This window comes from Myodes glareolus, chromosome 10 (genome assembly GCF_982192425.1).
Source record: "Myodes glareolus chromosome 10, mMyoGla1.1, whole genome shotgun sequence".
NCBI lineage: Eukaryota > Metazoa > Chordata > Mammalia > Rodentia > Cricetidae > Myodes > Myodes glareolus.
This window is the reverse complement of record NC_142035.1, coordinates 11,577,422-11,647,986: the sequence shown is the minus strand read 5'-3', so window position 1 is coordinate 11,647,986 and position 70,565 is coordinate 11,577,422. Positions and strand designations below refer to the sequence as shown.

Below are 70,565 nucleotides of genomic sequence, written 5' to 3'. Positions count from 1 at the left end.
TATGGAAATAAGGAACTCACTCCCTCCAGTCACTGACCTGCTCACTGTCCCCAAACACGCCAAGCTTTTCCACCTCAGCCTTCCCACCCCCCACCTTCTCTATGTAGTCATGGGATCATTTTGAAGAGATCAGTATTTGCTGCTGACTTTTATTGTGTTGGAGGAGGCCACTTGTTGGTTCCTGGCTGCTCAGCCCCAAAATAATCACACAGAAACTATATTATTTAAATCACTGGTTGGCCCATTAGCTTTAGCTTCTTATTGGCTAACTCTTACATCTTAGTTTAACCCATCTCCACTAATCTGTGCATCACCACGAGGTTGTGGCCTACCAGCAAAGTTTCAGCATGTCTGTCTCCAGTGGCTCCACGGCTTCTTTCTAACTCCTCCTTCTTTCTCCCAGCATTCAATTTAGTTTTCCCTGCCTAGCTCTGTTCTACCTACCCTATCAGGCCAAGTCAGTTTCTTTATTCATTAACCAATAAAAGCAACACATAGACAGAAGGACTTCCCACACCATTATTTTGACTATAGAAACAACCACCTCAGCTGAGTCCCAGGGAAAGTCTCTGCTGCATATGTAATTCTGCATATTTCTCTCTGGTCCTTAGTTAACAACTGTCTTACTCCCTTCTAACTTCCCTGCCTTAATCTGCTGTGTTAGTTACCAGTTCAATTATATACTCTATCAATAGTCCACATGCCCTTTAACTGATTTCCAAGGAATTCTCCCATCCACCATTCTGGGATCTCCCCACACTATCATCTAGGGTCCTGTCAACTTCTCTACAGTGCTGGATTTTGTTGCAGAATATTACTTTAACTGGGTAAAGGTGTGTTACATTTGTTTATGGTACACTTGTTTAATTATGTGTTGCGTTTGTTTCACCTTGCCTGCCTAAGGCACCTGACTGGTCTAATAAAAAGCTGAATGGTCAATAGCTGGGCAAAAGAAGGATAGCTGGGCAGACAGGCAGAGAGAAGTAGGAGTAGGAGACCTCTAGGCTGAGATAATGAGAGAAGAGAACGAGGAAGAAAGAGGGACACACCCAGGGCCAGAAGCCAAGCAACTGCCAGAAAGACATGAGGAAATAGGAAAGTAAGACACACAGAATTGTTGGGCGGTGGTGGCACGTGCCTTTAATCCCAGCACTCAGGAGACAGAGGTAGATGGATCTCTGTGAGTCTGAGGCCAATATGATCTACAGAGAGAGTTCCAGGACAGGCTCCAAAGCTACAGATAAGCCCTGTCTCAAAAAAAAAAAAAAAAAAAAAAGCCCTGAGGCTAAATGTAGACAGCTAAGGAGAAACAGATTAAAACAAGAGTTAAGAAAGGCTGAGTTCATAACTAATAAGAAGTCTCCATGTCATGATTTGGGAGCTGGTTGGTGACCCAAAAGAAAGCCTACTCCAAGCTTTCTTTTGCTTGGTCACGTGCCTCACTCTTCCTTGCTTGACACACCCCTCTCATGGTAGCACAGCCTCTACCACCCTGAGAAAGGGTGTGAATGAGGTAGGCCGTCTGAGATTTTCATGTCTGAGAATGATTTTAGACAACATCTATTTATTTATGGGGTTCATGTGTCATGGCACAAACATGAGGTCAGAGGACAACTGGGTAGAGTGTTCTCTCCTTTCTTTACATGGGTCCAGAATCTGACTCAGGCCTCAGGCTCCTGCATGAGTCATTTTGGGTCTGGCCTATTTTACTCTGCCTCCTGAGTCCTGGGCTTCCAGGACTCACCCATTACTCTCAGTGTGGAGCCTACATTCTCTGTTCCCTCTAGAAGACCCACAGGGTCTTTGTTCTGAGCTCAAGTTTCACAGTGATGCATCTTGTCTGGACCAGAAAACCAGCTTCTTAAATAGATTTATTTCTTTGTTTTATACTTTGTCCCCATAGGTCCCCACCCTTTCAGCTTTACTTCCAGAGGTCTCTGGAACTTAGAACTTAGAAAGTTCTAAGTCTTTCAGAACTTTGAGGATTTATGGGTGCTTTTTGTTTTGTTTTGTTTGATTTTTTTTTCTGAGACAAGGTTTGTTTGTGTAATAGCCCTGGCTGTCCTGGAACTCACTGTGTACACCAGGCTGGCCTTGAATTCACAGATCCACCTGTCTCTGTCTCCCAAGTGCTGAGATTAAAGGACGTGTGACCACCACCCAGCCTGTCTGAAATTTTTTTTTTAAAGATTTGGGGGACTGAAAGATGGCTCAGTGGTAAAAAGCACTGGATATTTTTGCAGAGGACCCAGGTTCAATTCCCACGATCTCCATGGGCACTAGATATGCAGGTGAAGTATTCATGTACACAAAACAAATAAAAATCTTATATTGAGACTTTTATTTATAAAAATTATTGACTTGTGTGGGTGTAATTTATGTGTATGCATGTGTGTGTGTGTGTGTGTGTGTGTGAACTATAACTCATATGTGGATAGTCATGTGTGAATGTTGGAGGACAACTTGAGAGAGTAGGTTCTTGCTTTTCACCATGTGAGTCTCTGGGATTGAACTCAGATCCTCAGACTTGCTGACAAGCACCTTGACCAACTTATATCATAGTAATGGTACAGTTTAAGTTCTAGACTGGGCAGGTAAGCAGAAAGTACCATATATACCATAGTAATGGTGCAGCTTAAGTTTTAAGAAGCACTTAGCATTTGAAAAAGCACTCCTGAACAGCAAATAATTACAGATATGCAATAAAGACAAATTCAGATGAGTCATAGTGATAGATAAATCTTTAAAGAGACAGAGTACAGATAGTCATAGATTAAAAGAAGTAAAGAAAAATAAGCCATGCAAAAAAGGAAAATTCACAGAGGGTCTGAATTATGTGTATTATTATGTTATCTTTGAATTTTTTGACTGTGAAGGAATTAAATACAGAGAGACATATCATTGTACAGACTGTTAAACTAAACCAGCATATATACTTTAAAGGATTTTGTCTTCAAAATATGGATCTAAGGATATGTTGCTTTGGAAAAGAGGTTTTTCTTTTGTTTCCACAGAGGATGAGACCCTGTGGAATGCTTCCAGATTAATATTGTTTGATGGATCAAGATCCCCTGAAAGGTTGCCTTGAACACCCCTCAAAAAATTACCTTGCCCAATAAACAGCAGGAAGTAGTTTTGACAGAACTACGCCCTTAATCCCAAATATTGTCTATAAATGTTTCTTTACATTTAAAGGGGGATATGCTATAGAGATTTGCATTAGTATGAATCTTGGTTTATTGATACAAATTTAAGGTCAATTTTGTTATATGTACATTTCTGCTTTTGATTAAGATATCATGTCTGTGTAGCTCATTTAAAAATATAATGTATAACTAAGAAATATAGACTAATAGATAATCATCTATAATAGCCAAGCTTATAGTCATGTTAGTTAGATTTTCTAGATGTACAGAGATGTATTTCAGATAGATAGGTATTCTTCAAACCTTTCAAAGACTACAGAATATGGCATTTAAAATGTTTTAAGAATTTAGGACTTATCATAACAATGAGATACATATGCTCCTGGTAGCACCAATTACTTCAAGAGGAAGATGGGCATCAAAGAAGCTCTTTATGGTGTTAGTTAGCCATTTGGGCAAGAAACTGCTCTTGCCTGGACTGCTTGATGAACTAGACATGCAGGATCCACAGAGAAATGACTGCTGAACTTGCCTAAAGGTGAGGTGATCCTTCGGGGTTCCTCCTTCATGAAAGACTCTGCAAGACATTCTGCAGAACACAGAAGAAAGTGATTGACAAACAGGTGAACCTGTCTTTGAAATTTCCTGCTTCTTAGAAAAGTCTGCTAGATACTATGGGCCTGTAGGCTGAATATGGGTGCCCAATGATACAGAAGAATTCTGGGTGACTGTCCAGGTACCGAGATGTCTCTGTCATTCCTAGAGTTTTGAAGTTGTTTACAATGTACTTTCTGTTTACTTAGGTAATATTATAACATTTTGGAGTCTTTGATGGAATTGAAGAATTTATAATTATAGTTATAGTTTTCCTTAGTTATGATAAAAGTAGATATAAAAATTGAAACTGTAATTCTTGTTTGATACATGTTTAGTTTTATGTAATTTTACTATGTTAAAGTTAAAACCTTCCTTTTTATTTAAACAGAAAAGGGGAGGTGATGTGGGAGTCCCCTCTGTGTGTTGTGATTACCATTAATGAATAAAGAAACTGCTGTGGACCTATAGCAAGGCAGAACTTAGGTAGGCACGGAAAGCTAGGCTGAATGCTGGGAGAAAGAAGAGCGAAGTCAGAGAGAAGTCATGAAGCCGTCACCAGAGTCAGACATGCCGAAACTTTGCCTGTAAGCCACTGCCACGTGGCCATACACAGATTAATAGAAATGGGTTATATTGATATGTAAGAGTTAGCCAATAAGAAACCTAGAACTAATGGGTCAAGCAGTGATTTAATTAATACAGTTTCTGTGTGATTATTTTGGGGGTCTGTGCAGCCAGGAAACAAACAAGCAGCCAAGTGACCTCCTCCTACACCTACTGAATCATCTAACCAGCCCAAAATACTGGCAGTGCATATTTATTTTTGATACCATATAGCCCTGTTGGGCTTGGAATTTGCTACATAGACTAGGTTGTCCTGGAACCCACAAAGGTCTGTCTGTGTCTGGCCTCCTAGTGCTGGAGTAGAACATGTGTACCCTCACATCTTGTGCTGGACTTTCCCCCCTGCTGCTAGCAGACTGAGCCTAAGACCTCATGAGTGCTAGGCAAGAGCTCTGCTACAGAGATATCTCCCCCAGTTCTAGCCTTTCAGTGCTTAAAGGTTTTAGCAGAAGCCAGCTGATCTGTTGGGTATTTGCATATTGTAAAGTTGAGGCTATGTTCCACAGGGTGCCAGGCCCCAAATCCCACAGTACTTCCTGCCAGCTCTTTAGAGACAAGTCTCAGCATGAACAATCAGGTAGGGCTTCCAGAGGTGGTGACCTTTCAACTGAGACAATGACAAGGAGGGGAACAGAAAAGGCCAGGCAGAGAACAGGGGCAAGATCTTACCCTGTAACCAGACAGCACAGACAGCAGCCTTCCAGAGAGGGGTGTCGGAGCTGCAGGTTAGTGCTCTGTGGTAGTGATGTGGCCTCTGCGGCTGAGAAACAGGACCTGGTGCCAGGACTGGCTGTGCCCCTTTTTTGTTTTTCGAGACAAGGTTTCTCTGTGTAACAGTTCTAGCTGTCCTGGAACTAGCATTGTAGACCAGGCTGACCTCGAACTCACAGAAATCCACCTGCCTCTGCCTCCCGAGTGCTGGGATTAAAGACATGCGCCATCACCCCCTGGCTTCGGCTGTGCTCTTTAACACTAACCTCTCCGCCTGGCACAACACACGCTCAAGTTCAAAGACTCTATTTGCCTCCCTGGGAGAATAACCCAGGAATAGGTGACAAGAGCCTTGGGATTTACACACAAACCAGAGGGCAGGTGCAAAGCAGCCCAAGGGTTGGTTGAAGTAGGTGCTAGGCCCAGCAGAGGCATGGTTTGGTGGCCCATGGTCTTTACAAAAACCCAGCTCGGCCTTGATGGCAGGCTCAGTAACGGGGCAGTGGGCTGGTAGGGAGGGCAGTGGGCGGGTATGGATGGCAGCCTGCAGGGAATTACAGCTAGGTCTCAATAACTAGAACAGTGACAGCCTCATGCCCACAGTTGACAAGTGTGACCTGTCAGATACCCAGTCTCCACCCAGGTAAACTAAGGCAGTCTGGAGCAGCAAAATTCTGTCAAAACCAGATTGTACCAGAATCCCAATCACAACAGTGGCTCGCTGTGTGACAGCAGGTTTGGCTTCTTTGCAACTTTTGGATATTTTAGTATCTGCTGGGGTGACGCATAAGGAATAAAGGAAACAATAAAGAACACCACACCTACAGGAAGGACTAAGTGTCAAACTGGCCGATCTTAACCACTGTGTCAGTGTGTTTTTGACCACAGTCTTAAGAGGCCTTGGCGGTTGGAGGGCTGCTTCAGTCACTAGGCCCAAACTAGACTTCAGTCTGCACTAGGAGGCCACTCATTCCGGCCACCTCCACCCTGTCACCTATATCATTAGCTCTGTGTGGGTCACTGCACAAGGCTCCTGGTTCAGGGCTTCCACCCTAGGTTCCACCAACCCCAGTCAACTCTCCCCAAGCAGCTAAGGTTGACATTTCTATGACCTTTTTTTGAGACTGAGTCTCTCTACACAGCCCTGGCTATCCTGAAACTCACGAGGTAGACTAGGCTGGCCTTGAACTCACAGAGATCTGCCTGCTTCTGCCTTGAAAGTGCTGGGACTAAAAAGCATGTGCCACCACACCTGGCTGACTTATTTTAAAAATTTTATTTACAGTATGTATGTGCATGGGGGTGGGGGTCAGAGGACAACTCTGTGGAGCTGGCTCCTCTTCCACCTTTCGCTATTCTGACGATCAAATGCAGGCTGCCATCTTGCTGGAAAGCACCTTTTGCTGCCGAGCCATCTCCCAGGCAGGCCAGGCCCCTTGCTTCACTTCCTAACACACCCAGGATGAACTTATCTGCATTCATTCTGTGGGACTGGAAAGAAGGCTCAGCGGTTAAGAGCACTTGTTTCTTTCTCAGAGGACCAGGGTTCAATTCCCAGCACCCAAATAGTGGTTCACAACTATCCATTGCTCCAGTTTCAGGGGACCTGAAGTCCTGACTTCTGGAGGGAACAGATTTGGCTACGTAAGCCTGGCTGGCCTGGAACTGGATACTTACGGCAGGTAGACCTTGAACTTTCAGTGATCTGCCTTCTGAGTAGTAGATACAGGGCCCAACACCCATGCCCTCTCATCTTTCTATACAGGGTCTTGCTATACTGGCCAGATTGGCCTCAATGTCCAGAGTGCTGGGATTAGAGAGGTAGAGGCTGTCTTACTACTGGTGGCCTTAGAGTGTACCTGGAGACACAGGCAGTTCTATACTGCCGCCTGCAGTTCTTTCTAGAGATTTCCAATCAGGTAAATCTAGGAAGAATTCCTTTTCTCTTTTGGAGACAGGGTCTCACACAGCCCAGGCTGGCCTCCAGCTCACTAACCATCAGGGAAAGACCTTTGACCCTCTGACCTTTCTGCCTCAGTCTCCCCAGGGCAAGGCCTTGATCAAACCGAGGGCTTCACACACTTAGGCAAACATTTTACCAACTGAACTATATGCTCAGTCCCGAGATTCAGAAGAAAAAAGCAAAACAAAAACACATTTATCTACTGTGTGAGAGGTGTACAGACACACACGGCACACGTACAGAGGTTAAAGAACAAAGGTTTCTTTCTGTCCACCATGTGGGTCCCAGGGAAGCAACTCAGGTCCTCAGGCTTGGTAGCAGGTGCGTTCAACCCACTGAGTCATCCTGCCAGCCTGGCCCCAGGAGTTTTGACTCAGTCCCAGAATTTCAAGATGAGTATGATAAGGTTTCTTTTGACATTTCTGTGTGCTCACTCTCCCATATGTAGGTCAGAGGTCAGCTTTCAGGGGTCAGTTCTCCTCTGAAGGGCCTGGCATCGAACACTTTTACCTGCTAAGCCATTTCATTAGCCCCTTAGAGGTTTTTCTTCACACACACACACACACACACTCAGGTTTAAGAAAGACAACCAGGGACAAGCAATGTTGGCACATACTTGGGAGGTAGAAGCAGGCAGATATCTGAGCTTGAGGCCAGCCCGGTCTACAGAGAGAGTTCCAGGACAGCCAGAGCCACGCAGAGAAATCATGATTTGAAAAACCAAAACCAAACCAAAAAAAAATCAAAAAAGAGAAAAGAAAGCAAAGTGCCTAGGAAGGGGTGAGGCCCACTTGAAAGTGTGGGTTCGGGCTTCTCCAGAGAGCTGGCTGTCTTTACAAAACCTAGCTGCCTGGCTTTGGTGGCTTCTAGAGTCAGGGCTCACAGGGTGGCTAAAGAATTTCTTGGGCGGAGAACATTAATCATAGGGTGGTTGGTTCCTGATGTGCCAAGGACGGGATTGTAGCTGATTAGGTAAAACCCTCTGTCCCAAGGGCTGCATGGGAAATTCAGGTGTTTTCACAGTAATTCTAGGAGAGTCCCAGAAAACATTTGAGTAGGGAGTGAGGCCGTAGTTACAGTAGTCTATGCTCAGGCCTTAAGAACGCTTTGCTGCGGTGGGCTGCAGGGGGCTCATGGCTTTAGCTAGCAAGCTAGAACCACTAATGTGCATGCCAAGCCTAAAGACTTGAGTTCAGTACCTCGAATCCACATAAAGGTGGGGGAGAAGAGACTCCACGCAGGTGCCCTCTGCTGGGAATGGAGCCTAGGTTCTCTGGGACAGGAGTCAATGCTCTTGACCACTGAACCATCTCTCCAGCCTCCATTATTTATAAATTTTTCTATTTATGTGTATGGGTGTTTTGCCTGCATGTATATCTGTACGCTACGTACATGCAGAGCCTGCAGAGGCCAGAAAGCAACGCCGAATCTCCCAGAACTAGAGTTACAACTCTAAGTGGTGCTAGGATTGGAACCCAGGTCCTCTGGAAGAGCAGTCGTGTTTCTATCCACTGAGTAACCTCGAAGCCCTTATTATCACTGTTCTTTCTTTCTTTCTTCTTCTTCTTTTTTTTTCTGGTTTTGGTTTTTCAAGACAGGGTTTCTCTGTGTAACAATCCTTGCTGTACTGGAACTCACTCTGTAGACCAGGCAGGCCTCAAACTCAGAGATCTGCCTGCCACTGTCTCCCAAATGCTGGGATTACCACTGCCAGCTGGCTTACTGCCTTTTCAAATTCCTTGTAAAATTTATATATATTCTTTCTTTTTTTTAAGATTTATTTATTATGTATAGTGTACTGCCTGCATGTATGTCTGCAGGCCAGAAGAGGGCACCAAATCTCATGATGGATGGTTGTGAGATACCATGTGGTTGCTGGGAATGTTGAACTCAGGACCTCTGGAAAAGAAATCAATGCTTTTAACCACTGAGCCATCTCTCCAGCCCTAGTCAGGGTTTCTTATGATCAAAGCAACTTAGGGAGGAAAGGCTTAATTTGGCTTACACTTCCACATTACTGTTCATCATCCAAGGAAGTCAGGGCAGGAGGTGATGTAGAGGCCATGGACAGGTGCTGCTTACTGGCTTGCTGAGCCGTCGTACAGAACTCAGGACCACCAGCACAGGGATGGCATCACCTACAGTGATTTGAAAAATGCCCTACAGCTGAATCTTATTGAGGCATTTTCTCAAAGGAGGCTCCTCTCAGATGCCTCTAGCTTATATAAGACTAGCCAGCCCAGTGTGAGTGTGGACATGTGTCATACCACGCGTGTGGAGGGCAGAGGACAGTTTGCAGGGGTCAGTTCTTTCCTTTACCATGAGTGTCACACGAACTGAGTTAAGGTCATGAGGCAGTCCTATTTTTAACATTTACCTTTGAAAATGTCCTTATGTGGGAGGCCTTCTTGGCAAACATTAATTGTGCTAGAATTCTTATTCTCAGCTGGTGGGAGGCTTCAATTACACTCTGCATGGCCTTCCCAGGTCCATTTAATTTTCTCTATTTTTGCCTAATATCTGCATATCTTGTTCCTTGAGCCTCGACTTGAGGAGGTACACCTTAAGGATACAACAGGTCTCTTCTCAGAACTCAGGCATGTTAGCTCAGCAGAGACCACCTATCCACCTTGCCTTAGGCTCCATCCATGCACCATAATAGACAGCTGCCTGAGTTGGAGGGGGCTCTCACACTCAAATCCCAACTGCTCAAAGGCTGAGGAAGAAGGATCATTTTTGGAGGAGGGGGACAGAGCAATTATTTATTATGGTTTATTAAACTTTATTAAGGGGGAAAGGACTACTACCCAGGGTGGGAGAGGCTCGGGAGAACCAATACTGAGAAGATCCCTTAAAGACCTCGGCAGTGCCAGGCCAGCTTGGGCAATACGAACGTTGCAGCTCAGATGGAAAGGGATCCTGGCAGTCAGAAGCCAAGGAATACTAAGTGCTAGAGCTCAGATGGAAAGTATTCTGGCAGTCGGGGGCCAGGGAATACTGAGTGTTACAGCTCGGGCGGAAGAGTATTCTAGCAGTCAGGGCTCAGTAAGCAGAGCAGGCTACAGCCCTGCTCTAGGTAGGAAAAGGCTTCCTCAGCTTTTAACGGCTTTTAACAGCTCTGCTCTAGCAGGACAGGGCTTCCCCAGTGAAGTTGTTACAGCTTGACTCAGTAGCAACACTGCTCTGCTAGGGGAAGGTCCCCCAGCGAAGTGTTCAAGAGATTTATTGGGAGGGCAGAACTAGGAGAGTGGCTGCCTTTTCCAGGGTAGAAGAAGAGTAGCTGCAAACTGAACAGGCTCAGGGCTTATATAGGGCTTCTTAGGAGCAGAGTTTTCCCAGGGAGAAGAGGGATTGGTTAGTTTAGTTGGTTGGGGCAGAGATGGCTGTTTTCAGAGGCAAACTGTTTTTTTCACTGGTCTTTCAAAGCTTTTCGACTTCAGTTTTGGGGCTGGGGCATATTCCTTTCACTGACTCTTATTTAGGGCCAATGTGTGTTTCCTTGGCACAGGTTTCAGGGTCAGGGTGTATTTCTTTGGTTCTGGGTTCAGGACTAAAGCATTTCTTTCACTGGCACAGGTCTCAGGGCCAGGGTGTGTTTCTTTCACTGGTTCTGGTTTCAGGGCCAGGGTGGGTTTCTTTGGCAAGCCCTTCTCCCCTACAGTCAACAGAGTAGGGCTGCCACAGAAAATAAAGTTACCCTGTGTTTAAAGCCCAGTGGGTAGAGCATTTACTGGGAAAGCATAAACCCTGGAGTTCATATCCCAAACGCCCACATAAAACCCAAGCAGAGCTGCTGTCAATTGTAACCCTAGGGCTACAGAGACCCAGAATGAAGGATCAGTAAGTTACTGACCAGCCAGTATATCAGATCTCCAGCTTCCGGTTCAGGTGGAGACTCTGTCTCATAAATTAAGACGGAGTATGAGCAAGGAAGACGTCTGAAAACAATCTCGGGCCTCCTAATGCACCCACACACCACACACACAGGTTAGTAAGAATTGTTGGGTGGTGAGATAGATCAGTGAGTAAAGGTGCTTGCTGCCAAGCCTTACTATCAGAGTTCAATATCAAGGGCCCACATGGTGGAAGACGAGAATCAAAGCCCTCAAGATGTCCTGGATCTCCCCATTTACACATAAACCACACAAACCAATGAACCAACGTAGGAGTTGGTGAATGCCCAGCCCGTACATCCCCTGCACTCACTTTTACACTAGGAATGTTTCAAAGGCCCTCTGCTTATTCCTCCCACAGCTGGGGAAATTGAAGTTGACCCGGGACTCGCCCCTTGGTACAGCCTGCCCGGATGCCCAGAAATCCGTACCCCTCTATTCTTAGCCCTGTGAATTAAAAGCGGGGAGGACGGTTTTGCTCACAGCTGAGTCACCGGGATCTCAGAAGAGTTTCCCTCACGTCCTTCCCGCCCGGTGACCGGAAAAAGTCGGACAGTCCAGGGGCAAGACCGTCACATGGCTCGGATGGAACAGGCGCAGAGAAAACCCCCGAGGTCGTCCCACTCTTGGGCCACCGAGACGACGGGGCAGAGGGTCTGCCTGGGCGGCTAAGCCCCGCCTCCACCCGCAGCGGAAGCCGGAAGCTGCCGCAGGCTCCGCTAGCCCCGCGGCGTCCAACTCGGTAGTCTCGGAGGCTCGCAGGATGGGGGAGAAGATGGCGGAGGAGGAGTGAGTGGGCTGCTCAGGGTGGCGGAGGCGGCAGGGCCGGGCCGGCGGGCGACAACGGGCCTCGGGCGCCCGGGTAGAGTGGCTCTGGCCCAGCTGGCCGGGGTCGGCGGGGGGTGGGATGAGGACTCGGGCCCTGCGGCCTCCCCGAGGTCATACATTGGCGTCCGCGCGCAGGCCTGTAGCGTAGCCGGGCGAAAGCGCGAACACAGTTCTCTCTCCCAGTTTCCGGTTATCTGAGGTGTCCCAGGCGCTCCTCCTCCTCCTCCAGGAAGTCCTCCCATTGCCACACAGGCGGCTCGCGTCCTCCTTAACATCAGCAACCTCAGTGTTGATGTCTGTTCTCAGGCAGTTCCATTCATTCATTAGCCGCTGGTTGTCCGCTCCGCTCGCCTTTGGGCGCCAGGAGCTGCCCGCAGGGAGCGGCTGTTCTGTTATCGCGGGAGGCTTTGTGTAGGCAGGGTGTTTTCCGACCCTGCCAAATGTTTGGAAGGAAAATGAGTAGTGTGAGGGGCGAGGAGTCAGGAAGAAAAATACCTTGTGACCCAAACCTTGAATCCCCAGGAGAGATAAGGAGGGTGACAAGTTCCAAAGCCTGAACCAAGAAAGGGCTGTAGCTCCGTGAGTCCCCAGTTTAGTCCTCATCCCAGGCAGGAAAGAAAAGGAAGAGGGCGAGTACTTTGGAGTGAGGCGCTGGCCGCTGATTGACAGTGTAGAGAGCGTCTTCCCTAATGAGGTTAACTCCCGCTATCTGGGCATGTGCCGCTGTTAGTCCATCTTCCTACTTGGCAGGACGCCATCTCTTGCGGGATGTTACAAATTCTGTCTTTGGAATGAGCTCCTGAAAATGAAAAAGGAACCCCTAAATGACACCGAACTTGTACTGGGATCATGCATTTCAGGTATCTCTTGGCCAGTCAGGTACCAAGTCATGAACTCACTGTGTATGCATGCTGCCCCAGATGCTAAAGTAGGCCTTGGCCGTTCAAGACTAAAGAGATAACGTGGGGTCAAATGGTTCGAAGTGTGTGTTTGAGCCTTGGTCAGTTATGGAGTTTCTAGAGATCTGCTGTGTGACTGGATGTTGGAGTGAAGCGCTGCTCGGTGGTTACCACCTGTTACACTCCCAACTGTGCCACTGCTGTATTAACTCGGAAACCTAACAAGGAGAGCAAGGACCAAAGCCGTGGGTAGCGTGTGGTGTACCAGAGCAGGCAACCTGAGCCTTCTGACATTCGAGAAGGGTTTAGCAGAGTAGATTAGGGCACTCTGAGCACAACAACTGGGCAAAGTCAGGTGACTTTTTCAGTTTATGGACGTAATCCTAAAAGGACTGAGATCTAAGTTGTAGAGCCTTGCTGGCCACACACAGGTCCTGGGTTCAAGCCCGAGTGACATACAGTGCATACAGAATCCAAGCAGAAATGTGACTAACACACGAAAGGCCCCCAGTAAATAGTGTAGAACCTGAGGTATGGGAGACTCCAGTCCCACTCCGGGAATCTGTTTTGTTTTTTCCTTTTTGAGACTGTTTCATGTAGCCCACAGGGCTGATCCTCAGCTCACTGTGTATCATCACTATGTAGCCCAAGGGGCCCTTGGCCTTGAGCTCCTAACTTTCCCGCCTCTGTCTCCCAAGTGCGGGGATTGCAACCATTGGGTTACCATACCCTGCTACCCTCACTAAGTTCAAAGGACAGACAGCATTTCTTCTTTTTTGTTGTTATTTTTGTTGGTAAGAAATCCTACTGAGGATTGACCTGTAGAGTCTGGTGCATGCTGAGCAAGCCCTCTACAGCCGAGCTGTTCTTAGTCATGTATTTGAGACGATTTTGGTATGCCGCAAACTTGTGGTTCCCCTCTGCTGGTATTACAGGTGGGTGCCACTGTGCCATCTTCTCTTTTACTTATTTTGAGAAAGGGTCTCACCGAGTTGCCTAGGCTGACATTGAACTCACTACCCCCTGCAGGTTTTTAACTTGTGGTCCTCCTGCCTAACCCACTGTTTGGTAGCCTTGGGCTCAGCATTTTTGCTTTGTTAGACAGGGTTTCATGTTGCCCAAGCTGGTCTTTTAGCTGAAAAATGTCCTCAAACTCTTGATCTTTCTCCTCTTCCTCCCGAGTACTGGGATTATAGGCCTGTGGCACATACACCTGGTTTGTACAGTATCGGGGATCAAACCCAGGGCCTCATTGCTGGCCCTACCAGCTGATCTACATCCCTGGCCTAGACCCAGCCTTTTACATTTCTTTCTCTCTGGGCCTGACCCCCTTCTTCCTGACCTCTGGATGGCCAAGGTCAAAGTTACTAGAGGTCACTGACTGGGGCATTTGTAGGCAGGGCTTCTCTCCAGTCTTTAAGACCTGCCTGCTGTTTGTACCCTCAGGGCTTTACTCTGTCCTCAGTCAGTCACATGTGTTTTAATTCCCTTGACCCTCTTCTTTACCTGACTCCCACTTGTGTATTTCCAACAGGTTCTCCAACACAACCCATGAAAGCTTCAACTTCACTCTTCACACCACCCTGGGTGTCACCACGAAGCTGGTGCTCCCGACACCTGCCAAGCCCATCCTTCCGGTGCAGACAGGGGAGCAGGCCCAGCAGGAGGAGCAGTCGAGTGGCATGACCATTTTCTTCAGCCTTCTCGTCCTAGGTGAGCATGCCCAGGGCTGTCAGTTACCTGCTACATCAGAGATCTAGCAGTTCTGAAAACCCTTAGTACAATGTCTTAGATTTTGAGAGAAAAAAAGACAGGATCTCTCTATGTAAAGCCCTTGTTGTCCTAGAGATTTCTTTGTAGACCAGGCTGGCCTCAAACTCATAGAGGTCCTCCTTTTTGTTCTTTAAAAAGAAGATAGGTTGGGATGCCCTGAGCGGCCTGTGAGCCAGGCAGAGGCTGCCGCCAGAGCAGTGCAGGTCCCTGGGCGAGCGGCAGAGTCAGGCGGCTGGATGCGGTGGACGGCAGAGTAAATGGACATAAGGCTATATATAAAGCTAAACATTTATTACTTAGAGAAGAGAGAGACATTTATTACTTAAGAGGAAAACAGAGAGACATAAAGACAAACATAGAGAGAGACAAAGACACGTGTATACACGCCAAGAGACAGACAGAAGAGAGGCTAAGACGGTGACCAGGAGGTCAGAAGTGGGTGGGAGTGGGCGTGGTTAGTCCTTAAAGGCACCGCAAAGGAATAACACTCCTGCCTCTGCCTCCCGAGTGTTGGGATTAAAGGTGTGCGCCACCATCCTGGCCATGAAAGAGCTTTTGATCTGGACAGGTGTGGTGGCTTGCCTTTGTAATCCCTTGCTGGGATGGCGAAGACGGGAAGATCCCTTGGGGTCGTTGACTAGTCAGTTGACTTGAATCAGTGAGCTCCAGGCTGGTTGGAGACCCTGTTTCAAAGAAGGTGGGAAGCATTTCTGAAGATAACACCCAAATGTCTTCTAGCTTCCACCAGAAAAAGTTACATTGTGAATCAGAATGTTATGCCCAAGTTTCTGGTTCCCAAATAAATCCCCAGAGCCTGATTGCCAATGCAAATTACATGAGGGTTTTTAATAATATTCAAACTTAAGTTTGGACCAACACCTTTCTAGCACCCCAGCATAGTGGGTGCAGAAAGTGTGGCAGGGAGACCTGGGAGGGTAGAACTTTTAAAAGGGAAATATAGTAATCAGGGGAGTTCATGTCTTGTCCTCTTGGGATTGGGTAAGGAGTACATAGGATAAGGTAGTTAGTTTCTGAACCCATTGGTCAGTTTTGGGGCACAAAAACCTAACAAAGAGCCATAAATTACAGACCAAGGTATCTTTAAGGACAGGATGCCTCCCAAGAACATCGAACATCTGGACTTCATTAAATTTTATAGCCTGCTCCATATCTTCTTAACTGGCTATTTTTAGGGTATCTGTTCAAGTTTCCGCTATGGCAGCACATTTCTGGAGTTGAGATCGCCCACCCCCAGCTTATTATATGGCTTAAGATGAAGCCCCTTCTTTAAAATGGAGTTTGCAAAGTCAGGTCCTCACAAGAACAGTAGCAAAATTACAGTTAAGAAATAGCAATGGGAATAATTTTATGGTTAGGGGTCAGCACATGAGGAACTGTATTGAAAAGGTCCCAGCGTTAGGAAGGTTGGGAAGCACTGCTTAGATTATCTCAGGGATAAGGAAAAGGCTTAGGGAATGTTACACAAGGCTGTGCTCTGCCAGGCAGTAACACAGTAATGCTGCCGCATTTACTGCTCTGCCTTTTTTTTTTCCCACATTTTTGGAGACAGGGTCTCAGGATGCTCAGGCTAGCCTTGAACTTTTTATGTAGGAGTCAGTCTTTACCTCCCAAGTGCTATGATTATGGACGAGTACCACCATCCCAGGCCTTACTTACCATCTGCTCTTCTTTGGTAATACCAGAGTCATCTTTTGGGTTATGCATTTCCAGAAGAGCAGAAGGCAGAACTGGATTTTTAGTATTTCCTGAGACAGAATCTCTGCCAATTCAGGCTGGCCTCAAACTTTGTACCTTAGAGTAACTGACCTTGAGCTTCTGATCCTCCTGCTTCTGCCTTCTTATTGCTGGGATCACAGGTTACCATCATACCCCGTTTGATCATTTCTCTGATGCCTGTTAGGACTAGGTCTTGAAGACAAATGCATTTTTTTCTACATTTATTTTCATATTGTAGTAAATAGTCAACTGAACACCATAGTAATGACCAACCGGTCAGTTGGTCAGTTGACTGATGTTTTGTTTTTGTGAGGCCCAGGCTGACCTCAAACTCCCCATTGTCCACCTGCCTTTTCCTTCCCAGGGTTGGCTCATGGGTGGGCAGACACCACCACACCCTGGCTCTTGTCATACTCCTGGAACAGCAAACTTTTTATCAGATTAAGAAATCTTTAATGTCAAGCCAGGCGGTGGTGGCGCACACCTTTAATCCAAGCACTCGGGAGGCAGAGGCAGGCGGATCTTTGTGAGTTCGAAGCCAGCCTGGTCTACAAGAGTTAGTTCCAGGACAGGCTCCAAAGCTACAGAGAAACCCTATCTTGAAAAACAAAAACAAAACAAACAAACAAAAGAAACAAAAGACATTAAAGAAATCTTTAATGATTTTCTTTGAGGATGTTGACCAATGGTCGCAGTTAGAGGCTATGAGACCTGCCAGAAAGGACTTTTTGCAGCCCTTTTGTTGTAGAGGGTGCAGCGCGGGGATGTTGAAGGTCACTTTCAGGATGTGGAGCACTTAAGCTTAGTTTGACTGAAGAATTGGCGTGCTGGAGACTTGTAGCTGCTAATCCCCCTGGGGGCAGAAAGGACTGCAAGGTACTCAGAGGCTCCAGGTTCTCTTGGATCATTTGCTTCTTATTTGTTTTGTTTGTTTGAGACTGGGTCTCACTGTATAACTTTACCTGGCCTGGAACTCATAGACATAGCTACCTCTGCCTTCCCGGGTGCTAGGATTAAAAGTGTCTGCCACCTTGCCAGGCTCCTAGGATGATTTTGAACTCCTGCTCCTCCTTGCCTTCACCTCTCTGGAACACTTGCATGTGGCATTACACCTCATTTAAAGGTATGGGTTTTCCTGTGTCCCTGTGTTATCGCCAGCCATTCCTGATTAGATATCCAGACAAACAAAGTCGACCTGATAAGGGGAAACTATTAATTAGTGACTGAAGAACTTGCTAACCCTCCTGTAACTGCTGTGCCTAGTGTCCTAGTGACCTTGGGAACCCCCTTCTGGCCACACAGCCCCCACTTTTGTTTCTATTTGAGAGAAGTCATTAGAATTGTAACCTGGTGTTCTTTAAGCTCGTCACAGCAGTCCACCATGGCCCCTTGGCTGAGAAGGAAGGCTTTACCTTGAATTTAACCCTGCCTGACATTTAACCCTGTCTGGCACAAGTGGTCTAGTTAGTGAGTCCTCACCAAGCGTTCTGGGCAGGAAGGCAGAGAAGCTGGTTAGTGCCAAATAGATGTGACTGAACACGAAATCCCACCAATCCCTGAGCTGCCCCAGAGACTGATCTCAGAATTTCATCAGTCCCAGAACTTGCCTCAAGATCAGACCACAAAAAGTACACCTGAGTAAATCATTATAACTTTAGGAATTTAGAAACCGTAACAATCAAATACATGTTAAGTCCTGCTTCCCATACCCTTGTTCATGATTTTATCCTTATCAGTTATTTTTCACTCTCATGGCAAAAATCATACAAAAATTTATCCTGATCCAAAATATCTTGAAGGCCTGATGTTGCCTCGTTAATGTAGGGAAAATAAAATAAAATAAAATAAATCATCTTGGAGGTCTGTTGCTGCCTTGTTAGTCTGAAAAAGGAGATACAGTGATAACCAGAGCATTATTGGTGTTGCTTTAGTTGGTTTATAACAGCGGTCACCTTAACCAAGAAAACAGTGAAGTCACATAGTGTGCCCTCTCTTTAACCTTAGTGGTGACGGCTGCTGCACACGTGGGTGCTTCCATCCTGGTGAGGTCATCAGTCCAGATGGCAGCAGGGCCATGGTGCTGTTTACTCCATGGTGAGCTCATCAGAAACTGCCTCTTTTTCTTTCTTCCTTTTTTTTTTTTTAAAAAAAACATTTTCCTAAACAAGAATTGAATCCAAGTTCCATACAAGCATGCTGCAGCAAATTAAAATTACCTATGTATAGTTTTTTTTTTCTTTTAACCATCAACTGTTTCTTTTACGAGTTTGAAGCTAACTTGGTTAAAGATTTTACTGATCTTTTAAACCACACCCAGTAGATTGCAAATTCTGGGATATAGAAGTTTATACTTTAGCAAAAGTTTTAGAGCTATTGGGGGTGTATCAGAGAGCTAACCCCATGATATGCTTTGTCGTTTTTAGAGCTAGGAAACAGCTGAGAAAGGGCTGAGAGAGCAGCAGCAGCTCCTGCTAGGAACAGTCTACTGCTTCCTGTTTCAGCACAGGGGGTTTTCCTGTGCTGCTCTGTGTGGCTCTCCTCCCTGTCACAGAGTTAGACGGCCAGCCTGACCAGGGCAGAGACTTTGTGTTGGGTCCATGGGAGTTGTGCAAAGATGGGGACAGACCACCAAAGTCTAATAATCCACAAGCAAACTTTATTCCAGGAAAAAAAATAATTAAAAAATAAGTCTCCATGGGGCACAAAAAGCTTATCAGCTAGCTGAGACCACAATCAGAGATGGACTTGTAAGGCTGTGGCAAGGCCAGTTTTTTAACTCCTTCTTTTACAGCAAGCATTAGGCAATAACAAAAGAATTTTTACAATCTCAAGGTAAAACTCAGTTACAAATTGCCTTTCTTTGCATTTTCCATTAACAGTTTTTCAGTTAAACTAGTGTTTGTACTTAATCTATTGTCTTCCCTGGCATTCCTTGATAGTGTAAGGCCCTGTACCTTCCCTGACACTGCCGGTTTTGCAAAGCAGGGAAGAGTATGGGACAATATAAAACCAAAAAGTCAAAGGTCATGTGCATCTCATCATTTAAAAGTTAACTCAGCTCACATCAATTTATGGTCATGAGTGGCTGGGGGCGGGGTATCTAAAAGCTGATCCTAAGTTTGCAGAGGGATGCTTCAGCCTCACAAATAGAGCAATGGGTTGTAAAGCAGAATAACCCACTAGTAATAGTTAATCCTTAAGCTGCTGAGAAAGCTGCCGATGCTCTTATTCTCGTAGGCTTGCAACTTTATATTTATTTATTTCTACTTATTTTGGGATCTACATTTTTATATTCTTATTCTTGGACTCTTCACTTTGGAAGAAATGCAAACAAGCATGCTTGGGTTTGGAGAGGGGGGCCAGATCTGAGCTCCAGAGTCAGCCTTTTTAATAAAGTAGAACAGCACGTGGCAATTGTTAATATCATCCATATCCAAAGACATTTGAATCCCTACAAACTGAATTTAGTGATGAGAGGTAGAGACTAGATCAGAGAGCGGAGAAGTGTGTGGCAGAAGTTGTGAGAATCTGAAAATGAGTGTGCCGTTTTTTGGCTATTGAGACTGATTAGTTACTTTACACTGAGGCCAGCCTTTTGCAATAAGACAGCAGGCTCTAATGGAATCTCTGAATTCAAGGAGGGATAGAGAATAGAGGTGGTGAGGAGTCATGAGGTTACTTCTGAATGGGAAGAGCTTGTGGTTAGAGGCGGGAGCAAGCTGAGAAAAGAGAAGACATCCTTTGGAAGCAGAGTGAGGAGGAGGTGGGAGAGGGTTAGGGGAAGGGTCACAAGCAGGAACTCTGCCAGAGTGGGGAATCCAATAATATACGGCCCCAGGATGACATAGAGAAGCTGCCTGATTATCTGCACCACTCTATGGGTTAGGCTCCAGGAACCAACAGACAGAGACAGCAGGTTCCAGCAAGCCAGTGAGAGGGCAGAGACAGAACAGGCTGCTCCTAGTGTGAGGCAAGGAGGGACAGTTAGCCATGGTATAAAGGTCCCTGGGTCAGTCCTAGGCTTCAACACCAAATAGAACTGATGGTGCAGAGAAACTACTAGACTGCTCTGTGGGTAGAAAGGTTTATTGGGGATCAAATTGCTAAAACCAGTTTGGTGGGGGTGCAGAGAGAAGAGCCAATTGTGGAAAGGCAAACGGATGTTATATGTCAGCAGTGAGGATCTGAGCTAATACAGGTGTTGGGATTGACTAGGACTAGATGCCCCTGCTAGAGGTAGTTGACCTTTGGGGGAAGATTAAGGGAGCTTCTTGGAGAACTAAGGGTAGTTTCTGACAGCCAGGAACCCAGTTTAGGGAGATCTGCTTTTCTGGTAAACAGAAACCTGCTTAAAGGCTTGTTTACCAGATAACAATCCTTCTGTTTACCCAGCCAAAGTCCTTGTATAAACTGTCGTGACCACTCCTTAGTATGGTTAAGAAGGGGGTTTATTGTAGATGCAAAAGAACAGCCAGAGGCTTCTGAAAGAGTCCAGAGCAGAGGGAAAGTGAAATACAAACATAGCCAGGGCTATCTGTGAGAGAGGGAGCATAGCAGGGGATAGGAATAGAGAAAACATAGAGAAAGAAACCTGGACAGAGCATAAAGGGAAAGTGAGACTGGAAGGGTTATAAGGAGAATGAGTAGCTGGGGAGAGGGAAGCCTGTGAGCTGGAGAGGGTTTTGGGTATGAGAGGTGAGAAGGGCTAGGGTGCTAGCATGGGTTGGAATGTGTAGCAGGTACTTGTGATACTGAGGGAGCATGGGGGCTGTAAACTTTGATATACTAGTAGGTGCCACAGGTAGCCATATGTCCCTTCTGCCAGAGGTAAGGGAAGTGACTCCTTTGGTAGATGTGCATCAGTTTAGTTCCTGAGGAATGCTGGTTTTTATCTAACCACCAGAAATGCTCCTGTAGTCCCAGTTGAGCTTATTGGACTGCCTTTTGGAGTTTGAGGAATTGGAGTTTTCTTTGGATCTGAAGAACCCCCAGTCATTGGTGTTTATCATGCCCACAGTGTAGCTATTCCTTTATCTGTACCATAGCCAGCTCCCAAATAACAACAGGAGACTTAATTATGAATGTTCAACCTTAGCTTAGTTCCTAACTAGTTCTTTTTTGTTTGATTGGTTGGTTGGTTGGTTGGTTGGTTGGTTTTGTTTGTTTTTTTGTTTTGTTTTTCAAGACAGGGTTTCTCTGTAGCTTTGGAGCCTGTCCTGGAACTCGCTCTTGTAGACTAGGTTGTCTACAAGACAACTCACAGAGATCCACCTGCTTCTGCCTCCTGAGTGCTGGGATTAAAGGCGTGTACCACCACTGCTTGGTCCTAACCAGTTTTTATAATTAACCCATTTATATTAATCTGTGTCCTTCTATGTGGCTCAGTTACCTCATTGCCGCACTGACTACCCTGCTTTCTCTGCGTCTGGCTTGTGGGTCTGCCTTTTTCCTTCCTAGAGTTCTCTCTGTTCCCAGAAGTCCTGCCTAACCTTTTCTTGCCTAACTATTGGCCATTCGGCTCTTTATTAAACCAATCAGAAGGCAGAGACGCATCATTACAGTGTATACAAATATTCTACAACAATCCCTACCATCTACTTCTGCAAAACGGTCATCACCTGAGGAGAAATCTCAGTTCAGGCTATGGCTAGCTGCGATGTGATGTTCCCTCTTCTGGAAGCCAGCACATTGGTCATGCTGTCTCGGGAGTAAGTGGAACTGAACCACATCTTGATCTTCAGATAACAGGAAGTGAACTGTGACATTGGATGTAGCTTGAGCATAGGATACCTAAAAGCCCACCTCTACCAGTGACACACTTCCTCCAACAAGATTTTGCCTCCTAATAGTGTCATTCTGTTTGGGGGCCATTTTCTTTCAAGCCACCACACTGTCTGGTTTCCATGTGCACCCCTGCATGTTTGCATACAGACAGACAGATTATAAGCAGCAGAGACCTCCATTCTCATCTAGTGTATTAATGGTTCCTGTGCTTATTTGGGTTTGGCTCAGGAAGAGAGTGCAGAATTTTCTAATTATTCTAATTGTTAATTTGACACTTCTAATTCTAGGTTTCAAACCCAGGACAAACAGGACAAAAATAACATATCTAAGCAGACCTGGCGGACAGGTTCTCCCAGCATTCCTGTGGCCCTACCTGTTGAAGAGTATGGATAGCACACCCTCCCCCCACTTAGCCCAGAGGCTTTTCCCTTCATAATCCAGAGTTTGGATTACCACCTCTTTTTGTGACATATAGCTACACCTGGTTCCCCTCTCCCCCTCCTTCACTCCTTTCCTCACATGGGCTAGCTCAGTCTACTTATGATCACTTTGGACTCTCCAACTTGGTGTCTGACTGTGGCTATTGTTGTAATCTGCTAGCCTGGTCTGTTACCTGGGTACCCTGTACCTTTAAGAGACAAACTCTGCCTACTCTCAACCTCCCCCCACCCTTTGCCAAGGCAAGCCATCTCCCACCTCCTCTCCAGTCCCCCTCCTCTTCCTCCCTTCCCCTCTCTCTCTCTTTTTCTCTCTGTCTGCCCTTCTTCTGAAGAGGCAGCTTCTACATCTCTCTCTCCTCCCCCTTCTTCCCTTCCCCTTCCCTTTCCCCTCCATAACCCACTAAATAAACTCTATACCCAAATTTTCTGGGGTGACCCACCGCCACCCCTCGTGGCACCAGTCATGGTCCCACCTCTTTAAAAATGATAGCTATGTTCTTCCTTTCATTTGTAATAAACTTTCTCCTCCACTGGACCTAGGAGGAGTCATGTCCTTTTCTTTCCTTTTTATTTTTTTTCCTTCACTAACTAGGTTAAATATTTACAGTGAAACAACATCACAAATTCATAGCTTACAGTGCAGAAGGAAAAGAGGACCAGACTTCTGAATTGACAGTGTTTTCTTTGGCCATCTGGTACTTTTTGATGGGATTGAAGAAACCAAAGTTGTCAGTACAAAGTCTGAGGGTGGTCTGTTAGCAGCTCCGCACAGTCAGAGCATCTCTCTCTCTTTCTCTCTCTCTCTCTCTCTCTCTCTCAATCTCTCTCTCTCTCTCTCTGTGTGTGTGTGTGTATTTTATGTATGTGTTTGGGGTATAAGTGTAGTATGTGCATATCTGTATATGCACACATGCCTGTGGAAGATGGAGGTCCATTACAGGTATCTTCCTCAACTGCTCTCACTGAAAGGTCTCTTGGGGACTCTGGAGCTCACTGACACAGCCAGGCTGGTAGGAGTCCCAGGGACCCTTCTGTTTTCACTTCCCCAGCCTGAACTCAACTCATGCTGGTGTGGCAAGCACTTCACCCACTTCCTTACCCCATTTGAACATTTTCTTTTAACAATTATTTCTCCAGGTGGTAGTAGCACATACTTTTAATCCCAACACTTGGGAGAGATAGGCGGATCACTGTGAGTTCAAGGCCAGCCTGGTCTACAGAGCTAATTCCAGGACAGGCTCCAAAGATACAGAGAAACCCTGTCTCGAACTCCTCCCCCCCTCCCCGAAAAAAAAAAGTATATTTCTAGGAGCTGGAGAGATGGTTCAGTGGTTAAGAGCGTTGACTGCTCCTTCAGAGGACTTGGGTTCAACTCCCAATACCCACATGGCAGCTTTTAACTGTCTATAACTCTGATTTCAGGTGATCTGACACCTTCACACAGATATACATACAGGCGAATAAGTGCACATAAAATAAAAATAAGTTTAAAAAAATAATTATTTTTAGAGCTGAGCATGGTAACAACTTTCTGTAATCCCAATACTTGAGAATCTGCAGCAGGAGATTGCTATGAGTTCAAGACCACGGAGGACTACTAAGTAAGAACCAGGCTGGCCTTAGTCATGTCATAAGACCCTGCTGGTGCTGTTCTGTGGATAACGAGTTGGGGTGTGGCCTCAGGGCTGGAAAGCCATGCACATTAGCATCTGAACCACGAAGTGACATTTAGAGTGGTACAAATACACAAAAGTGGAGTTTGGGGCCAGAAGTTTTTATTATTTTTATTAGTGTGTTTGTGTTTATACGTATGTGAAAGTTAAAAGATGACTTTTCGGAGTTGGTTTCTCATCCGTGTTGTTGAACAAGTGTCCCCGATCCCCCCAACCATCTCTCTGGCTTTTCTCCTGGACCCCTAAGATGAGGTGTTTCACTGTGCAACCCTGACTGTCCTAGAACTCACTATGTAGAACAGGCTGGTCTTGAACTCAGAGATCCGCTTGCCTCTGCCGCCAGGAGAACTGGGATTAAAGGTGTGGGCCACCACCCGCAGTGTGTGTGTGTATGTGTGTGTGTGTTTTAAGGCTGGGTCTTGCCATATGACCTGTTGTATTATTTAGTCAGGGAATGTAGATTAGTTGATTAAGATCTTGCCTAGCACACAAAGCCCCTGGTTCAGTCCCTAGCATAAACTGGGCACCTATACTCTCAACTCTAAGAAGGTAGAGGCAAAAACATCAGAAATTGGCAGTCCTGTCCAGACATCTAAGAAGCAGGATGTGACCTGCCCCCCTGTAAAAGGAAATGAGATGCTGTGGATTCATTCTGAGTTAAGAAAAATTAGGTTTGATCAAGGAAGACACACACACACACACACACAAACCATTTGTGGGACTGGAGATGGTTAAGAGCATTTTTTGCAAAGGACCCAAGTTCAAATTCCCAGCACCCACACAGTGGCTCACAGTAGCCTCTAACTTCAGTTCTAGTGCATCCAGTGCCCTTTTCTGGCCTCCATTGGGTATTGCGTTCACATGGCGCACATACATACATACAGGCCCTCACATGTATACACAAAATAAAGATTATGCATGTGTGTGTATATATGCAGCAAATGTACACTCAGAGGTCTGAGAAAAATCTGAGACAGTCCTCATAAGAAGAGAATCTCTCCTGCGTGTTGGTCATGGTAATCAAACTCTGGTTGTCAGGTTTATCAGAAAATGCCTTTGTCTCACAAGACAAAGACTCTGCAAGTAGTCTGTTGTTGTTGTTGTTTTTTAAAAAAGGAAGAAGACACTAAAAATCTGACCACTGTTCACTGTTCGTTTGCCTAATGTCTGTTAGCTGACCTTTAGCAAGCCCTGAGCTTGCTGTCTCTTACCTGATGGGGCTTTACACAGTTCTTGTGCCTCTCACAGCCATCTGCATCATCCTGGTGCACCTGCTGATCCGGTACCGACTGCACTTCCTGCCTGAGAGTGTGGCTGTCGTTTCTCTAGGTAAGTGATACTGGCAGTCCAGAACACTGCACCGGTACACAATAACGCTCTTTCTCTTGGGGTCACCTTTCCACAGTTCACCACAGGGCCTGAGAGTCCATTTTACAATGTGTGTTGGGGGCGGGGAAGAATCTGAGAAGGGTGCTGACCCCCAAAGGTGATGGAGAAGCCATCTTTCTGTGGCCTACTGCATCTCACCTGACAGTGTCCTGCTCCACAGAAGTTGGCTGGCATTTGGCTTGCAGAGTCACAGTTAGAGCTAGAAGGACCCCAGCCTTCCAGCTGGCAAATGGCTCCTGTAGACCAGAGCCTCCCTCCCTTTCTGGGGCGTTTCAGAAAGGGCTTAAAAAGCTGCTTCAGGGAATGGACAGTTTCCTGAATAGCTGGGTGTTTTTTTGTTTTGTTTTTTTCTTTTTGGGTTTTTTGAAACAGAGTTTCTTTGTAGTTTTGGAAGCCAGGCTGGCCTCAAACTCTCAGGGATTCACTTGCCTGTGCCTCCTGAGTGCTGGGATTAAAGGCATGTGCCACCACAGCCTGGCTTTTCCTGAATAGTTTTACCAGTTATTAAGAATAAATATTGGTGGACTGGCAAGGTGGCTCAGCAGTTAAGAGCATAGGCTTCTTTTCCAGAGGATCCGGATTCAATTCCTAGTACTCACATGGCAGCTCAGAACTGCCTGTTACTCCAGTTCTAGGAGATTTGCCATCCTCTTCTGGCCTCTTAGAGCACTGCACACAGGTGATGCACAGACATGTGTGAGGATAAAACACTTGTTTGCCCAATAAAAAATAAATGTATGTTCAGCTGGGCACACACCTTTAATCTTAACACTTAGGAAGCAGAGGCAGGCAGGTCTATATTAGTTCGAAACCTGCCTTATCTATGTGTCACATTCCAGGACAGTCAGGGCTACATAGGGTTACTCTGTCTGGGGTGGGGGAGCAAAAATTAGTTTAGCAGTTAAGAACATTGACTGCTTTTACTGAAGGCCTGGATTCAGTTCCCAGCATCTACATGGTAGCTCATAACCATCCAGGGAACCTGATGCCCTTAGACAACAGACATGCTTGTGGTACAAACATACAGCAGACAAAACACACATAAAATTTTTTTTTAAAAAAAAGAATGTTTAAAAAATGTTTTAAAAAAAATAGGGACAAGAGAGATGTCTCAGTGGTTAAGAACACTTGCTGCTTTTTCAGGGCACACAGTTGAGTTCTCAGCACCCATATCATGTGGTTCAGAGCTGGCTGTAACTTCAGTGGGTCCAATACCTACTTGTGGGCATATGCACACATACGTATACAGACAGACTGTTAAGTGTGGGTGCTATGACTCCCTGACATCAGCACTGGCCCTCAGACTCTGCAGACATGGCTGCCTGGCAAGAGCCCTTTGCCACTTGTTTCCTGGAAATAAAACTTTATCTTGTACGTGGTTTTTGCTGCTGGGAACTGAATCCAGGGCACCACAGACAGGTGGATGCTCTCCCACTAAGCTGTATTCCCACCCACCTTTGGTTTTTTGAGGTAGGGTTTCTCTGTGTAGCCCTGATTGTCTTGGCATTCCTTCTGTAGACCAGGCTGGCTCCAAACTCAGAGATCTTCCAGCCTCTGCCTCCTCTGCTGGGATTAAAGGTGTGTGCCACCACCCAGTGGAATTCTCATTTTGATTAGGCATCTTGCTGTGGTGCTCAAGAAGGAAGGAGGTGCTCAGATAGCTTTAGTCTTGGCTATCATGCTATCACATGTTTCTTTGCTCTGATTGGTTGAGGAGATAAGAAATTGGGCCAAAGGGAAGTGTTCCAGAGTGGTGGGGTTTGGTTCTCCTCCCTGGTAGAAGTGAGAGAAGTTAGCCCCCCCTTCCTTTGGGATGTGATGCCTGGAGCACTGTAGTCATCTTGCAATTACATGACGCAAAGACAAAAGTCAGAATACTGAGTCTGTCCAAGGGGACAGATGGGAAGGCTGGAGTCTTGGTTTATTGTTGTCTTGAACTGACAGCCCACTGTAACCTGGGGCTGATGAGACTGTTTGGTGGGTAAAAGTGCTTGCTGCCAGGCCTTCAGCCTGAGTGTAATCCCCAGCTTGCACACGGGATAGAAGGAAACAACTGACTTCTTCAGGTTGTTCTCTGAGCTCCACTCTAGCATGGATGCCACTCCTCCATAAAATATATTAACTAATTTTTAAATGATGGGAAATGGACTTCTCCAGCTGGAGCATAGTATCACATATGTTGAGGTGGCTCCTTCAAGACTGTCTGACTGTTGTGTCAAAAACAACTCCACAGGAGGCTAAAAGGAAGCAGACATGTCCCCTTGGGTATATGTGGCCTTCAGTCACTTAGCACATATTGGCCTTTTGTGTTGAGGTTAAGAGGACCTCCGTCCACACTTAAAAGCACTTCCCCTTCCACTTTCCTGTGCTTTGAGCAAAGTCCTAGCTGTCTTTTCACTTGCTCCAGAAAACAGTTCCAATTGTATGTCCTTGAGAGGGTTCCTTGGTCCTGGTTCAGAGCTGTCTGGCTCTCTGTGTTTAGGGGCATTACTCACAAAAGCAGAGCTGACTCAGACAACAGCATTCCTAAAGCCCACCCCAGCATAGGCTGCAGCTTAGCAAGTACAGCTGGCATTTCCAGGCAGCTCAGCTGATCTCTGCTCCTTCCAGACAGCTCACAGCTGCTGGGAGAGAGAGGGAAATGCAGGCTTTTTAAAGGGGAATGGCCCCTGGTAGAAGGCCACATATCCAAGAGAATATATGGGCAACATGTATGGACTTGATAATTTTGCTTGCTTTGTTTGTTTGTTTGTTTTTTCCAGACAGAATCTCACTATGTAGCCCAGCTTGTCCTGGAACTCTCTATGTACGCCAGGCTGACCTCAAATTCACAGAGATACATCTGCTTCTGCCTCCTGAGGTGGGATTAAAGGTGTGCATCACTGTTGCCAGTGTGTTTTTTAAAAAATAAGAGGGCACAAAGTTGAATAACATTGCAGAAAAATAAAGGAAAAAAATCAGAGGTAGAAGGATCAGGAGTTGAAGGCTCTCCTAGTTATACAGTTTGAGGCCAGTTTCCAAACCAGCTTGTGCTCACCTCTACCTGCCTTCACTGTAAACACACCCAACAGTTGTCTGTGTGCCCTTGCTGTTGTGCCATGTAGAGGTCAGAAGACAACTTCTGGGAGTCGGTCTCTTTGTAGCCTGTGAGTCCTGGGTTAGAACTCATGTCATCAGGCTTAGTGGTAAATGGCTTTACCAGCTGAGCAACCCCACCCACCCCCATTTGTGAATGATAGGACTAAGAATAAGCAGTGTAGGAGGTGCCTGGCCTATAACCTTCTGCTGTTTTCCATTGAAACTGGGTGGTCCAGAGAGGGTGACCGGCCGTGAGCCCTTCACACCTGGCATAGCAGTGACAAGAGTTTTCTTCTCCCCACTTATCTTAAATTTTGCCGTGGTGTGTTTGCCTGAGATATAATTGGGAAACTCGATGATTTACCCCACTTCCTGGCAATTCCTGTTCTTATTCTCAGACCCGGACCTGCAGAGCTCTAGGACAGCCTGCCCTAGTGGGTACCACCCAGTCTAGGGCACTGCCCAGTCCAGCCAGGTAACCTTAGGCTGTGTTTCAACTCAACTTTCTTTTCTCCCTTCTAGGTATTCTCATGGGAGCAGTTATAAAAATTATAGAGTTTAAAAAGCTGGCAAATTGGAAGGTAGGTTTGACATAATCACAGCTTCTGCTTGTCATTGTGTGTGTGTAGATGCATGAGCACATGTATGGAGACTAGAGCCCACTAGTTTTGGGTGTCACATGTTCCTCTGATGCTATCTACCTTATTTTTTTGAGAAAGGTCTCTCCTGGCCTAGAACTCATTATGTAGGCCAGGCCGGAAGGCCATGAAACTAGAAACCATCATGTCTCTGCATCTCTGGTGCTGGGATTCCAAGTATGCACCTTATCTTTATGTTTAATTGCCGGGGATAGATTCCTCTTCTGTCTCCTGAGTGCTAAGATTAAAGTTAAAGGAGTTGCCACCAGACTTGGCTTGGTTGGTTTTTTTCAAAACGGAGTCTCTCTATATCCAGGAATTGTCAATCCTCCTGTCTCAGCCTCCCCAGTAACTGGGACTACAGGTGAATGCCATGGACCCTGCTGGGCGGTCGTTCGTTTAATGTGGTGCTGAGGGTGGAACTCAGGGCCTTGAGCATGCTAAGCATGGACTTTACCACTGAGCTGTACCCCTATAGCCTGTATTTGTTTCTCTAAGTAAATTAGATGCAGATGAAGTCAGGGGTACTCCAGGGGCAGAACCTGGTACTGTAGCCTGGGCTACAGATTAAGGTGCTTGTGAATACTTAGGGTTTGAAAAGACCCAAGTGGGGGTGTGGGTTGAGAGATGACTGTGGTTAAGAATACTTGCTCTATTCTGAGGACTGGGTCCCAGTGCCCATGCTGGGCAGGCAGTTCACAAATATCCATTTACTCTCTGGGGACCTGACCCTTTCTTCTGGTCTATGCACACACACATGCACCTACATTTTTGAGATTTATATATGTTTTGTCTGCATGTATGTCTGTGTATTACATACATGTATACCTGGTCCCCACAGAAGCCAGAAGAGAGCATCAGATCCTCTGGAACTGGATAATAGATGGTTGTTAGTCTGCATGTCAGTCTGCATACGGGAATCAAACCTGAGTCCTCAAGAGCAACCAGTGCTCTTAAGCGCTGAGCTGTCCCTCTATCCCCAGGACAAATCTTTAAACAACAACAAAAAAAAGAAAAGAAAAGAAAATGAAATTTAGTTTTCTTGTCTTTTGTTTTATTTTTGATGGTCAGTCTTGGGACATGGCCGAAAGGTGCATGGAACCTTCCCATGGGGTCTTCTCTGGTCTGTCCTCTTCTGACTTGCAGGAGGCTCCCTTAGTTCAGTCAGCATAAGGCCCTGACTTCAATCCCTAGCACCAAGGAAACATGAAACAGCAAATACCTTGTCTCTGGGTCTGTGTCTTTTCCTCACTTCTGTTCTTACCCTGACCTTGGAAGACCCTATTTCCAAGTTAGGTCACAGTCTGAACTTCCTGGTGGACTGGATCGGGGAGAGGAACAGTGCAACTCTACTGTAGATAGCTCCTCCTCTCCCGGAAGCTCTGGATGCTCGCCCTCCAAAGCATCCACAGGTCTTGGAGCAGTTGGCTCTCTTTCACTGTGGGTTCTGAAAATAAAGCTCAGGGCTGTTTGCCGGCCCTGTGCTGTGTGTCAGAGGCAATCAGTGATTTATTGTCCCTGCATGGTTTGTCACCAGGTGGCTGCTTCAGTGATGTGCATTTCTGCCCTGAGCTCTCCACTGACTGATAGCTAGGTCTCACGGTTGTGCACTCCCACTCCTGAGTGTCGTTCCTTTTTGACTTCATAGGAGGAAGAAATGTTTCGCCCCAACATGTTTTTTCTTCTCTTGCTCCCGCCCATCATCTTTGAGTCGGGATATTCACTGCACAAGGTAAGGTTCACCTGGAGCTTAGGTGGGGGTGGGGTGCTCCTTCGAGTTCGGTACCTTTAACAGCAGTGACCCCTTGTTGCTGATATGCTGATCCTTCACACAGTTCGAGCTTCTGGGGCAGCAGTTTGAAAGAGTTGGTGGCCATGACAGGGTGCAGCAGGCTGCGCTAGCAGAAGGCTATTTATTTATTTATTTATTTATTTATAGATGAGATCTCATTGTGTGGCCCTGGTTAGCCTGGGCCCTGGCCACTTTGTCTCTGTTGCCTGAGTGGTAGGATTAAAAGTGTGTACCACCACACCTAGCCACAGTACATCCTCTTAACTTTTAAACCATTTCTACCCCCACCCCCACCTCAGAGGATACTCTTGAAGTAAACCTGACCCTAGTAACAAGGAGCAGAAATCTTGGTCACTAAACCCTTGATGCCTCCTAAGTGGAGTCTGTGAGGGTCTAGTAACTTCATTTCCTTCTCATGTGGGAATGTGGGAACTTCCATGCTGCCATAACTGAAATATTTTCTCTTTTATGGTTTGGGTTCTTTAGAGTTAGGGTCTCACATAGCCCAGGCAGGCCTGGCACTTTCCACGTAGCTGAGAATGATCTTGAACTCTGATCCTCCTGCTTACACCTCCCAGGTGCTAGGATTACAGGCCTACCTCAGCACCTGTTGTGTGCGCGGTGCTGGGGTAACCCAAGGCATCATGCATGCTGCATGCGAGGCAAGCACTTTACCAGTTTAGCCCTGCCCTGCCGAGCTTTCTGCCTATTTCATGCTGCTAATACAGCATAAAGGTCTTTCTGACCAAGTGAAAGTGAGGGCATGGCCCCTCCTGGGTGTGGTTAAGGAGAAGGTCTTTAAATATGAGGGAGAGGACAACCAGAGGCATCAAGAAAGGTCCAGACCGACCCTGGCTAGCAGAATAGACAAGGTCACGAGGGAAGAGAAAAAGGGAGCGCGAGAGAGAGGCAAGCTGATCAAGAGAGATCCAAGAGCAGAGCCCAGAGCCTATGGCCAAATGGCAGAAGAAAGAGAAGTGGGGGAAGGGAAGGGGAGCTCAGGGACTGGAGAGGTTTAGGGTAGGGGACAGGGTGAGAAATGCTGGGAGGAGCCTGGACTCTGTAACAGGTGTTTGTGATGCTGAAGAGCCTGGCAGCCAGCTTCCACTTTGATGTGGTAATAGGCACTCAGCCTTTGTCCCAGGTTTCTTTGGTACCTAACACTGATTATTGTTCTGATCTTTGAGTTTAGGTGACTTCAGAATGCACCTTTTAATTGAATAAAAGAAAACTGTGATAGTGTGGATTTAGATTGAGACCAAACATGGACCATGGTTGATTCTTTCCACACCTGTGAATTGAGCATCGTCCATATGACTGATGTGACTGATGTCATTGTCAGTCAGCTTTACATAAGTGAGTGCTGCAGTGCAGCTGCCTTGAAAGAACACAACCAGATCCCTTATGAGAGCCAGCGGGGGGGGGGGGGGGGGCAGGAACGGGACACAACACGACACACAGGACCTCTCTGCAGGAGGTTTAGTATGAAGCACACAAAGCAGGATCAGGGCACACCCTGTGACTAGGGCCCAGGCGACAAGGTGACATGCTGATTCATGAAGACACAAGCCTTCCCAGGTTCAGCTAGGGTTGGGGCTCACTAGCATCTCAAGTGCAAGTGGGAATCAAGGCAGAGGCAGCACCATCAGACTGAGCTTTTGCAGATTACTCTGGAAGTGGTACACAGTAGAGGGAAAGGGACTGGGAACAGGTGAGACTGGTTAGCTCTTTCCTTGTTTTAGGGTAAGGGACCTGTGAGACAGGGAAGCTGGGAGACAGTGGCAGGGATTCCAGCCAGCAGGGCAGGCAGGGGTGCCCTGACCTTTGTAGGAGAGTTCAGCCTTGGAGAAGGCACAGTTGGGAAAAAGCTATTTTGGCTTCCCTGACTCACCAGTTGGCCTCTTGTCCCTCTGTTCCTCCTTCCCAGGGGAACTTCTTTCAGAACATCGGCTCCATCACCCTCTTTGCTGTCTTTGGAACGGCTATCTCTGCTTTTGTAGTAGGTGGAGGAATTTACTTTCTGGGTCAGGTAAGCAAAACACCCCGATGACCTTGAAGATCTTCTATTGGAGGGTAGTGCAGGGTGGGGCAGGAGCTGTCTGGTAGTGTGTGCCCTCCTTGGAGGAAGTCCCTGCTCATGCATGTGTCTAGGGCATCTGGAATTGAGGGGACTGTAATCACCCCCAGATACTTGATTCTACTTGCAAACCCGTCTCTTCATTGGAATGCCATGAAGCAGAGTAGTGTGCAGTGCTGCACCTGAAATGATACAAGTGGCAGTTGTTTTCCCAGGGCAACTGCAGTAGGGCCAAAAGCTGTTCTTGGGTGAAGATTTGCGTTTAAACAGAGCTGGCTATGAATCTGTTCTCTCAGTTCCCTTGGTGCTCCTTGCCATTGTGAGCCCTTCAGTGAGGCAACAGCCCAGGCTGTAAACATTAGTTTACTTCAGCTAGAACAAAAGCCTCGGAAGGTGACACTCAGACCTTCACAGTGCGTGCTATGCTGTGCTGTACAGCACCTGTTCTTGTGTCGTGTGCAGAAAGCTGAGCCACCCTGTGCTGAGAACAAACCAAGCTGAGGGTACAGCGGATTGCTGTCCAATGTGGCTGCTGTTTCTCTTGGTAGCCACAGCCTTTTCCTACTGACTGTGTTACTTTCATGGCTAACTCAACAGCCAAGATCAAGTGTGCCCTGCAGCTTTCCTAGATGCTCACCTTCTCTGCTCCCTCGGGGTCAAGGGGAGCCCCCTTTCGAGCAGAGGATCACAGCTGCCAGACTGGAAGAAGGAGAATTGTGCCCGTCCTTGGGTCTAGGTGCCCATGCATGCTCACAGCAGCCCTTTGGGGTTTCCTTTCAGTGGGGACTGAAGATAATGTCCTTATTAGTTGATAAGAAAGCACTGATGGACATTTTTTTGGCTGTTCTCCAGGGAATTTTTTTGTGTGTGTCTGTGTGTTTGTGTGTTTTATTTTACAGGCTGATGTAATCTTTAAACTCAACATGACAGACAGGTAAATCTTTCACACTGTAATTTTCTCATGTGACTGCTGTTCAGGCCTGGGACATTTTTTGCACGTGGCTTCCTGGGTGTGGTCCTTACCTCTCTTCCCTCTGCCTGACTTGCCAATGTTTTCAGTATAGAATCTATTCTGAATTAATTATCTCTGAAATGAATCAAAATTATATTGAGGCTTTTGAAGACCCTTGGTCACAACATTGTTGATTGAAATGATTGATCTCATTTATGCTTTGGAGGGAATGACTGGCCAGTTAACTACCCACCCATATCCCAGTCACATCATATACTCTGTCCTTCCATTAGGAATTGTCTTCAGAGCTGGGAATATATGTATAGCTCAGTGGCAGAGCCCTGGCCTGCCACTTACGAGGTCCTGGGTCTAGTCCCTGGGGTCTCGTAAGCAAACAAACAAAAACCTCAGTTTTCTTTATAGCCATTGTGAAAGGAGGTTGCCTTCCCAATAAGTATGAAATGGGAGAGAGTGACTCTGGAATTTTCACCAGGACTAGGGGAAGCAGGCAGGAACCGGCCTTGGGATGGACATCTTCTCAATCTGAAGCCACCCCAGAAGACACTGCAGTGACCTTCTGCTCAGGAGGCTCTTAAAATCTTAGCTGCATCCCAGAAGGCACCAGGTCTAGAGTTCCAAAAAGATCCTAGCCCAGTGCAGTTGAGAAGTCTGGATTGTGCCTTGCTCTGTGTCCCTGTGTCTACTCTCAGCACCTATCAGTGGCCGAGTGGGGAGCTGAGGAAGAAAGCCAAGTAGTTAGTTCTAGATCATTCCTGTGAACTAAGACTGTCAGACTTTAGCTACAGTGTAGCACCTTGGACCAGAGCCTCAGAACCTGTTCATGAAAATGGGTCACTGATAACAAGCTTGGTCCTCAGTGCCCATCCTTCACCCTCCCCAGGCAGGAGAATTGGAGCTTTTGTTGTTTAAAAAAAGAAAAAGTGTTCCTTGTTTGTTTATGACAAGATCTTATTCTGTAGCCCAGGTTGCTCTGGAACTCAATATGTAGCCCAGGCTGGCCCCCAAACTTGAGACAGTCCTTATGCCTTAGCCTTCCAAGTGTCAGGATTACAGATGTGTGAGCAGCCCAGAAAGATTGATGCATAGACAAGCAGCCGGAGTCACCTTCCTTCCTACAGGAGCCTGAAGTACAACAGAACCAGAACCTGGTGTTTTCTAGGTGTGCTGGAAAGGAAAGGAAATGCCCGGAGCACTCTTGACATTAAGAAAGGTGTGGGCTCTGCCTACTTTTGGGGATATTTGTGAAAAAGCAGTGTTGATCATTGTCTAGAATGAAGTTAAAGCCAGGAGTTGGTCATTTGTGTGGAGAGACAAAAGCAATACCTTTGACTGAGTGGGTAGACCTCCAGCCAGCCTTCCCCTGTGCAGATGTGCCCCTTTCTGTTGGAGGCTCTGTGCATTGGATGGAGACTGCTGTATAGGACAGCAGAGCCTTAACAGAGGGAAGTGACCAGGGTAATGGAGGTCTGATGGTGGCCACAGGTGAGCTCTGCTATCTGCAAGGGATAGCACTCCTCAGCTCCTCCTGATTGCCATGTGAACACATGGCCTGCAGGTACTAAATGTTTAAAAAGTTTTTCTCGGGGCTGGAGAGACGGCCCAGAGGTTAAGAGCACTGACTGCTCTTCCAGAGGTCCTAAGTTCAATTCCCAGCAACCACATGGTGACTCACAGCCATCTCTAATGAGATCTGGTGCCCTCTTCTGGCCCGCAGGCATACATGCCAGAACACTATATACATAATAAATAAATAGATGTTTTTTTTAAAACAAAGTTTTTCTTGTGCTGGGGGTGGAGCCCAGGACTTCATGTGCTAGGCAGATGCTACATGTATGTGCTGCTGCTCTGCTTTACAGAAACCTTCAGGCCGGACATAGTGACCCATGCCTTTAATCCCAGCACTCCAGAGGCAGTGCAGAGTTCTGCGAATTTGTTATACAGAGAAACCCTGTCTTGAGGAAAAAATAATATATATAAATAAATAAATAAGTAAATATCTATACTTCTCAGCCAAAAGGAAGTCAGTTTCTGTCTCTCTCCCTCTCGATCTCTTCTTCCTTCTTTCCTTTCTCTCTCTCTCCTTCCCCCTCTTCCTCCTTTCCCCTCACACACAGACACACATACACAGAGTATGGATTTTAGAAAGCCAAGTTATAGGTGTTTCCTGGGACTTTTCCAATTTTGTTTTTGTTGTTGTCATGTAGTACATCATATAGCCCAAACTGACCTCAAACCTACTGTGTAGCTAAGGATGACCTTGAATTTCTGATCAAGTGGTGGGATTATAAATGGACACCACCATACCTTGCTTCAGTTCTACTGTTTGCTTTTTGAGACAGGATACCACTATGTAGCCCTGGCTAACCTAGAAGTCACTTTATACTTTAGGCTGGCCTTGAACTGGAACTAAGGAGGAGATTCGCTGCTTCTGTCTGGCATTAATGTTGTGCCACGCCGGCTCATTGCTCCAGTTTTTGAGTATTGACAACACCAATTTTCCCACAGACCCACAGGCTGCCTGTCTCGCCTCTGCTCTTCTGAGAATACAGCCATGGCTGGTGGCATGGGCCTAGCCACAGGTATCTCTGCTGGCAAGAGTTTGCCCTTAGTAGATGGCAACAACTCTCCAGCTTGTCCCTGCTCCTCCCCAAGTCCCACCCTGTCCATCTTTCCATGTTTTGTTGGTGTCACTAACTCTGAAGGAGAGAATAAAAGAACATGTTTTTAGCTTGAGCCAGTTGCTTGAAGCCTTTCGAGGACTGGGTCCTGACAGTGGATTTAGAACCAAGCTGGCCAGACTCAGGCCTTTTGAGGCCTTGGGGCTCATGGTCAACCCTTGCCAACTGAGTTTCCTGCGGGCACCACTGTCCTGTGCTGGCTTTTCCACCAGGCATGGACCCAGTTTTGTATTCTGAGGAATATGACTCAAACATCGAGACCCTGTGTAGTGAGCACCTGCACCTGCAGCTCCTCCCGACTTGCATCTCCAGCATCTGTGTCAGTGCTCCCTCTGTCCATCCCTCCCCAGGCATGCCTGTGGGCCCTGATCCCAGAGTTCTGGTTAAGAGGCTGCAGTAACAGTAACAAAGTACCTTGGCCAGGCATCTCTCTGTGTACCTGTAACCCAGCAGGAATGAAGTTCATATCAAAAAGGGTTGTTGGCTCATAGGGCTGAAGTGCCTCAAGCATGATGGCCCTAGCTCAGCACCCTCCAGGACACTCTCAGAGGTCTCAGACCAGCTCTCCCCTCACTGGTGTCCACCTCACATGGAGCACAGGCAGCTCCAGGCACTCCTCACTTAGGGTCAGTCCGCTCCTAGTGACCTGGCAAAACTGGTCCAACCTTGTGCACTATATCCACTCCCTGGAAATTGGGAAGACAGCACCCAGAGGCTGTGGGTGTTGGGCAGTGAGACCAGAGACTGTGTCCAATGCACTCCATACAAGACCCCTGCAGAGCACAGCCCGCTGTGGCCTCCTTTGACACAGTTGAGATGTTCATCTTCCTTGATGTTACTGTGGGTGATATCTCCCAAGTGCTAGGGTTACAAGTGTGTACCCCTCAGCTGTTTTGTGATGCTTGGGATCAAACCGAGGGCCTCCAGCATGCTTAGCAAGCACTGTAACCCTGTCCACATTGTGCTTCCTAAGTTGACCTGGGCATTGCTTATTGCTACACCCTCCCTCAAGGCCAGAGGCAGTGGCTCTGAGCTAGACAGAAGGGCTTGGGGCCAGATCCCACATGCTAAGGAGATGTTCACTAGTGAGCCCTAGAGGCTGAAAACCTAGTAGGCGGATGACCAGTATTCGGGCATTGGACCTTATGATCAGGCACTGCCTGTGAAACCTGAGGGCCCAACTTCCAGTCAACAGCCTGGGCTGCATCTTCTGGTGGCTGCTCGCTTTTGGCACCTTCTTGGATGTTGCAAATCTAAGTGGAGGCTGGTCTTGGGCACAATTGGCACAACTGATCTGGTAGTAGAACAGAGGTCAAAGCCTGTTTATAGGATTTTCTAGCTGAGAAAGCTGAGCAGCGTGTACTAGGGTAAGCAGTCTTCTGAGCAGCGTTGGCCAGAACAGAATACAGCCCTTCTGCTGTGATGCAGGCACTCTCAGCACTGTGTCTAAGCCTTTCCGCTCCTGTGCTGGGCAGGGGTCGGTGGGAAAGCCCACCCTCTCGCCTGGCCCTTCAGCTGCCATCTCAGCATCACATCCAGAGCACATCTGTGTGCACCCAGCACCATGCTTTACAGAATCTGCCTTGCTTTTCTCCTTGCAGTTTTGCGTTCGGCTCCCTGATATCTGCGGTTGACCCAGTAGCCACTATCGCAATTTTCAATGCACTGCACGTGGACCCTGTACTCAACATGCTGGTGTTTGGAGAAAGCATTCTCAACGATGCAGTCTCTATTGTCCTAACCAAGTAAGTAGGAGAGAGTGGAAGGTCCCAGCACCACTCTGATGCCAGTACAGAGGTTAGTCCCATGTGATCAGCTCTCTACTACCTCTGCATAGACTGTGTCTCAGCCAGGCTGCTGTAGGGAATTGTGTCTGTGTTTCTCAGCATCCTCGAAGGGCTTCTCAGAGGTGACCTCCCAGGTTGTACCTCAGCCTCTTATGCAGTGGGTCTGTGGTATGCTTTCTTGATGATCGGTGGCAGCCAAGTGAGGGATTAGTGTTCAGGCAGCATTGCTGGAGTAGTGAGTGCAGTGTGGGCCAATGTTGCGGGCTTGCTCAACCCTATAAGAGGCCATGGTGCCATGTCCAGCTCCATAGAGACTAACTGCTTACAGAGGGCAGAAGTGGAATTCCAAATGATTGTGAACTGCAGTGTGGGTGCTGAGAATCAAACCAGAGTCCTCTGCTGAGCCATCTGTCCAGCTTCCTCCGGCTGTGAGATAAAGTCTCATGTAGCCCAGGCTAGCCTCAGATTGACTATGTAGCCAAGGATGACTGTGACCTGCTGTTCGTCCTGCCTCCACCTCCCATGTGCCAGGGTAAGGGTCCTGCTCCACCACATGAGGTTGAAAAATGAAAGTCCATATTCCCTGGGGTTGCTGCCTTTGATGGACTCTGAGATTACACACATGTTGCAAGGCAAAGCACAGGTTTTCCTGTTGACCCCACCCAGCCATGTGACTCTCTGCCTCTCTGAGCTCCTGAACAGATATGTCCCTCATTATAGTGTGATGGTAATATGGCCTTGGCCTCACATTGAACTGAAGGACTGACCAGGTGAGTAAATGCAGCCTACCTCCTCTAGCCCTGCACTGTTCTTATGAGGTCATCTCTTCACCAACTGCTGCAGGCAGGGCTTGCCAAGCAGTGCACAAGTGCAAGAAGTCCTCCTCCGACTTTACAGAGCCAGACTTCAGAATGTCTGTTATTCTAAGGCTAATACATATTCTTCATAAAACGGTAGAAAATGTTGGCTTGCAGTTATTATCCTTAAAGTGGAGGTAAGAGGGTCAAGAGTTCAAAGTCACTGGGCTTAGTGACTCACACCTCTAGTCTCAGCACTCTGGAGGCAGGGGCAGACAGATCTCTGAATTCGAGGCCAGCCTGATCTACTGAGTGAGTTCCAGGACAGCCAGGGCTATACAGAGAAATCCTGTCTCAAACTAAAATAGAATAAAACAAAACTGTCTAAGGTATCATCATTTTCTGGGTGTCACTCTGCTGTCATGTCACCCACTGCCCTCTCACTGCCCTCTTGATAGAAATGCCTGTAGATTTAGGTAGGAAGTGGTGAGCATCATACATACGGCCTTTAGAGCTTTTCTTCTGTAAGATATTTTCTAAAAGTTTAACTTAGTTGGTACAGTGTTTACCCAACATGTACAAAGCCCTGGGTTCCGTCCAGAGCAGCACATACAGCGTGCATGGCAGCACATAGCTATAATCCCAGAATTTGGGAAATAGATGCCGGAGGACCAAAAGTTAAAGGTTATCCTCTACTACATAAGAAGTTTGAGGCTAGCCTGGGCTACATGGGGCCTTGTGTCCAAAATAGATTTTTTTCTAAAAGCTTCTTCTCTTTGCCCACATCCCATCTCCTGGTGCACACACTAAATGATATGGTAAGGAATTACCTGCTTGTAGGTGATGGCATAAGCTATTTTTATGGTTAGGAGCAGAACTCAATTGCTTTGCCTCTGAATTTCTTTGAAAACAAGTTTGTCAGTAGGAAAATATCAGTTTTCTCAGGCCTCTGTTGCACAACTGCCAAGTTGAAGAGATATTTTTAAAACAAATGGGAAAGGTTGTCATCATTATACATCTTACTGGAAGAGTGACTTCAACGGCCACCCGCATTAATTCCTGCAGGTGACTCTGGATTATGTATATCTAGAATGGGCAACTTCCTTTTTCATTGTCAGGGCCACCTCCATTACAGTCAGATTCTCTGGACAGCAAATGCTCTAAAGGTTGTCCACCTTCTGCGTTTGTGGTTTAGATTTCAGTTGGATGTGACTTACTTGGTCCGTGGTGGGCCAAGGAGAAGTGGTACGCAAGAGAGGGGCAGTGGCAGGAATGCCATGGAGGATTCCAGAAAGGCTGTCTTATGCTCCAGGCCAGTGAGCATTTTCAGACAGAAGCAGGAAGAATGGAGATAGAAGGCTTGTCCCCTTCTCATTGGCCTCTGAACTTCCAAAACCCAGCTGCTGTCCCTCCCGGTTCTGAGGGGATGCCTGTCAACAACAGTTCTTTCTAGTGTGCTCAGGCCTCTCGCCTACATATGCAAACGCAGGGCCTCCTTCCATGTTGCCAGAAAGCAAAGCCCTTCTGGTTCTTCTTTAACTCCTGGGTTGATTTTAGCTTTATTTATTTACTTGGTGGTTTGGCAGGGTTTTTTGTTGTTGTTGTTGTTTGTTTTTGTTTTTGAGACACAGTCTCCTGACATAAGCTGGTCTTGAACTCCTGATCTTTCTACCTCAACCTCCTAGTAGCTCCTTTCTAGCTTTAATTTGCTGTTATCACAGTTTTTCCTTTTGTCAGTTGCTGGGGAGGAAACCCCATCTTATACCCTGAGGGTGTCAGTCTCTTAATTTCTTTGGTGCTCCTGTAGGCAGAAGAATGCTTGTTTGTTTCCCGGCTGCCCACACCTGAAATAATCACACAGAAACTATATTAACTACAACACTGCTTGGCTAATCGCTTAATCATATCGCTAGCTAGCTCTTATATCTTAAATTAACCCATTTTCATAAATGATTAACCCATTTTCATATATTTTATAAAATATAAAAATATTTTATATTTTACTTCGAGGACCGGTAAAGTTCCTGAGATCAGTCTGCTTCAGTTGCTACATGGCATCTCTCCAACCCCACTTTCTTTTTTCCTCAATCTCTGGTTGGAATTCCGGCCTTGTTCTATTCTGCACTTTAATAGGCCCAAAACAGCTTCTTTATTAACCAATGGTAATAAAACATATTCATAGCATACAGAGGGGAATCCCATATCATGATCCCAAGCCACCTACTGGTCCTTGGCTATGACAGCCAGTTATTCTGTGGAACTCTGCTCCCTGCTCAGTAAGCAGGCAGCAGATTAGTGTGTTCCAACCAGAAATATAGAATGCTGAGCTGCACAGGGAGATTTGAGATGGAGTGTGTTCATGAGGGACACTGAGATGGATCACTAGAGTGATAAGTAGTTTATTGGGAAAGTTGCTAACACCGTGGATACCAGAGGCCATGGTGGGGACTCCAAGAACCTTTCAGGCTCTAGCATCAGAGATACCATGCAGGGTCTGGAGGAGTCAACCCATGAGGCAGAAGTAGGAGTTTAATTTTTATACTGTTCTAAGGATAGAAAAGTTTCACAATATAAGCCTGGATGGAGGCGCTCTGATTTCCAGGTAGGAGGCAGGGGAGGGAGTGGAAGCAGCATGTATGACCACCAATAGGCCCTGGTTTGGGGAAGTCTGTTATCCAGGGACTCCCAGTGTCTCAACAGGGTGTCTGTAGGTGGGGGGGGGGGCTGCTACACGTAAGTCCTGAGCAGCAGCTGGGCTCTCCCACTGCATTCTTACAGTTATGTGTGTGGTCCACTGTGGATTTGTTCAACCAAATCAGCTTCCAGTGAGAGCCCTTGTTGCTCCCACATTACTTAGTTGATCTGCCAGGAAAGGAGGAGTGGAGGAGATGACACAGGAGCCCAGGAAACTTAGGTGAGGAGTTCTTTTCAGTTAATATTTTTATTTATTTTGTATGTATGTGTGTACCTATATGCACACAGTCCAAAATTGGAACTCAGAGCACATCCTTCAGCAGTTGATGCTCAGGTTTTGCCGCAGGCACCTCTGTCTTCTGGGCCATCTTGCCCTCAGAGGGCAGACTATTTGTGAGACCTCTCAGAACTGTTTCACGTTCCTCCAGCCTGTGCATCTGTCACCAGGGATCTGGTTATCTCTTCATCTGAGGTCGGTCTCCTGTCAGATAGAATACCAGTTAGTGAAGCTGAATGGCTCTTAGTTTGTTGCCTGATTCCACAGACACACATGAGTACCTCTGACAGGCTGCGCTGTGCTTTGCCTGGGACACAGAACAGGATAGAGAGAGTCTCACTGTAGTTGCCACATGCTCTGAAGGAAGAGATGGCTCAGAGGGACCTGGAAATGGGTTGGTCTGCTCAGGAAAGGTGTTTTAGGGAAGGAGGGGACTGTCTCAAAGGACAGGTAAATTAGCAGAGCCAGGGACAGTGAAGAATGCCCTGCAGAAAAAGGCCAGTGCCCATGTAGGACACCACAGAGGAGAAAGAACTGAACAGAGCTGTCAGGGATTGGCTATGCTGAAGCTTTGGAGCAGCTGTTCCTTGGCAAGTGCATGTTAAGGGGATCACTTCAGCTGCTGATGCAGACCTGTCTCGAAGACAGATATAGCTCAGAGAAGGGTGGAGGTGTGGACTGTTAACAGATAGACCCAGGACGGAGAGTGGAGGACCCTCTGTGATGCTATCAAGAGCAGCTCTCTATGAATGGTGCTCTTCCCTTTGGGAACAAAGCCACTTTGACTGGCTTCCCACAGCTGCTTTGGCACAATGAAAGGGAGGACCTTCCAGCTCATCTCTGGGCTCCCTGAGGCCTCCTCTCAGCCTGAAGCCCTGTCTGGGCTTTATGGTAGGATTCCTATACTCAGAATGGTTGAGAGGTGAGGCCTTCAGGGTGAACCGCTGGCCCTCCCACCGTCCATGGGCCCTGCACTGGCTGCTGCTCTCCCATGTCCACCCCTGGGCAGTTTCCTCTGCCTGAGAATCCTTCTCTTAAATGGAAACCCAGTCTACATTACATCAGGAACCTTCCTCAATCACCCTCTCCCCAGTCTGAGTTCGATGTCCACCCTGTTTTCACAGCCTTTGACCCTTCCCCCTCATTCCCAGGGCAGCTCCTGAGGACATCGCCTTTGCCCTCACCTCTGAGCCCCAGAAACCACCTGGACAAGTAGGTGACCATAGAACATGGAGTGATGGACAGAATGCGGGAAAGAAGGGGGATCCGGAAGGATCAGTTGTGCTCAGCTGCGGCTGAGGACTCCGTCTACAGCATTCTAACTCTCTCTCTTTTCTTCTTTCCTAGCACGGCTGAAGGTCTAACAAGAAAACATATGTCGGATGTCAGTGGGTGGCAAACGTTCTCACAGGCCCTCGGCTACTTCCTCAAAATGTTCTTTGGCTCTGCAGCACTTGGCACTCTGACTGGCTTGATTTCTGCATTGATATCCTTTTAGCATGGGAGCATGGGGTGCAGGGATCACATGGATGGCATCCACTCTCACTATTTTCTCCTCTTCCTCAAAGGTCCAATTTTAATCTAAAGCTTTTTAAAGGAAGGTTTTGTGCTAAACTGTGGTTTGAGAAAGACTCTGAACTCAAGGACTCTTACATTCAACCTCTGAAGTGTTGGGAGGACAATTTCTCTTCTAAACATCAGCTGGCCTTGAGCTTTGTGTCCTGCTTAAATGACAGGTCTTCCTGCCGTTACTCAAGGACACCAGTTTCTTTCATTTGGTTCTTTTTGTTTGTTTGTGGTTTTTTTTTTTTTTTTTTTTTTTTTTTTTTTTTTTTTTGAGACAGGGTGTCTACATAGCCCTAGCTGTCCTGGAACTCTGTATGTCTGACTAGGCTGGCCTTAAACTCACAAAAATCCATCTGTCTCTGCCTCCCAAGAACTGGGATTTGAGGTGTGTGCTACCACTCCTGGCAGGGATGGCATTTTCAAAGCCTTGCTGTTAGGGTGGCAGGTTTGATCTGACCCGCTGCTGCTGCTGCAGGTTGAGACACACAAACAGATGACGTCATTCTATCACTGCCATGGTTCTCACACCCAGGAAACTGGGAATTTTCTTAGCCACCGTAGGTTGTATGTGGGTTTTGTTTGTTTGTTTTTATTTTAAGATTTATTTTTAGCCAGGTGGTGGTAGTGCATGCCTTTAATCCCAGTATTTGGGAGACAGAGGCAGGTGGATCTCTGAGTTCAAGGCCAACCTGGTCTACAGAGTCCCAGACAGCCAGGGCTCTGTAGAGACTGTCTCAGAGAGAAAAAGAGAACAGTTGTGAGCTGCTGATACGGGTGCTAGGAACTGAACTCAGTGAGGTGGCTATTCACCACAGCCGTCTCCCTCGCCTAGAAGTGTGGTGCTCTGACCATCTTCCCTGGGTGAGAGTTTATCTGGAAGGATGGCAAGGGCTTTCAGAAAGTACCGCCCACATGGTTTGCACTGTGAACTGCTTTCCAGGTGAGGGCTGTCAGCCAGAGAACAGGACTCTATAGCAGTGAGACCTTATTGCTGGTGACAATTTAACTGCAGAAATAGGACAGGCTCCAGAGAAGTTTGGCAACTGGCCCATGTCCCCAGAATGGCCACATGGCCCTCCTGAAGCAGTTTGTCTCTCAGCTAGCTGGAACACTCTTGCCTGGTTCTGAGTATGTTTCTTACCATCCTGGCTATGTTCTGGTCTGTTCCTCTGTCCAGAGCTGAAGACTGATTTGAGTTGATAGCTGTCAATAAGCAAAATGAGAATGTAGCGTTTCCTCTAGTTTTACAGCTCAGCAGTTAAGAGCACTTGCTGCTCCTACAGAGGATCCACGTTCAGTTCCCAGCACCCATACGACAGCTCACAACTACCTGAAACTCCAGTTCCAGGGGATCAGACACCCTCTTCTGACCTCTGTGGGCACTGTACATATGTGGTACGCAGACATACAGGCAAAACACTCATACACGTAAAATGTAAAAAAAAAAATTAAAAACATGCCAGAGATAATGATACATGCCTATAATCCCAGCATTCAGAATTCATGAGGTAAAAGGATTCTCACAAGTTTGAGGCCAGTAATGCTGCATTATAAGATCCTGTCTGAAAGAGAGGCAAAAGGAAGAGGAAGAGGCAGAGAAGGAAAGAAAGAAAATGGCAGTGAATGTGGCTGCCTTCAAGGAGTACATATTGTAATGAGGCAAGAACATGGGAACTCAGCTTCAGTTGGGCCCTCTGCTCCTAGGGGCATGAGTGGTATTCTGCAAGGACAGGAAGGACAGGCCTTTCAGCAGGGCGATGAGTTCTTGGAGAGTAAGCAGTTGGGTGAGCTGTCTGCAGCCACAGCTAAGTCAGTGTCTCTGAATGTCTGTCAGGTTCTTGTTTCTACAAAGAAAAACAATTCTGTAGTGAGAAATTCCCTACTGTAACTGTGCCAGGATCAGCGTCTTTCTCACTGCTCGTCTGCTTTATATATCTGTGCCTTGCCTTGCGTTCCTCCAGTGCCCTGAGCCTTTCTCCTTGACACCTGTGCCACGTGCTGAAGCACATTGACCTGAGGAGAACACCTTCTCTGGAGTTTGGCATGATGATCATTTTTGCTTACCTGCCATATGGGCTGGCAGAGGGAATCTCACTCTCAGGTAAGGTATACTAACCAGCACGCTGTGACCGTGCCTAGAGACAGTAACCAGCGTGCTGTGACCGAGGCTCAGTGTTTTACCTGGTGATGGAGGTTTTATCAGGTGAACTGCTTTCTCTTGGCAGAGATAATGGTGCTGTGACGGGCCCAGTTTTACCACAAGAAAACCTGAGGTTGAAGTGTAGTACACTGTGGGGGGAGGGGGTGATGCAGGCAGAAGGGTCAGGAGTTCAAGGTCGTCTTCCACCACACAGCACATTTAGCCTGGGCTTCATGAGATCCTGTCTCAGAAACAGTCAAACTCTGAGATGGCTCAGCAAGTGCAGGCAGTTGCCACCAAAACTGATGGCCTTAATTTGGTCCCCAGAATCCCCATAGTGGAAGGTTGAGAGCCAACTCCAACGTTTGTCCTCTGCCCTCTGCATGTGCACATATTCACAAAAACATAGACAGAGGGCAGACAGACAAAGTAGCTAAATCAGTGTCAGGGGCTAGAGAGATGGATCAGTTGGTAAAGTGCTCGCTGTGGAACATGAGGATGAGAGTTTGGACCCACGTTGCTCAAGTGAAAGTTAGGTGTAACAGCATGCGTGTGTCTGGAACCCCAGCACTGGGCACTGAGACATGGAGATTCTCAGAGCTTGCTGGCCAGTCAGTCTAGCAGAATTGATGAGCTCCAGGTTCAATGAGAAGCCCTGCCTTAAAAATGAGATCAATAGTAGAAGACACCTAAAGTCAAACTCTAACCTCTACATGCACATACATACAAACAGGCATGCAGATGCCCATACAGAGCATGTATACACCTGTACACAGCACAAAAGCAAAGCAAAACACTTGGTGCTGTCATAGCTGGAATTAGAGCAGTGATGTCTGGACCCCTGAACTGAGGCTCAGAACCGGCTTACCCAGCTTCCTTCAGCAAGCTTCTCATGAAACCACACGCTGCAACAGGATAGCACAGTGGGGCTTACATGCAGGAAAATGTATTATTTGTTTTGATTTATTTTTTTTTTTTTTTGAGACAGGGTTTCTCTGTAGCTTTTTGGAGCCTGTCCTGGAACTAGCTTTTGTAGACCAGGCTGGCCTCGTATTTGTTTTGATTTTTGAAGTGAGAATTTAGTCCAGGCTAGCTTTGAAACTAACTCGAAATCTTCCTGCCTCAGCCTCCTTCATAGCTGAGGTGACAGATGGGTGCTCCCTCGCTGGCTGGCAGTTAGATTTTAACCTTGCCACCCCTGGAGTGAGTATCCAGTTGACTCCTTACTCAAGGTTGTGAGGTTATGAGACTTAAATACTGACTCCCTGAACCCCATACTTCCCAGGTGCATATTTCCCTGCTGTAGGAGGAGGGGCTGTCCACTGAGCACCGGTTCCTGCAGCCTTCCATGCTGTGGGATCAGTCAGCAGCCCGTCTTTTAGCTTTCTGCCCCAAGTGGTGTAGATCCTGTGTCCACTATTTGACTTGCAGGTCTAGCACAAGCTCCATGCCTTGTTCCCAGGTGCAGGTACAGCTGAATGAGAAGGGCTCTCCTTGACACCAGGACTCCACCCTTAGGTGAGGGCTGTATGAGGAAGAGAAGCAGCACACAGGCCAGGCTGAACTCTGCTGTGGGAAGGAAGGCTTCTCCTTTAAACTGCAGTGGGTTGCTCTCTACAGTAGTAAATAGCAGCCATCCATGTTGGTGTTCTGTTGAGTTTAAACTACAGTGGGGTTTATCGGGTAGGTCACTGCAATAAAAGCAGCCTTTGATGTATGGTGTTCTGTTGAGTTTTGATGGATGTGTGTAGTCACAGGGCCCTGGTCAGATCCCTGTGTCTTCTGCAGTCACCGTGAACTGCATTGTTAATAGTTCTTTCCCAGATGTCACTAGGTGACGTTATGTGACATGTAGTCGTTGGTGCCTGATCTGTCTATGACAGAGGTGGCAGGAAGCACTAGCGCACTATCTCATTCAAGGAGGGAATCAGGGTTTCCACTTTGGCCTGTGAATATTCTCAAATGTTTTTGATCATGTGATGTTGCTAGGTGATGTGATGCATAAGAGTTTTACTTTTTTGTTGTTATTGTCTTATTTGTTTTGAGACAGGGTTTCTTTGTCACTCTGGAGCCTGTCCTGAAACTTGCTCTGTAGACCAGGCTGGCCTTGAACTCACAGAGATCTGCCTGCCTCTGCCTCCTGAGTGCTGGCAGTAAAGGCACATGCCACCACCACCCAGCCTCAGTTTTACTTTGTTAAGAACTGTTGAGTGTTTGACTGTCAGACCTACAGAGAGAAACCCTGTCTCGAAAATCAAAAACAAAACAACAACAACAAAAAAACCCACTTACTTGTGTTTTTCCAGCAGATCATGGGCATATAAAATTTTTTAAAAAGGTTTTTTTGAATGTAGCTAATTCATGTATTTTCCCAAAAGTGAGCCTTAGTGGCACCATCCCCGACCTCTGATTCTTTGGGCCTGTACAGTGATGGTTTAAGTAGTTGAGATTGTCTAAGGGTCAGGGTGGTCGGGCGTGGAGAGGCTTCATGGGCAGACTCCTGAGCTGTCCCTTGGAGTGCCCATCTGGACTCTCCTCGGTCAAATTCAGCATCCATATGGTAAGAAACTCCATCTCAGAAGTGAAGATGCAGCTCTGGTACTTTCCCATACCAAGTGTTCTTGGTGTACTTAACCCTGGTCCAGTGCAACATAGCCACCTGCAGCCCTTTGCCTAGACTGCCCCCTACTGGAACTGAGCAACACTGTTCTGGACAGATCCTGGGAAATTTCCACACAGGCTGCTTCCTGAGCCTTCACTCTCTGTAGCAAGTTTTTATAGTCCCTTCTGCCAATCACAACAGCTCTCTCTTTGTAGCATGACGGAGTGGTGGTTCAGCTGATGGAGCATTGTAGCTTGGGTTAACATTACATTGAGATGAAAAGCATGTTGATGACCTTTGTCTAAGGCAGCCCTTAGACAAAGTGCTCACAGGCACTGGACTTAGTAGGGCCCGAGAGCTTGAGACCACTCCCTGTTATGGCTCCCTCCTAGTCCATGGGTGCTTCTTGATGCCGGTTGCTGCTATAATGCTGGACAGAGGGGCCCAAGGCCAGGACCTCACATGTGCTGAACGTGACTTTCCAAACCTGCATCCCTGCCTGCTGTCACATTTTTGTAAATTTTTATTTATTAATATTTAGATTATTTTTTTGCATGTTTTGTTTTTTGATAACATGGGCTTTCTATTGTGTAGCTCTGAGTTTCCTGAAACTCATCACAGATCCGCCTGCCTCTTTCTCTCGAGTGCTGGGATTAAAGGTTTGCCTTTAATTAAAGGCTTGCCACCATGTCTGGCTGATGGAGAAACTCTGTCAATCAATCACATCTAGTTAAGGCATAGCTACCAGGGGCCCAGGAAGAAAAACTGGGAGGACTCAGGTGCGCGCTCTCTCTGAGCGGCGCTCACCTGGCAGATAGGAAGTCAGACCTCCCACTCTTGTAGCGTGAATTTCCCCTTATAACCATTAAAATATAATTGTTATTCTTGAGCTGGCCTGGTTATTTAATGGACCAATCTAATTCGCAACACCTGGCTAGATTTATTGTTGTATGTGATTGTGCCCCACATAAGTGCCTGGGAATTGTGGGTGATTGTTAGCTACCACATGGGTGCTAGGGCTCACACCCAGGTCCTTTGCAAGAGCAACAAGTACCCTTAACCGCCGAGCCATCATGCCAGCCTCCTGGTGTCTGTCACATTTGATGGCTATGGTGATGCTGCAGGATGAGGGAGGGTCAGCTTTCCTAGAGAACACCTGCAGGGGCATAATGAGAGCAGGCAAAATTGGGGAGTGCTGGGGGTTCTTTGTCCACTGCAGCTCTAGGAAAAGCCCACTTTGTATTCACAAAGCAAGTGAGCAAGCCCTGCTCCTTCCCTTTGTTCATCTGCTCTGGATTATCTCCTTGTCTGTCTCCTTTTGCAGACAAAGTGGGAGCATAAAGGAAAGGGCTGCTTCCTGGGAGGTTGGGGATACAACATTCCAGTCCTTCTGTCATGTACACAGCACAGCCCTGTGGGGATTTCCAAGAGCAGGTGCTCTGTGGGGATTTCCAAGAGCAGGTGACCTGTTTTGCAGGGCCTAGTGTGTGGTCAGTTCAGTGGCTAGTGTGTGACACAGCTTGTGATCTTTGCCTTGCATAAGTGTAGTTGGCCAGTTTTAGCTGCTTCTCCAAAATGGTGGAAGCAAATTAAAATTTGGCTTGTAAAGTTTGATTTGTAGTTTCTGTATTTTGGCATCTTCAGTGGCTTTTAAAAAAACCTCAGTTTCCTTCTGCTTAGATGGGACTGAGAGTATCTTAAAGGTCCATGAGGCCATCCTTTATATCCTGGTTCTTAGGTGACAGTACCAGCCACACAGCCATGGAGCCTGGTACTGTGTGTGCCAAGTCTTCCTCTGTCCTGGCAGCCAGCTCCCAAATCACAATAAGGATATTTCTTATTAATTATGAAAGCTCAGTCGATAGCTTGGACTTCTTTCTAACTAGCTCTTACAACTTAAAGTAACCCATTTCTATTAATCTGCTTGCTGCCCCAGGCTCGTTTACCTCATCCATATACTGTCCATCTTGCTTTCTTGCTTCTGTGTCTGGCTGGTAGTTTTGCCTTCTTCCCAGTGTTCTCTCTGCCCCAAAAATCCTGCCCAGCTATTGGCCATTTAGTTTTTTATTAGACCAATCACAGTGATATGTCTTTACACAGTGTAAAGGAACATTCCACATTTCCTCCTTTTTATCTAGATAAAAAGGAAAGTTTTTAATGCTAACATAATAAAACTAAAAACAATAAGAACAATTATCAGGTAAGAATTACATTTACAATGTCCAACCCATTTATATTTGTTATATTTTGAGAAAATACTCCATTATTTATTCCATCTTGATGTGTCCAAAGCTCTGAATCTAATTTATCTTTTGTAATAACTAAGAAAAACTGCAGTTATAACTGCCTAGTCTTCAACTCCATCAAAAAGCCCAAAAGGATATAATATTACCTGTGTAAACAGGAAGTGCAGAGCAAAAATTTCCAAAACTATTTCAAAACTATAGAAATGACAGAAACAGCTGGCTGCCTAGACAGTCACCCAAACTTCCTCTGTAATGCTGGGGCATCCATCTTCAGCCTACGGCCTAGAATATCTGACAGATTTTTTTTCTATGAAGCAAGAATTTTGAAGGACTGATATACCTTATTTTGGCAATGTTTGGCAGTCACTTTCTTTTGTGTCCTGTTATCAATTTGGACAGCATACTGTCAACAGTTGAAGAAAGGACCATTTCTTGCCCAGTGGCTTACTTTTGCCATAAAGAAAGCAAACTCCATATGGAGGTTCTTCGATACCAATCATTTCTGAAGTAGATCAGTGCTGCCAGGAGCAGACATGTCTTACTGTCATAAACAACCTTATGTTATTAAAACATCTCAAATGCCATATTTTGTAGATCTGTGAACTGTTTGAAGACCACCTGTCTATCTCAAAAATCTCTGTTTTACCTTGAAAACATACCTACCACAGCTACAAGTTTGATTGTTATAAATGATTGATTACTAACCTGCATTTTTAATTATCTTAATTAGTTTGTAATAATAGCTTTTAAAGACTAGAAATTTATATTCCATTGTTAAATGAGTTGCATAGGTATAATATCTTAAACAATGGCAGAGGGCTGGAGAGATGGCTCAATGGTTAAGAGCACTGGCTGCTCTTCCAGAGGTCCTGAGTTCAATTCCCAGCAATCATGTGGTGGCTCACAACCATTTGTAATGAGAAGATCTGGTGCCCTTTTCTGGCCAGCAAGCATATGCAGGCAGAATGTTATATACATACATACATACATACATACATATATAAATCTTTAAAAAATAGCAGAAACGTAAGTATGTTCTAACAAATAACCTTAAATCTATATCAATATACAAAAAAATCCATAGCAATGTGAAATATTTAAGACTACTGGTTGTTTAAAAGTAGACTCAACAATTCACCCTTTTATTCCACCATTTCTATACTGTGTCCCCTCTTTTCCCTTCAGAAAGAGATCCCTGACTCTAATCTTTGTTTAGCTTTCTCCCTGACCATGACCAGTAACAATTTATGACCAACTCCCCAAATGATGACAAATATCTATAAATCCATCAAATGACCAAAAATCACCCACTCCACCTCTTGGGAATGCTAGACTGCTTCCTGTTGTCTGGGGGCTCTTTCATCTTTGGGGGACCCTAAGAAAATTAGGATAATGGCCAAGTCCTGGAGAATAGTCTGTGAGGGTGGACAACCTCAGCCAGCAGCTGTGAAGCTGTTCGGGATGCAGAACTCTGAGGAAATTGCAGCAGAGGCTCTCTAAGAGGCTGGATCACCTAGGCCGCTCGTCTTCGTTGGTATCTGGTCCCCTTGCTCTGAAAACACAAAAACCTTTAAAGGTAACGTAATATCTATATTAACATAAGACGGACTATGTGCTATACATAATCCAGCCAAAGATGAGTTTTTATTTCATGTTTGAGCAGGTAAAATATACGTGACATGTCTTGTAATATTTTTAGGTTTATTTCTTTTTGTTTGTAACCAGAATTTTCAGGGGGGGTCTTCTCTGATCAAATCAGATCTCCATCAACCTTGAATGAATCCACAGCCTTTCATTTTCTGTGGAAACAAAAGCATAACTTCTTCCCCAGTGTAAAATATTTTTTGACTTTCATTTTGAAGTTAAGACTTTTTTTTGTCTTTTTGAGACAAGGTTTCTCTATGTAACAGCCCTGCCTTCCGAGTGCTGGGATTAAAGGCATGCACCACCACCGCCCATCTAAGACATTGTTAAAATATATAGGGTGGTTTAATTTAGCAGTCCCTTCTACAACCCAATGTCTCTCATCAGCTGCTATCTGTTTGTTATCATTTTAAAATTTCAAAATTAACATATTTTATTAATTTGACCTTATTTAACATATAAGGTCAAACTCCTGTTTTATAATATTTCCCATCCTTACATGGATTATTCTTTTTTTTTTTTTTTGCTTTTCTCTTAAAGGCTACTTTATTTTTCAATTATTTTTTATGATTGTCTATACTCTGCTTTTTTTTCACCCTTAAGCCTACACACATTGTTAAACACACTGTAACCTGTTTAGAGTTTTTTCTCTTTGAATCTGCTTTACTGTGTATCTGTAATTTTTTCTGTCTACATGAGCAAAACCTTAAACCACTGCACAGCTTAGCTCATGGTACGCTAGTGACTCAAGCCCACAGGCAGTGACTGAGAGGTGCATCTCAGCACTGCGGCCTACATGAGAGACTGTGGGACTAGGAAGTCACATTTGGCTCTGTTCTTGTGTGTTTGCAGCCTTTTTAAAAAGCTTTCTCGGGTCTTATGTGGAAATATGTCCCCCACATTGGGTGCCATATGTTGCGAGTCTTCCTCTGTCCTGGCAGCCAGCTCCCAAATCACAACAAGGATACGTCTTATTAATTATGAAGTCTCATTCGATAACTTAGGCTTGTCTCTAACTAGCTCTTACAACTTAACCTGTTTCTGTTCATCTAAATGCTGCCTCGAGGCTCATTTACCTCATCTACATTCTGTCCTTCTAGCTTTCCTACTTCCTCCATGTCTGTCTCTCCACTTCTGTCTTCTTCCCAGCATCTTCTCTGCCCTGAAAATCCTGTCTGACTATTAGCTTTTTATTAAACCAGTCACAGTGACACATCTTCACACAGTGTAAAGAAATATTCCACAACTGTGATGTTCAGTTCATATCTCTCACTCACCCCTGACTATTGTGGGAGCAGGGACTGCACCACTGAGGGAACTACATACAGCTTGGAGATGGGGAGCCACTTGGCCAGTGTCACCAGCTGGCAGAGAGAGGCAAGGCCCTGGCCATTTCTCTGTAGCTTCTGAAAGGCCTCAGGATTGTGTGTCTGCATCCCCCCCGTCTCTCCCTGCCTCTGTCTCTCCCCACACTTTGTTCCTCACTTTCTTTCTCTGTCTCCTCCCTATTTTTGAGGCAGAGTTTCATGTGGTCCAGGCTGCCCTCATACTTGCTATTTAGCCAATGATGACCTTGAATTTCTGACCTGCTGTCTACTTCCCAGTTGGTGAGATTGCCGGGTGTGTCACCAATCTGGTTATGTGCTACTAGGGATGGGACCAGGACTTCTTGCATGCGAGGCAGACAGTCTACCAGCTGAAACTGCATCCCAGTTTCTTTCTGTGTTCTTTCCTTTTTATGCACTGGGTGCTTTGCCTGAATGTATGTCTTTGTACTGCTTGCAAAGCTGGTGCTCACAGAAGCCAGAAGAGGGTGTTGTAAGCTGCCTTGTAGGTGTTGGAAACCAAATGTGGGTCCTGTGGAAGAGTAGCCACTGCTTTTTTACCTCTGAGTCATCTTTCCAGATCCTCCATTTTTTTTAAATCCCTAATATTTGGGGTTCTGGGATCCAGGGAAGAGTGTGGTCTAATCTGCACACCTGTTCCTGTGCTGAATGTCATGTCTTCCCTCTGCCCCTCTCTCCAGGCATCATGGCTATCCTGTTTTCTGGCATCGTGATGTCACATTACACACACCATAACCTCTCCCCAGTCACCCAGATCCTCATGCAGCAGACCCTCCGGACAGTGGCCTTCCTATGTGGTGAGTCCCACCTCTGAGTGTCCACACAAACTGGGATTCCTGCCCTGATGAGGTGTAAGCTAGGATTTTTCCTTGGCAGCAGGGCCCAGAATCCTTCCAAGCTCAAGCAAGTACCATGCTCCTAACTCCTGGGTTGGCTCCTGTGGTTTTGTGATTCCATAGAAGATGTGCAATACTTAAGAAATGGACGTTTGATGCCTGCAGTTTATGACCAAAAATGGAACTGCTGCTAAACATTCCAGGTGTTAATGTGGAATCTCTACAGGTGTTCCTTAGAGATGATGCTGAGGTGGTTAAATGGCCCCACCCTTGAGTGGTGGGGTCTTGGGCTTTCCATCTAGGGGCACTGTGAGCTTCTAAATGAGGGCATCCTAGCCCTGAGGGAAATTCCAGAGCCGTGTTCCCCTCGGATGCGTATGAGGCCTGTCAAGCAGTGACAGTTGGAGCTTCCTCCCCCTCCATGTACCACATACCCACTCATGTTCATACCTGGAGTAAAGATGCTATCTTTAACCATCCCTTTAAACTGCTCAGGCGTGCATATGCGCTGGGGCTAGACCTCAGCTGCAATTTTAGCATTCCCTAGTGTTCAGGGGCATTGTTTCACTTTTGAGCCGGGGATGGCAGGGCTGTCTGCAAGGTAGGGAAGCTGGGTAAGGAGAGGCCAGATAACCCATTGTCAAGGTACAAGCTAGGAGACAGGCCTCTAGTGCTCCAGTGGCTGTTTGATCCATAGCTCCCCCCCCCCCCCCCGAGACAGAGTTTCTCTGTGACTTTGGAGCCTGTCCTGGAACTAGCTCTTGTAGACCAGGCTGGCCTCGAACTCACAGAGATCCGCCTGCCTCTGCCTCCCGAGTGCTGGGAGTAAAGGTGTGTGTCACCACTGCCCGGCTGATCCACAGCTCTTACCAGAAAGCCTTGGCCAAAGGCTCTGACCTGGTCCTCACAGGGTAGAGCAGAGAACAGTGCACCTCTTGGCTTCTGTTTCATGCCCCTGACTAGCTCTAGTTAGCACTCAGTTCTGGGACTGTACATGCATGCCATCTCCTCTGAAGCTCCATCACAGCATCTGTGGGAATTCACCAGGCATGTGCTTTCTCCTGGCCTGCTCTTAGTGAGGAGGTTAACCAGTGTACTAGGCTGCCTTCATGTAGCTTGCATTGCCAGAAGCAGCTTATGTGGCCACCCTGAAAGGATGGGTTAAGTCAACCACACTTCCCGCTCCTAGGGAGAAGTGGAGTAGGCCTGAATGCACTGGCTTGAAGGATCGCACATTATTAGATAAGGTGTCTGAGGGAGGGGAGGGACAAGCACCCTGCTCGTGCTGTGTTGAAGAATACACGAGCCACTGCAAACGCCACTGAAGTGATTTAAATAGCCTCACCAGCTCGATGTGCACATTTTAAAATGCAATCCCTGTCTCCTTAGGTGTTGGGCTCTTTGGGCTCTTCTTTTGGACCCCGTAGTTTAATCAGGAGCCTGGAAATTTATGAGGTGCTCTTTTTTTTAGCACACACAAATGTTTGCACCAAGTGTGACCAAGTGTGCAAATGGGTCCTCCCCACAAGCTAACCCTGTGGGTTTGCTGCCTCTTGAGCCTCCAGCCAGCATCAGTACATTCTGTCCGCTAGCGGGTGCTGTCGGCACGATGAACTGGGAGGGAGTTAACTGAAGCCCCCTTTCTCACTTGTCATATGGCACCTACAGTCAAATGCTTGGAATTCTTGCCACTTTGAGCCATGTAGGTAGAACCCTGACTGATTCAGCAGATACACGGGTGGGAGCTTGTTTATTTGCATACAGTATTTGACAGCTTACTCATTACATTGGGAAATTGTCAATAGCAGAGACACATTGCCTACGTGACAGTAAAGGAGGAAGCTGGTCATGGTGGTTCATGCCTGCAATCCCAGCACTCAGATTCTAGGCCAGCCTGGACCAGATAGCAAGACCTCATCCCAACCCATCTACCCCCATTTAGGCCAGCCTAGGCCAAATAGCAGGACCTTATCTCATTCCATCTACCCCCCCCAAAAAAAAAATAGTAAGTACAAAGTCTAACCACAGTATCTGGTGCAAGATTTTTCCAGAAAATAAGATGGCTATTGGTGTGGCTTTGGAAATGCATGCTTAAGTTACTACTGGATTGTAAGAAAGGAACTGGGGTGAATAATCCATTCTTTGATTTCTTTCAGAAACATGTGTGTTTGCATTTCTTGGCCTGTCCATTTTTAGTTTCCCTCACAAGTTTGAAATTTCCTTTGTCATCTGGTGCATAGTAAGTATTTTCTTGTTTTTATTGAATGTTTATTGTTAGAATATCAGCTACATGGTCTGGAACCATCTATGTAACTGTGACCAGTTCAGAGCCGACAACTACAGAGACGTGATTCTGTTGAAAATGTCATTTCTTTAAAAAAAATCCCAGACATAAGCATCTGGACGCTTTACACTTTCAATGTCCTTGAATGGTGTAGTCGCCTTCAGACAGTACAGTCTTAGCCAGAGCATATCAGTGGGTGCCCATAACCCCAGCACTTGGGAGATGAAGGCAGGAGAATTAAGAGTTTAAGGCCAGCTGGGTGTGATGGTGCATGCCCTTAATCCCAACACTTGGGAAGCAGAAGCAGGCAGAGCTCTGTGAGTTTAAGGCCACCCTGGTCTGTGTAGCAAGTTCCAGACCAACTAGGGCTACATACACATTGAGACCCTGTCTCAAGAAAAGACAATAAAATAGTTTTTTTTAATGATTTATTTATTTTTATTTTATGTGCACTGATGTTCTCTCCAGGTCCACAGGAAGAAGTCTTAAGGGTAGCTTAAACTACATGGCACATTCAAGAACAGTCTAAGCTCGCAGGCAGAACCTGCCTCAAAGGAAAGGAGAAATGTGTTCAGCCGCACGAGACCCCAGTTTTCTTGGGTCCTTTTGACTCTTTCCCGTTCCCATGTGACCTCCATTTAGAGATGGCCGCCTGCCTATGTCAGTCTGCCCTGTGAGCACAGGTCTAGGGGGAAGCATTGGGAAGGCCTTTCACAGAAACTCTGACAGTTTCTGAGTTGCTGGGATCTAACCCAGGGCCTTGTGCAGAAGCAGATGCTTGGAGCCCAGCCCTTACCCCAGCCCCTTGGAGCTGTGGTTGGTTAAAGGAGGAGGCTTTACCCCCACAATAGGCCCAGGACTTGAGACACCTTTGTGCTCCCAGGTAGGCCTCACTCAGCCCGTCCTCCTTGCTCTGAGAAGCCAGACCGCAGAGCAAAGGCAGAAGTACCTGTGTCCCCTCTTCCCCACAGTGCCACAGTGGGAAGGATTAGCATAAGCCCACCCCATTATGGATTCCTGGTGGTGCTGCCTTTGTTCTGAGGCTGTGTGACTAAAGCCTATGATGATGCTTCTAGTCTCTTTTCTTCTAGCATCTGAGACAAAAGGTCAGACCGAAAAGCTCTACCCAGGCCGAGCCAAGACAGCAGCACATGTGTGAGGCTCTGACTGTTGGGGTCTCTGTAGCTGAAAGCAGGACAACCTTAGACAGGTGTGTTACACTGATGTTGGCCTGAAGGTGCAGTAGATTCCGCCTGCATTGAGCATATTGATATCAACAGGTACTGGTACTGTTCGGCAGAGCTGTCAACATCTTCCCTCTGTCCTACCTGCTGAACTTCTTCCGAGATCACAAAATTACCCCCAAGATGATGTTCATCATGTGGTTCAGTGGTAAGTGGCAACCAGGGTGGGCAGGCCTAAAGTGGCAAGCCAGGCTCCAACAGGTGTTACCAGATGGCACCCTTGTCACAGCACCATGAAGTGGTTGGCCCTTTTCCAACCCTGGAATGAGAATGCTCAGGTTCCAGGAGGGCAAAGATCATGCCTAGCATCCAGGAACCCTTGGAGGCAAAGCAAGAACCTGTCCAGCTCCATGCACACCCTTGGCAGGCCTGTGTAGCATGGTATGTGGTGTGGGGTGGTGCTAAGCATATGGATTCGACCCAAGGCCTCCTGATGGCTATCCAGGTTATTTCTTCTTCTGCTGCAGAGCCCCATAGCTGAATCTGAGCGTTGCAGCTTCCTGTCAATCACACTTCTCTACTTTCTGAAGTCTAGAATGACTTTGTCAATATTCAGCTCTAAAGCACCAGTCCCTTAGGAACTGTTAACTCTCTGTACTCTTCCTATTTAAGTGTCATTAGTCAGGTGTGGAGGCACAGGCTGTGATCCCAGCAAAGACAAGCAGATCTCTGTGGGTTCCAGGCCAGCCAGGGCTACAGAGTGAGACCATCTCAAAAAATAAAATAAGTAAATATAACTGAATATTTCCATGAGGGTTGAAGTGCTTCATAATGTTCACTACAATTTGCTTCATAATTCTTTTTCTTCAAAAAGGCCTTATTATAAAAACTGAGCTAAGTACACTGGCACTGAACTATAATGCCAGCTACTTGGAAGAACAGGGCAGGTGGATTTCTAGCTTGAGTCCAACCAGAACCCCTGTCTCACAGAAACATGTAGAGGTCTAGCTGACCTGAAACTTGCAAAGGAATCTAGGTTTGAACTTGGAGCCATCCTCCTTGCCTCTGCCTCCCAAGTGCTGGAATTATCATTTAAACAGTTAATGTCTCCTCCCAATCAAAACCAGAGCTGCTCTCCCAGCCCCAGCTCCTCACTCTGTCCTCACTTTCCCCACCCCTGTTCCCATCTGCTGTGCTGGCCTTGGCCCTGAGCAGCTCACCAGTGGCTTCTGCAGAATCAACCCTTGACCTAGTGTATCTGCCTGACTTCAGACTCCCTCTTCCCACTACTGTTGCCAGTATACCAAAGACACCTCCCCAGCCTCCCACTGAACCCTTCCCACACTGACCCCAGACAGTGGCATCCTGGGTCCCGACCCCACCTCTTTCTGAACCTGTATTCTGACAGTATTGGACTTCCTGACCTGGCCTTTCCATCTGTCCATCTCTCCAAACCAGCCCTTCCCTTGGAACCCAGTTCCTACTCCTTTCTACTTCTGGGTGTCATGGGCCACAGCGAGTTCCTTGAGCCAGAGCCCCACTGCCTGCCTGCTGCTTGGCTTGCCCTCCCTTCCATGGGAAGCAGCACGGTGGGTTGGTATATATTGCTCCCTTCCTATCCCTGTTAGGCACATGTGCACACTGAGCCTGTCACATATGTCAGGTTCCCTCATCCTGTGACCCTTGTAGGTTTGGAGAAGAGTAGCTCCCCGTGCTTAGATCTCTGAATCCTGGCCTCCTGGCCATCTCAGGTCTGGACTGCTGCAGCAGCCAAGCTTCTCAGAGTCCCCTCTTACATGTCTGAGCTACCCCACTGTGGTCTCTTTTCCCAGTGACTCTTCTGAATTTAGTGTTGTGTTTACTGACCTAGCTGCTCTGGGAGCTTCTGAAGGCAGGGCTCAGGAGCCTCTGCTCTGTGTGTATGGTACAGAGCAACTGGTTCCAGCTCTGCCCACACCCCTAGTCCTGTCATCGTTGCCAGCAAGCTCCACAGATAGAAGAGTCACTAGGCAGATCATACCCTCACTGCTGCCTGGGTCTGCTGCACTTCTACTCTAGGCTGGTTCCCGCCTGGGCGCTGTGGAGAGTGGCAGCACCTGCTGGGCAGGTTTCTGTGGCAGACAGCCCTGTCTGTGCACAGAACACCTGGTTGGGGGCCTGGGACACCCAGGTAGGACTCAGCTACCATCGCTGTCATATGACAGATCTGATGGGTCCCCGAGTACGCCTGCTACACAGTGCCATGGCTGTGGTCAGCTTGCCTGGAACCAGCGCGTGTAGAACACACAAGGGACTTCAACCTGTCTGCCCTGCTATCTACTCTCCCATCCTAGACCATTTCTGCAGGTCCTACTGTTAGTGGTGCTAAGCTGGAGCCACTTTCTTCTCTGTTCTCTCTCCCTGCTTCTTGCTTGGCCCTGAATCTCCATTTACTGTTCCAGGCCTTCGAGGGGCCATCCCCTATGCACTGAGCTTGCATCTGGGCCTGGAGCCCATGGAGAAGCGACAGCTCATTGGCACCACCACCATTGTCATTGTGCTCTTCACCATCTTGCTTCTGGGAGGCAGCACCATGCCTCTCATCCGCCTTGTGGATATTGAGGATGCCCGGGCATGCCGCAGGAACAAGAAGGATGTCAATCTCAGCAAGACTGAGAAGATGGTTAGTGCGGCTATGGGCCCTGCCTGTCTGCCGGGGAGAGCAGGTCAGGCTCTTGCATATGCATTTGCTTACCCCAGGGTCAGCCGTGCAAGCCTGAGAACAGGTGCAGCAACTTGGCTTCTAAAGCATGACTCTCTGGGGTGGGGTGTGTGCCAGCCTTGTGACCTGCGGAAGCCATAGCAGCTGAGAACTGATGCCATCTGTAGCTCAGGACATTTGAAGTAGAGCCTGTGCCAGAATCCTGGGAGAGTGCCTCGGCTGCCAGGAGCTGAGCCAGAAGCCCAGGTCAGGGACCAAATGGCTTCAAAATTAGGTATTCTTCAGTGTGCGTTTATACCTCTCAGTAGGGACCAAGAGGATGATGGCTTGTAGCTGAGGGGTCAGCTCAAGGTGGCATCCTCAAGGACACAGGGGTCATGGTTTAGGGATAGAGGGGTTCAGGGCCCAGACATTGGAAACTGAGGTTTCTGTGCCCCCTTGCACACTTTTGCTTCCTGTGAGTCACCTCCTGCTGCCTACTCTCAGGCTGGGACCACCTTGCATTGGCTCCCTGCCCTTCCTTCCTCACGGCAGCAACCCTGACTCCTGACCCACGCTTCTACCCACCCTCTGCATTCCGAGATGCATTTCCTTCTAGTCTCCCTCTTTGAGGAAGATGTCAGTAACTTGGGTCAGTCATCAAAGTGCTATGTGGAATGGGAGAGTCAGGGCCTTTCCTCTAGGTAGTCAGCCTTGGACTCTGCAGGTCCTTCTCATGCTCAGAGCCCTTTCTTCCCAGCTTCTAGCTAACCATTTTGCTTGGTTGTGTTGTGATCTTTACTTTTTTGTTCTTGTTGTTTTTGTTTCCTTGTTTTCAACTTTTTAAAAGTCTGCATCTGTCTGTGTATGTGTAAGCTGTGTGTGTGTGCTCACGTGTGTGCGTACGTGTACATATACTCATGCCCATGAATACAATAAGAGAGCATTAGATCCTACAGAACTGGAGCGACAAGCATTTAAGAGCCTAACATGGGTACTGGGAACTGAACTACAGTCCTGGAAAAGCAGCAAGCATTCAGAACGACTGAGCCATCTTTCCAGCCCATTTTTGTGTTTTGTTATGGGCTCACTGTAGATTAAGGTGGGCTTGACTGTGTTGTGGCTACAGCTGCCTTGCAATGTTTTTGCCTCTACCTCCCAAGTACTGGGAATTACAGATGGAATCCTTGTGTGGGTTGACATTTCTGCCAAGGTTACAGTCCCTCTTGGACAACCATAACACGGTGTTGTGGCCAAGGCACTTGGACTCTACAGGAAGCAGGGACTTTCATAGTCCCCAGTCTGCAGGTGAGAAGGACACTGAGGCACGAAAAAAGTTCCAGTCAGAGCTTGCACTCACCAACAGATGCTCTAACTAGGTTTTGAGAGGAGGGTCACCAGACCAGCAGCAGTGTAGGAAGTTATTGAGTGTGCAGATGTGGTAGCCCTCCCGCTAACCTGCTGTCGCAGGAATTACAGCTGGGGCCCCAGAGATTGACCATGCACTCCTCTACTGTCCTCTGCACTGCAGGCCCAGGCAAGCAGGGCTTTGCCACTTTGGAGACTCCTATGCTCCAAACTTGTCATTGGGCCTCCCTGCAGAGAGTAGGCTTTGCGAGCCCTTTGGTGATCACCTATACTAGGGTAGCATGCATTAGGGGTGGCATTCTGGAAGGAAGGCAGAGTGGGGGCTCCCAGGGAAGTGCCTGCTCACACTGCCAGCTCTGTCACACAGGGCAATGCCATTGAGTCAGAGCACCTGTCTGAGCTCACCGAGGAGGAATATGAAGCCCACTACATCAGACAGCAGGACCTCAAAGGCTTCATGTGGCTGGATGCCAAGTACCTGAACCCCTTCTTCACACGGCGGCTGACACAGGAGGTGGGCATATCAGGAATCCCTTGCCTCCCATCAGGCCTGCAGTGGCCAGGGGTGGGGAGGGAAGTCGCTGCTGGAGGCTAGTAAGCAGCCTAGCTCTGACCCTGCTGTCTTTCCTTCGCTGCATGCCTTGGAAGATGGCTAACAACAGTTTAGGTTTCCCTGCTGCCTTCACGGACGTGAATCAGCTTCTGATGCTGAGCCAAGAAGTCTTAGATCAGCCTGTGACCCTGGCCCTCCAAGCACTGCAGCTGCCTCCTCCAGGGGTGGTGGGCACTCCTGGCTGCTCTCCCTCTCTCCACAGCAGCCCCTCACACCCCCAAGACCATGTCCTCCAACAGCTAAGCAGCAAAACATGTTATCTCATTTGACAGCAGGGGAAATTGAGGCCCAGGGAAAGCTCACATGCACAGGGCAACATGTTCCAAAGCTGGCAGAGATGAGGCTTACATAATTCCTACGGCTGAGTTTCTAAAATGCCATTTCCCCCTCCATCCCTCAGTTCTCAGCAGGCCCTCCTGTTACCTCCAGCCCATAGCTTCACAGCAGCCTCTTGTTCCCTGACCTTGTCACTGACGCTTACGTGTCTTGCTTCAGGACCTCCACCATGGGCGCATCCAAATGAAAAGCCTCACCAACAAGTGGTATGAGGAGGTCCGCCAGGGCCCGTCGGGCTCTGAGGATGATGAGCAGGAGCTGTTCTGAGCCCACAGTGCCCTAGGCCCAGAAGATGATGCGTCATGCAGCCTCCTCAGAAATGGGATGGTAGGTTGAGGGCTAGTCTTAGCTAGGAATCCTCAGGCCCTTGGAGAGTGACGACTTTGGGACTGTGGCTGACCTCCATGGCTCACGAGCCAGACCTGCCCCAGTGTTGTCTCTGGGCCTGCAGAGGAGGGCAGCAGCCAGCCTCCTTCCTGCTTCTGTGCTAGGCCCAGAGAAAACTTGGGAGGCTGGCTTGCTCAGCTCACACCATGCCAGGGCCACACCTTCCTCACACCTCTGGAGCAGCTGTTGGCAGGCACATCTGCTGTTTGTCTCTGCATTGTCAAGATGCCTTGGTGGTGACAGCGGCGGCAGCAGCAGCAGTCTCGGGCCTGGTGCCAAGGCTGAGAGACTTTAAAAGCCCCACAGTCCCTGTCCTGTGTCCCCAAAAAGAAAGGCTGAAGGACCTTTTTCTTGCCATGGAACTGGCACCTCTCAGGCCTGCCTTTGGGCAGACAGCTGCAGCCCTCCTGTGGGCATACTGCAAATGTTTACACTGGTGCCTGGCAGGGATCAGCCTGCAGGCTTCCAGGAAAGGCATTGTTGGCCTATCCCCTGGGTTTGGGTGGACTACTCTCCAAAGAGACAAAGTGGGTCTTTTGACCCTGGAAGCACAGAATCCTTGGCGGCACCTTTCCCAAGTGCTGGAGCTACTTCCATATCCTCTCTCCTCTCCACCACTGCCTCCTCCCTCACCTTGTCCTCTGCCCAGAGCCCAGCCTCTTCTTTCACCAGTTCCTGGAGCTTGGGTCCTCTGCCCTCTGTGCCAGGACCCCAGATCTTCAAGACACTGGGGCAGGGGCCAGAGCACAGCTGCTGAGGCCAGGGCTCCCTACTCCAGCCAATTGCCTCTTGGGATGCCAGTGACTTTGGGTCAGACAAACACTCTCAATGCATGTGTCAGTGTAAGGCGTGCTGGATCACACCACAGGCAATGGTTACTGCCTGATGTCCTCACCTGCCCTTTCATAGCTGCTGCAGTCTCCCCTTCCATGGCCCCTCAGCAACTACTCATGTGGCCATAGTCCTTCCTTGTACCCCAGGTGGCTTAGTTGTTGTGTATGGCCTTGTCCTCACAATGGGGACACAGTGGGCCTGAGTGGGTTAGCTGCAGGTGTTTCCCACCTCAGGTGCTGTGGTTCTGCTGTTAGAAGACAGCCCTCACCTCACTTGCTGCAAAAGGTGGCAGAGTTGGAAGCATGTAGTTTGTTTCTGTACATAAGGTCACTTATCCTTGGTATAGCCAAGATAAGGTCCTCTTCCTTGTCTCTCACCTTAACCATGGAGCTGAAGCCACCTGTGGCCTTGTGTAATTGGGGGTGGGGCTAAGGTCAGGCTGGATTGTTCTCTTTCCAGAACTCAGGCTCTAATCTCTAAGATGGAAGTTGCTTTCCAAGCTCAGTGCTTTCTTTGAGCAGTGAGGCACCTGGATGTCACTTACTCAGCCCTTGTCACCAGGTCTCTGACACGGCACTCTTGGCCAAGACATGAAGTGAGCTTCTGGGAACTTGGTGGGAAAACTGTTGCACCAGCCCTGAACGCCAGTAGGCACCTCTGCCCCTTCCTGGGGAATGTGGGCTTAGCAGCTGGGAGAGTATCCAGCCCTTAAGGGCCCATGGCCAGGAAGCATAGCTCTAGAGGGGATTTCTCAGATGAGAAACAAGTGGTTCCACCACCTTCTCAGACCCGCCTGTCCTATTGTGTGCAGCAGTGGATGTCTATGGTAGAAGACCCAGTTGTGCTGCAGAGTTCAGGTCTAAGCCAAGGGACAGAGCAGCTGAGCACACAGAAGGTAAAACTTCAGAGTGAGGGGCATGGGTGCCCTTGGAGATCTGGCACTTTAGCCAGTGGACAGGCCTCACCCTGAAGTTCCTGGTGGCCCATCCCTGCAGTGTGTATGAGCCAATTCTTGGGATCAGTGACCTGCTTTCTGCAGTGTTAAGGTCACAGGTTCCTCCAAACAGCCTCATCCAGCATTTTGGGGTGAAACCTGACAGGCTGACGGCCTGATGTGCAGATCCCTTTCTGTGCAACAGAATGCCAAGACTGAGCAGAGAAGCCGTCTTAAAACCCACCCTAGGGACTACTAGGTCTACATGTCCATGGTAGGTTCTGAGTTGGGTGGCTGCTGCCCAGATCCCTCCCCCTCTTAGCTGTGGAGGTCCATATGGTAGAAGTCAGCTGTTCCTGGCTCCCATGTGAGGAGGAATTCAGTACCTGTCTGCCACCCATGAGACTTCTAAGATGCCACATGGAGACAGGAGCCCTTCCCATTCTCTCAGAAATAGCAGCTTGATTTCTCTGCTGGCTGGTGCCCAGGAAACCAGGTCCAAGCGGTGACAGCGGCAAGTCACCGGGTTCTCTCAGGGTCCCAGAGCCAGGCTGTGTTACCTAAAACTGAATGGTAGGAGGGAGGGAGGGCTTGTGGTGCCCCTGCTTCTCCACCTAGCCTTCCCACCTGTCCACTCAATTTCAGACGAGGGAGGTGCTATGGCCCCCCTCACTGAGGCACGATCATGTGCAGTCATGGTGGGACAGGCCACTCTTGGTAGCTGTGGCCCTGATCTCCAGCCATGGTACTGGGTGGGGACTGGTGGAGTCCCCTACTTCACCAGAGAGAGGCTAAAGGCTCTCTTCACAAGCCTGGGTTCCTTTCTTCTCTGACAGTGGAAGGCTTTGGAAGAGCACCGTTTCTGCTGTGGTTTGGGGAGGCAGCTGGGAGCCATGTGTGTAAAGTCCCTGGGACCCGAGGGCCCCTTTCTGGAAGGGGCCTGGGCCTGAGCAGTGCGGATTGTGTCACTCTGCTGGAGTCCCCTCGCCTGCCTGCCTCTCCTCACCACCTCTCTGAATAAGAAATAAAAGGCTGTGGAACCAGAGCTGCTCAGTTGTGTCAGTGACTTTGCAAAAACTGGGTTTGCACACTCCTGGATGTGGCTTTGGGTCCCCACAGCTCTCCAGGACAGCATGAGGCATGTTCCAAGAAGTGCAATGTTTAGGAGTACATCTCTGGTCCTCAGTGAGCCACATGCGAGGCAGAATGCTATCAACCATGGCTTCCTCCCAGAGTGCCAGGCCTCTCAGGGCCTGCTGCTCCTTGGTTGCCCATTGATTTTACAGCTGTCTACCTGCAGAAAAATGGAAAACTTCTCCATTAAATCCACATGACTGAGAAGCCAGAGCCTATCTGGTCCTCAGCTCACGAAGAGAGGCCTTATGTAAGGTCCTGTGCATGCACACATAGGACAAAAACCAATTTCCTGGTTTCTAGCTCTGAGATTCCCCCACCCCCACCAGCAGCTGAGAGACTGAAGTGGCACCCATATCTACCTGGCGCCAGCTGCAGGCTGACGATGCACCAAGGGTGCAAGACACGAGGGCCCCTCTCTGTAGCCTGGGCCCTGTCAGGGAAAGCTGCCCTAGTATGACATCTCCCAGTGCAGTAACTTAATTAGCTTAAATCAGGGAACACACAGGTGAACAACAGACCAAATTCTCAGGATGCCCTGGCCTTGAAGATGTTTCTCTAAGTAGTGCCAGCCTGAAGGAGAGGGCTCAGTTCCACTGAAAGATAGCCTGGGCAACTCCAGAGAAATCCCTCAAGGTAGAGGTGAGAAGTAGAAAGAAATAACTTCCTCTGAGAGCAGAAGCAGTGGAGAAAAGGGTCCCAGAGCCCCTGAACCATCCCATGAAGGAACTCAGTCTGAGGAAGAGTATGCACATTTAGTGCACGCTACAAACATGCTGTATGGGGTATGGTGGTGCACGCCTTCAATCCCAGCACTTGGGAGGCAGAGACGGAAATCTGAGCTGGAAGCCATCTTGGCCTACAGAGCAAGTTCCAGGCCAACCAGGGCTACACACTATGCTGCCAGACATAGTGGTATATAACCATATCACAACACTAAAGAGGCCAAGACAGAAAGATGGCCTCAATTTTGAGCCATCCTTGATTAGACAAAAATAGTCAAAGGAAAAAAAAAAAAGGCAAAGCAGAAAAGACACACATACTACAAACTACACTTGAGTTCTCCGTGGTGTCTCTGGGCCTTCGGCTTTGATGGATGGGGAATCGTCTCTGAAAAGCTAGGCCCAGTCCCAGGCCAGCACTCCTGTCAGTCCCTTTATTTATTGAGGAAGGCCTCAGACCCAGCAAGAGAGAGCAGCACCCTGAGGAGCTACTCGTGGTTCCTCCCCTTATATGCAGGTGTAAAATTTGGACTTGTGGCAGCCATTCTGAAGCCCAGAAGGGAGGTTTCATGAGGATGGCAGCGCATTTTTTTGGTTTGTGTTCTGAGGCAGAATTTCTGTGTATCTCTATCTGGCCTCAAATTCAGAGATCCACCTGTCTCCTGAGTGCTGGGCTTAAAGGCCTGTGCCACTATGAGCTGGAATTACAGGTAGTTATGAGCCACCTACGGTGAGGCTAGGAACCAAACTCCTGTTCTCCAAGAGTAGCAAGCAGTCTCCACCAAGATACCTCTAGTCCCACATCTGGCATTTTAATGTGCATTTTGGGGAACAAATCGGGTTTTCATAATTGAGGCAAACATTTAACTAAATGAACCATCTCCCCAGAACAGTCTGTTTCATATGCAGCTACGGTATGGTGGTACGTACTTAAAATTCCAGGATTTGGGAGGCTGAGGCAGGAAGATTGCTTCAAGTTTGAGACCAGCCTGGGCTCCATGAACACCAGTTAACAATGATTAGAGAGACATTCTTGCAAAAACCAGAAAATGTTTATGTGGTTTGTGTTCCTTCAGTTTGGCGTGGTTTTTCACGTCTAGACTCACACCACCACAGGGGGTCCTTCTCTAGGAGACAGCAGTGATCCAGTCGCTAACAGAACTGGAGCGCCCACATGTTAGCATTGAGTGAAATGACAGCTAAGTAGGGAATAGTGGCCTCAGTGGGCACTGCATACATATAATACACAAACATACAGACAGACAAAATACCCATACATATAAAAAACTCAAAAATTTGGTGGGGGGAGGTGGCTGGAGAGATAGCTCAGAGGTTATTAGGTCCTGCGTTCAATTCTCAGCAACCGCCGGGCAGTGGTGGCGCATGCCTTTAATCCCAGCACTCGGGAGGCAGAGGTAGGTGGATCTCTGTGAGTTCTAGGCCAGCCTGGTCTACAAGAGCTAGTTCTAGGACAGGCTCCAAAGCTACAGAGAAACCCTGTCTTGAAAAACAAACAAACAAAACAAAACAAAATCAATTCTCAGCAACCACATGGCTCACAACCATCTACAGTGAGATCTGGTGTGCTCTTCTGGCATGTAGGCAGAACACTATTCAGAAAAAATAAGTAAGATTTTAAGTCAGGCAGTGGTGGTGCACACCTTTGATCCCAGCACTCAGGAAGCAGAGGGAGGTGGATCTTTTTGAGTTCAAGGCCAGCTGGTCTACTGAGCAGGTTCCAGGACAGCCAGGCTACACAGAGAAATCCTGTCTCAAAATAAATAGATTTTAAAAAAATTCTTTTAGAAACAAGCAAGCCTTACATGCATAAATTAAAACTGGACCCCTGCATGACCTGCTATCCCACATCACCCTCCTCCACCTGTCCACACAGACCCTGAAATGTTGCCAGTGAAGACTGGAGTGTCAGAACCAGGCTACGCTTCACTTATGCGCTAAGCTGGCCCACTGTAAGGGCTTGTCCTCAGCCCACAGTGGCACCTGGGAACAATGCATGCCTATAGGAAGGAATCAGGGAGGCAACCAGTTTTTGGGAAATCAAGAGTTTAGAACATGTGACAGCAGGATTGGACTAAGTAAAGCTCAGATACTGGTAAGCCTGTCAAACCAGCTTCTGTGAGACTCACTATATCCATGGGCTCTGGGTTTAACCGATACCCCACCTCAATGAAGGTGGAGAACTATCACACCAAGGGTATGCACATGCATACGTACCTCTCTCACACAACAGAAAAGGCCCTGCAGGGCAGCCTGGGCTGGCACAGACTAGTTGTCTAACATACCATAGGCCCTAACTTCAATACTCCCACCCCCACCACACACCCCAAAATGTGACGGACTTGAGCCTGATGGAAACAAAAACACACATGAAACAATTTTTACAATTTTGTGTATGGGTGTTTTGCCTGCACATATGTATGTATGCCATGTGCATACTTGGCGCCTGCACCAGAGGCCCGAAGAGGGTGTTGAGAATTGAACAAGCAGCCAGTATTCTTAACCATTGTTAACTTTTTTTTTTTCTTTTTAAAGTTAAAAAAGGAAGCTGGGTGGTGGTGGTGCACGCCTTTAATGGGAGGCAGAGGCAGGCGGAGTGAGTTTGAAGCCAGCCTGGTCTACCAGAGTTAGTTCTAGGACAGGCTCCAAAGCTACAGAGAAGCCCTGTCTCAAAAAACCAAAAAAAGAAAAAGAAAGAAGGAATCATTGACCGGGTGTGGTAGAGCATGCCTTTAATTAGAGAAATCTGGAGGGAGGAATCTTAATAATGTCTGCAGCCACCAACAATTATTACTCCCAGAGGACAACCCACTTTGGGGAAATGGGCACCTTGACCCCCGAGCCTGGTTCCCATCTCCCCCAGATGACCAGTTTCTGAGTCCTATCACTTGAATGGACAATGGCTTAGAGGCCAATGTGCTGCAAATGAGGGAAGCCACAAAAGGGGGCTATAACACCATCAACACTTTAACAATGGAAGACACTTTATTTAGTTTTTTTTTTTTAAATCTCTGAACATTTCAACTCTGTAGAAATCAAACTCAAAATAATGTGCATTTTAAATTAGCATATACTCAACTCTCCGGATCACAGCAATCTCCTATGGTGAGACACACCTAGGAGGGTGAGGCCATGCCAGTCTGTACACAATATTTCCTGGGAGAAAGTACACTGGACTAACCTGGGCGACCTGGCCTCCATCTTAGAGTCCCTGCAATGCTGGAGCAAACTGGAATGGAAAACTAGAGCTCTCAGGAGTGGGCCAGGCATCGCCAGTTCCAAAGCATGGAGGGAACTTCAAAGACCGCTGCCTAGGCAGGCTAGTCTCAGTAATAAAACTGCTCAAATTTAGCTGTATATACACCTATCTACATGTAATCTATCAGCTAGAGATTAAAAAAAAAAAGAGCCATATAAGATTTGAAAACCTTAAAATCACTCCA

General features: G+C 47.4%; 2 protein-coding genes across 10 annotated transcripts in view; one reads left to right on the top strand and one right to left on the bottom strand.

Moving 5' to 3' along the window:
* Positions 1–11,596: 11,596 nt before the first annotated feature.
* Slc9a8 (solute carrier family 9 member A8) lies at positions 11,597–66,293 on the top strand. 6 transcript variants are annotated; one of them, XM_085696990.2, is made up of 17 exons: positions 11,708–11,723; positions 12,513–12,622; positions 14,196–14,374; positions 25,317–25,397; positions 29,058–29,116; positions 30,822–30,905; positions 32,893–32,994; positions 33,942–33,976; positions 38,295–38,438; positions 43,596–43,734; positions 45,810–45,915; positions 54,473–54,589; positions 56,785–56,867; positions 58,193–58,304; positions 60,538–60,758; positions 62,512–62,658; positions 63,253–66,293. In XM_085696990.2, the coding sequence occupies exons 2-17, from the start codon at positions 12,612–12,614 to the stop codon at positions 63,358–63,360; spliced, it is 1,728 nt and encodes a 575-aa protein (XP_085553116.2). In that variant the 5' UTR covers positions 11,708–11,723; positions 12,513–12,611; the 3' UTR covers positions 63,361–66,293. The 6 variants fall into 6 exon arrangements, with proteins under 6 accessions (XP_048297090.2, XP_085553118.2, XP_085553119.2 ...); XM_048441133.3 differs by lacking the exon at positions 12,513–12,622 and having other exon boundaries at positions 11,597–11,723; XM_048441136.3 differs by lacking the exons at positions 11,708–11,723; positions 12,513–12,622 and adding an exon at positions 13,474–13,596.
* A 3,790-nt stretch (positions 66,294–70,083) lies between these two features.
* Spata2 (spermatogenesis associated 2) overlaps positions 70,084–70,565 on the bottom strand; it is an 11,161-nt gene continuing 10,679 nt past the window's right edge. For all 4 annotated transcript variants that reach the window (XM_048441138.3, XM_048441139.3, XM_048441137.3 and 1 more), the window contains one exon: positions 70,084–70,565. This exon is cut by the window's right edge and continues 2,665 nt beyond it. The gene's annotated coding sequence lies outside the window, so the exon portion shown is untranslated.

Coding starts and splice junctions, on each gene's coding strand:
- Slc9a8 (XM_048441133.3), top strand. CDS start 11,698: ATGGGGGAGAAGATGGCGGAGGAGGA. Junction 56,868..58,192: donor CCTTTGTCATCTGGTGCATA/GTAAGTATTTTC, acceptor TGATATCAACAG/GTACTGGTACTGTTCGGCAG. Junction 58,305..60,537: donor GTTCATCATGTGGTTCAGTG/GTAAGTGGCAAC, acceptor TTACTGTTCCAG/GCCTTCGAGGGGCCATCCCC.